This window comes from Dicentrarchus labrax, unplaced genomic scaffold, assembly GCF_905237075.1.
Source record: "Dicentrarchus labrax unplaced genomic scaffold, dlabrax2021, whole genome shotgun sequence".
NCBI lineage: Eukaryota > Metazoa > Chordata > Actinopteri > Moronidae > Dicentrarchus > Dicentrarchus labrax.
This window is the reverse complement of record NW_026136721.1, coordinates 13,630,154-13,691,101: the sequence shown is the minus strand read 5'-3', so window position 1 is coordinate 13,691,101 and position 60,948 is coordinate 13,630,154. Positions and strand designations below refer to the sequence as shown.

Sequence of the window (60,948 nt, the reverse complement as noted above, 5' to 3'; positions counted from 1 at the left end):
ATAGATCATGTGTAAAATTTGGCTTTTACTGATGTATGATTCATGCATGAGGGTGATTTGTTGCTAATTCACTTTAATTAATGTACCAGAAGGCATACTATTCTTGCCATCACCATTGAAGTCTGGCAGCGCAATATCTATGCCTTCACTCACTTTAAGTCTGTTTAGAAAAAAATTGCCATTATTCATTTCAATACCCTAACCACTATAAAAACAGTGAGCTACCCCAAAAGCCCTAGTTTGCACACAGTAGTAGTTAAAGTATCTAAAGTAAAAGTATTAACAATGAAGAATGAACACTTTCAGAGGTTTTTTTTTTTGGCCTTTTAGTTATAGTGACAGCTGAGGATGGACAGTGGGGGGGCAGAGGGGGGATGACACGCAGCAAAGGGCTGCTGCAGCGGCTCCGTACATGGGTCTCCAGCTCTACCGACAGAGCTAACCAGGCGCCCACTTTCAGAGTTTTTAACATGTATTAGTATTAACATGTAAGCAGCATTTTATTGTAGAGGGTGGAAGTAAGCTAATTACTTGAACTACTTTTAACTGTAGAAGTCTACTAGTTTATACTTGTTAAATTGATCATGCTTTATATTTTATAATCTGCAAAGTTAGCTGTCATGAAGTGGAGCAAAAATTATAATTTATAATAGTGGGGCAATATAAAGTGGCATACAACGGAATTACAGTACAAGTGCCAAAACACTGTAAACTTGCACTACAGTGGAAGTAATGTTAAAAAAAGAGCAAACACAATAGCTCATGATTACCATGCATTTTATTGGAAATGAGACAAACAAAACACAGGTATTGCAAGGTCAACATTTAACCTAACATCATTACAAAACCAAAAAAAAACTTCATACAAAACATCCAAACAAAAATTATCCAAATGCTCAAACATAAATAAAGACAAAATGCAGTTATTAATCTTTATTAAAGTTGTTTTGGCTAAAATTGTTCAACAGTTCTGATCAGGTTACATTCATATGTAAACATTGGTATGAGGCAAGACATTGGAAAACCAACTACAGTGTCCATCCTTCCATTGCATCGGTAACGGTAAAATGCAGCTGCAGGACTTGGAGGTAGCCCCTGTCTATGCTGGTTCAAACACAACATTTTGTCTGTGATCAGAAGATAATTTGACAAACTGCTCATTTACAGGCAGCTGGCTTTCACCCTGCTTTGTTTTGGGTCAAGGACATTAACACAATAAAGGAGTGTCACAGGGGGCATGTCATGTCCTGGTCCCAAAGAGATGAATATTTACATATATATATATCAGCTTTGTAATGTGCAAAAAAACTAATTTCACTTCCACATCACCATCTCCTATACACTGTAGCCTCTCTTACCTCCAACTGCAATGATTGTTTGATCCAGGGCACTTGTGACAAAATACATTTGGAAGAGGAAAAACCTTTCTGGGAGCTACATTTGATTTTATAGTCTCTATTAACACACATGGTCCATCTTTGATACACTGGTTTCAAATGAACTCGCCACAAGAAGAAAAGGCATGGACGGGAGTTTTTGATTTAACTATAATAAACATTTACACTGGTACATACTGTACCTACCCAGGTCCTTTCCCAGAAATGAGCAATGTGGCCTTTTCTGATGGAAAATCATTACTGAGACAAATTTTGGGACTGCAATTGCAACAGGGCAATAATATACATATGTTTTTATAAATAATGCTATGGCAGGATAGAGTAACACACATATACCTCTGCTGCATCCTTTTTTTGACACCTTTGCACCGTTCTAGTCTGGGTTTCTGCATTGGCCAGCTGACTGACAGGCTTACGATTCAAACACAAGGGCTTGTTGTTAAATTGCAAGAATTTGGAAAATTAATCTTTAACGTTGCTCCCTCTTGTCTTTTACAACTGTTTGTTTTTCAGTGTTAAGGATAATGGATAATGAGCTGCAACACAAAAACACACATGGGTTACTGTATATTATGTCATAGCTTCTTCATAAGCCCATCAATTAATACTGTAATGTTTTCATATTGTATAGTTCACATCCCAAGAGCTGCTATTTGGTAGTGTTGGACTTTTTGAAATCCTATCTCGATTCAGTTTGACTGACAGTTAGGGCAGTCAGGCTTTTCACGGAATAGGCATCCCTGTCATCCCTCTTTCCTCCTTTTGTCTGAAACCAAATACTTAAAAATCCTCTAACCTCACACCACTATCTGTCTCCAAGAGCTTCAGGATATATCCAACAATAAAGGATGCATTCTGAATTATGTCCTTGGTGTATCAGTTGTAGGATTTAGAGCTCTGTTTGGGCCCTGGGTCTCGCTTTGCCACCTCTGCATGGTCTGAAGGTCCACATGGTTCAGTGGCAGGGGCTTCAGGCCTGGAGGCAGACAGTGTGCTGGAAGAAGCTCCAGCTCCAGGGTGCAACACCAACTGCCCTTGCTGAGTCCCAGGGTTGATCTTCTGGTCAGTCAAAGGGCTGGTCAGGCCCAGATTGGACAGGGCATCTAGGGTGCCGTCTGGGTCCACCATCATGTCGATTACTGATAGATGATTGCAGAACATTTAAAATTAGCATTCCTGAATTTAACACAGCTCCAAACAGCACAAAAACAGATCCTTGTAATTGTATGTGTCATAGTTCACTAAACACATTACATCCATACCGAGCAGTTGTCTCTCCACTCTCTTCAGGTCTTGAATAATGCTTGATATCTCCTGTTAAGAGAACATAAATAAAAAATCAAGAACGGCAGAGGATGTGATTAAGTACGTGAAAGTTCGTACACCAAATAAATCAACTGACTTCATCTCTTCGTTACTGCAGGAATACATTTGGAGCCATGCCGTGTACACTCAGTAATGCTTTATGAGCACTGTGACTGTTTGGTGGATAGAAATATCTCTTCAGGGGTTCACATGAGGCCAGACTGGGTTAAATACAGAATTTATGACTACAAAAAAAGTTTTATGGACTTTCTGCACCCACAACAGCAGCTCGTAAGTCTTTTATCTTCATCAAAACAACTATATTTAGTGTCCTCTCCAAAAAGGGAATTTGCAAGGTAATCTAAATGGTATGTGCAAGACTGAAGTATGTTTGATTTGATCCCCCTGACAGCTGTAATGCTGTCAGCACTCACTGTGATTGCTTCAGTAAGTAATCAGATATTGTGTGGTTTGTAAAACACAGAGAAATGAAAGGAGTGGATATAACACTGTATGCCATTAATCCCTTAAACTAATGGATTACTGACATAAACAAATTCTTGATCAAAATATTTAATTACTTTGGCCAAATCAAATTGCCTTTCAGTCAGTCTTTTTGTATTAATTTATGCCAAACTAATGCCAAAATGCAAACATTATGCTGATTAGATTTCCCTGAAATTCGTCCGTCTGATTACTGTATTAAAATAACTCACAATTAACAAGCAAAATGCACTTATTTACACTTGGAAAAAATATGTGTGCAGATTTAGTTTTAAAAGAGTCAACACCTTGTGCCACCCTTAAGTGTTCTTCCAAACACATTATAGTCAAATATTTAGTAGCTATGAAGTTATGAAGACATAATAATCACCTGCTAACACAGGTAACAACATTTGCTATTTTCTGTGACAATCTCTCTTTAGAGCTGCCTGTCATGGTTATTACCACATGGTCATTCAAGCATGACTTTAAAATGAACAGTGCACACTTTTTTTAAACAAACTATTCTGAGCTCGTACTGAAATCCTCACCACACAGTCTGAAACAATAGCTGATGCTGTGTGTGAATACTGGACCTGCTGGCACTAGAGGACAGATCTAGGAATCACCAAAGTGATAACTTAATCCTGAGGGAAACATGAAAGTTTAAACCAAATTTTATGGCATACAAAATTAGTGAGATTTTTCAGTCTGGACAAAAGGTGTGTCGACCAACATTGCCATCCCTGAAGCCATGCTGCTAGCATGGCTATAAATATTACTGTCTTGTCTATTTCACACACACTTCAGCAGCAGATAAAACAGACAAAGTGTGAGAAGTGGACACGTTCATCACCTTATTGGAGCTCTTGAGTAGCAACGAGTCATGCTCTGCCTGTAGTGTGTTCTCAATCTGTTCCCATTTTCGTTCTTTATCCTTGAAGAGGATCCTGGAGGCCAAGTTGGTATAAAAATAGATGAAAGTATCATACATAAAAATATTTTTAATACACCTCTTGATAGAAGTATTAGATGAGTATTAAAGTGATTTCATTCACACTTTGTCTGTGGATTGTAGGAATGAAAAAAGGCTTTTGAGTTGACATCCTGCGTGTGATTATGAGGAAGATATGTAGCTGGCTGTCTGGAAACCTTTGTGATGTGCCACTCAGACTGTCCTGGATGACCCAGTTCTGACATAAAACACAGGCAAGAATCCTACATATGCATAAGAAGCATATATATGATTCTATTTTGACAGTCCAATCCTGCATTTGCCCTTTCCTCAGTATAGAGTGTTTTACACCAAATTAAAATAAATGCACATTTCTTCAAGTAGTACCATGCTCACCTGATTTTGCAGGTTGTTTTGTCTACAGACTGACGTATCCTAGCTGAGAGTTGAGTCACAGATGCTAGTAGTAAACTGTCTAGCACCGCCTGATAGACGAAAAGAAACACATCAATGTCACTTTTAATTAACAGTGGCATGCAATGAATGCAGTCAGAATTGTTGAGGAATAGAGAGAAACTAGAAGCTAACACAACATTTTCAGTGATTTAGCCTATTTAAAGCTATGACTATTCATGCACTTTGCATGAAAAAATATTCTTTTTAGTTTTGGGTCCAGTCAGAAGCACAGTTTGTCTGATGAGGGGTGACTGTGGTTGGGATGTAGGGAGCTCCCTCTAGTGGCACACTGTGTTACGGACCGACATGTTGATCTTTATTTCGACAAATGTAAAGTGTACTCTTTAACAGGAAACCATTACAATAAGCCAGCATCAACCAATCACAGAGTGCAGATGGAAAATAAGGTTTGCATGATACTAAGCTATGTATACAAACTTCACAGTGTTTCTCCTTACTTATACTTGAAATAAAGAGTTGATTGAGAAAGACATCTACAGTTCAAACTCTGGAATAGCCCTATGTTATGCATAATATATATGTATATTTATATTGAGGATAGAGTATTATTTAATATTGAAACAGGTAGTCACATCATCTCTATTCCATGTCTGTCTGCGGATGGAACGGGAGCTCTGTCCACCAGAGCCTTGGGGTCGAAGCTCCACAGACCGCCCATTGGTTCCCATAACGCTGCTGTGCTCTGAGGAACCACCCAGGTCCAAGCTGTCATCAAACACACGCTCTTCCAACTAAAACAGAATTAAAATGCATAGAAAAGAAATGTTATTTCATCAGATTCTATTTCTGGTCAAATCTACATAATTTCATCAAGAACAGATTGAATCTGGGTAGCGGCAAATAAATCTTGATATTTTGTTATCAAATCTAGCAGATGGAATAAAGAAGTTATGTTGTGGTTGTTTTATGTGTTGACTACCAGAGCTCCAGGGTCAGTGGCTGCAGGGCTGACTGAGTCAATCTCTCCTGCCACATCATGAATTTCTCTCGCAAGCATGGCTAGGTCTTTGGCTAGGTCTTGGCTAATCCTGATGAACAAACACAAATAGGAAATCACCACCTGACATTTGTTAAACCAAGTTTTCTTCTTGTTTTATTTGGTGATATTTATTTCATATACTTCATACAAGAACCCATAACCATCAAGAGCACTGCGCGACCTGAAACAAAAGTAAATACTGAAAAATACAGCTATATACCGTTAAGCAGGAGAATAATGTTCGATTACTGTTATCATGACTCACTACTGCCCTCAAACTGCACTGGAGTACCTCTCACCCACGTACCTGGCTATTTCTTCGCTGTGTGCTGTCCAGTCTCTCATATACTCGTCCTGTTCCCTGGAGTGCTGCTTCAGGGAGCCCAGGCTTGCAGGATTAGGAGTTGCTGGCGCTGAACCTCCTAGCTGGGCTACCCGAGTGGAAGGGAACGGCCGTGAGTGGCCCTGCTTGGACATGTGGCGGTTTGAGCCATACTCGTCCTCTGAGGTGGAGGCATACTCCACAGGCACGCGGCGCCACCGAGTGCTAGCTAATATGAGGAGGGAATGGTTAAGTTAAGTTTAGATTGATTTTTTTAACAACTTGCAACATTCAGTTTGATATGGGAAACACATGTTTATTTAAAGGTATTAATTAATGTAACTTTAAGGAATATTTAGTTTTAAAGACTGATGATTACATAAATATTCAAGCAGTAAAAGGATCAATAGGAACACGGACAAAACAAAAACATTTGTAAAAGATAATACTGTTTCCAATGGACATGTAAGTAACGTTTACTATGTAAAACACTACTTACATGCAGGTGTGACATGTCCAGAGGAAGAAGTGCCTTTATTCTTGTCAGGCAGCTTGGAGGCACTGTTAGCCCTAGCTCTGGGTCCAGACACTGAGGTGACATTTGCCCCTCTCAGTCCTTGTCTGATGGAATAATCGCCTGCAGCACTCCGGGCCCCCAGACCTCTCCTTGTCACAGTGGCCTCTGAGTCACTCTGAGCTGACGGAGAGCCCACCTTTGGCCTCCTAGGCTGTGCCAGAGCCTCTATTCTGGACATTCCCCTTCTTGCCATCCCAGTCCTGGACGTGGAACTTGCGGTAGAGGCCTCAGAGGCTACCGACATCCGGTCAAGATCAGCAGGTTCAGTGTCTGATGAGTCCCCTAGCCGGGCTCGTCTCAGCAAGGAAGCCCTGGTGGGCCTGGGCTTGGGAGCACTGGCGGTTTTATTGGCTGCAGAAGAGCCTGGGGCCTGGGTGATTTTAGCCCGACTAGACTTGGTGCTAGCTCCCACAGCCTGAGCTCTGGTATGTGAGCTTCTAGATTCCTGTGTAGAGGTGGGCTGGGAGTCAGAGAGGAGTGAGTTGGAGTTGACGTCATCGTCAGTGAGGTCCAGGGAGGTCCAGGGGCGGCTTGGCTGTGGAGGACCAGATGCCCTAGTCTTGACCCTCCTGTCTTGGGTCTCCCGGGCCCCAGAGGGGCCTTTGCCAGATGAACACACTATCGTTCTCTCCTTCTGCTGTGCTGCAAGAGTCCGGCGTTTCTGGACTACTTTTCTTGCTCCGTCAGCCTGGCTCACTGTGCTGGTCGTGTCCACGTCTGACTCTGGTGACATGGAGCCTTCAATGGACTGACTCGGTGGATCACCTTGGTCTGAAACAGTCGTCTCTAGAAAGGCTGCCACAGCTTCTGAGTCTTTCTGGATAGTGGCGCTGTCAATTCCAGCCTCCCTGCTCTGAGTTCTGCTGCGTGTGAGCCCATCGATACGAGGTATGAGCTCAATGGGCACGTTAGAGCTTGGTTTCTCCACAGTAAAACTCTCCTGCCTCAACAATGGTTTCCCACTACTTTCCCTAGCCTTCTCCTCTTCCTTTTTCCTCCTCCGTGCCTCCTCCATCCTTTTCTCCCCACTGGTCAGTGGACGAGGGGGGAGCTTGGCCAACACACCTGTCTTGCCTGATGTTCCACCACCACTGTCCTGCGACTTTGCTGGTGAAGAGCGACTGGGGCTGCCGCTGTGACTGCCCACACCTCCAGTGCCATGAGCAGACCGATTCTTTCCCCTGGTCATCTTCTCCCCCTGGTTCTCCTTCTCTTGTAGCTCTGTGTCTTGTTTCTCCCCCATATCTGCACGCAGGCCTGAGCCTGGGGTCCTCCTTCCTAGGACAAGCTCCTCACCAGGCAGCTGAGGCAGTGTTCTCCTCTTGCGTTCTGTGTAGCCAGATGAGGCAAAAGAGGCTGAGTGGCTGGACTCACTTATTTCAGCTGAAAGGAGAGAAAAAGATCTTATTAGTAAAGCGGGTAAAACGCACCTTTGATCAATTCAATATTCAGTAATGTTTAGTAAAATTAGCATACTAAGGTTTCGCTTTTAATTAACAAAATCCTGAAGTCAGTGAAACTTCACGTACCTCTGTCCTCTGTGACCATGATGTGACTCTCCCCTCCAGATCCCTCAGGGTCTGTCCTAATGTGACTAGCAGCCAGAGTAGCCCACTGTGAGACCCACCGAGGACCACCCACTACCAGTTCCTCAGGTAGAACCTGGACCAAGACAATATGAAAGATACAAGAGAAAAAATATTGTGTTTAACCAGTAAGCTAAATAAACTCACAATGCAATGCTGAATATGAGACCCTTTGAACTGCTTATTTTCTCCCTCATGCCAACTTTTTGGTTTGAAGTTAAAGGCTTTGAATTTTTGCACCTCTGTCTCCATGCGTCCAGGCTTTCCTCTGTCTCCAGTACCAGATCTCTGGGAGGTGAGCCTCTCTCTTTGGTCAGCACTCCCCACCCTGGACACACACACAGCCTCCTGCTCATCCACACCAAACACCTGCAACATACACACACGCCAAGGGGAACATACATGTATGAAAAGGACTATAAAAATCTAGAAAAAGGGCTTTATTTTAAGTGTCTTCTTCCCCACCTTGTCAATCATTTTCCTAGCCTCTTCCTCTTCATGATCTCCATTCTCCAGCTCAATGGTATAGGTCCCTCTGTCACTATAATCATCCCCATGGTGATAGGACTCCTCACGGCCACTCTGCTGATGTGGTGCCTCTCCACGTCGCCTCTCCACGAATCCACTTGCCACTTTGGAAGTTGAAGACTTGCGACGACGAGCAGGACTGTCTTCCTCTGCGAAGAGCCCCTCTGGTACGTTAGCACGACCCTCTCTGATCTTCATCCCTGCTCCGCCCCAGAGTCCCCACGAGCGTTCCTCCATTGCTGCAGCCCTGCGCTGCTCTCCAAGTGCATTCTCCGAGTCGCTCTGCGTTCCGTCTTCATGTTTGCTGTCTGGCATGGGAGGGGTAGAGAAGAAGGTAATGGGTCAGAATGTGAAGAAAGAGACAAAGAGTTAAAGAGATGCTTTGGCTAAATTATACTGAAGTTAAAAATCAAGTAATTCACAAATCTTACGATAAATACAGGCACATTTCCTGCACAAATGCCTGCACATACACACCTTTAAGACTCTTCAGTTGTACAGGCACATCACTCTTCACACTTTCCCCATCATCCTCTGTAACCGTATCTTTCAGAGCCAATGGCAGCTCATTTTGGGCCAGCCAGTCGGCAACTTTGACCTCTGCAGCTACCATGGCTGTCTGAAGCGGACTCAGCTCCTCCCCGACGGCTCTTTTAGGACGTGGCCTGGTCTCTGGTCCCACCTTCGCCACTCGATCTTTGACAGTCACTTTACCTGTCGCCCCAGGGTCAAACTCAATGGTGAAGGATGCGTGTCCATGGGTGGGCTCTGCAGCAGAAGATGCACCAGCCTCTTGTTCTTGTGAGGGGGCTTCAGCACTCACTGTACCTGCTGAGAGAGTGTCCTTGGTGGGGATCTCAAAGTAGCTAGGCTCCTGATTGGAAGCTGTTTGCGGGGCAGACTTTGGGACCTCTGTACTTTTCTTGGTGTCTGTCAGAATTAAATGTATACAGAATGTATTTATGACCACAAAGTCTAATAAACGTAGGGGAAGTAGTACTATTATTATTAAGAGTGAACATATTTAAGCTACTAATAGCCAAATTCTTTCAAATAACACAATTCACATGAATTATTACCTTAACGACACCATAAGATGACATAAAGTAGTATTTCTGCAGCATTATAAATACCTGTTTCAGCTTTTTCCCACTTCCGATCTGAGCCCTTTTCCTCTGGCCTCCCATGTTGCTGGTCATCTGCCTCTCCATCTCCCCACCAGGCAGGCTGGCCATAGAGTGGCGTGCCTCTGTGAAACACTGCTAGGTCCCCTGGCAAAAACAAAAATGACTTGTCAGTTGGTCTTACACACTGATAAAAACCTTTAAAATGTCCTTTCTTAGACTTATATTGTTGTGTGTTCATGTGTTATAAACTATTCATTAAAGACAGAGTGAGTAGGATTTTCCTAAAAACATTTGCACAAAAGACATTCTCACCTGTCATCTTATCCTCCACCCTGCTGGCCTCAGGGGGCTTGGCGGCGGCCCCCTCACCCACTGGTGCTGTTGCAGCCTCGGAGGGTTTCACCTCAGACTTAGAAAACTCCCCCTTTGTAGGTATTTTCTGGTTCAGCTGAAGCTGACTGCTGAACTTCTCATGCTGACAATCAAGGAGAGGAGAGGAAGACAAGGAGAGTTTGGAGAGAAAGAGACAAAAACACCAAATGCTGCTAAATCTATAGAAGAGCAGCCAGATTTCATTTATTGAAAATTACAAAAAAAACATTCAGGTCTCACACATACCTCCAGGCTCTCTGTCATAGCATACCATATAATTGAAGAGATATTCTGAATATTACAGCTGAACTTTTATCTTCCTCATTAAGATGAAATCCTGTCCTTTCTACAGCTACCTGGGCAGTTTGCTGGCATGAAACAGCAGATTCATCAAGTATTATTTTGCCCAGGTCAGCAGAACTTTTTACTCTCATTAAATAAAATCCACTTCTCACAATGATGAATTAATACACAAGCTTTCTGGTTGTACTGTTTTGAGACGGCATATTTACTCTGTCCACTAACATATGAGCTCTGGCTGTTTCTCACTACATGCACAACATGCTGTCTAACCTTGAGGGCCTCCTCTGGAATATGCATCTCTCCTCGAACCACAGTGAACAGGTTGGTATGTGGGCCAGGTTAAGGTAAAAGACGATGAGCTCTTAGGGGTGAGAAACATGCACTGATAGCCTTATGTATTATGCAGCAGGCAGAGTGCATTCACGTCTATTCAAAAACAGATAAAGTTACACTGTTGTTCATGTACACTGACCTTGTGCTGCATGTCACCGGGTTTCACAGATATACAAGACCATATTCAAAGGATATCATATCCAAACCTCAATTTGTCATCCATTTTCAGTGTGACGTAGATTTGCTCCTGTATCCTTACATCATTGACAAATGTCTGCAAACAAAAGCAGAGTGTGATTAAGAACAGCAGGGTTCAGATAAACACCTGAAAACAACTAATTACCAAAAGTTTGAACCGGATGCTTGGTCACAATCCTTGTCTAGTTTCTTATTCTTGAAACAGATATTTCAAGTTATACAGTTAGTTTTACTCTGTATTTTGGCATAATTCTTGTCTGTTTGTGTTATGACAACATCACCCATGAAGAAGTTAAACTTAAACCAAACTTACAGCTAAAGAAATAAAACAAACTTTTTTTTTGACAAATTTAGTTATATAATTTAGAGATGCTGAATCATGAACTTTAGAAAATAATTTAAAGATCCCCTCCAGACATGTTTTAAGACATTAAAAAAATGCCCTGCTTGGAATAATCATTTGTGCCTGATTTTTTTCCGCAGGAAAGTTCAGTTATCTAATTCAAAATGGCTAAAACCACATCTACTACCTCACTGAAAAATCCAATATAGGCAAATATTTATTGTTTCAAAAGTTAAATACCACACAGACATCTCCTGCTTCACAAAGTTCTCAGGGTCAAAAACATCACACCTTTAAAATATGACCAGGTTGCAATAAACTTGGTGAGAACCGAATAACTTCCCCACCTTCAGCAGATTAATGTGAAAATAAACTCACATACATCATTCTGCACAGTGAAATATCCAACTGAGGTAACAAGAAGACATTTTTGGAGGGGGACTTAAAAAAAGAGATGTATATGATGCACTGGAATCAGGCTTTTGAGATTGCTTGATGACATATGTATAAATGCATAAAGAATCTTGTTATAATACAGTCTGTCCCTTACTATACCAGAGGCTGTATATGAAAATAGTAGATAAATAAAACACTCACCCCATTTAAACTGCCCAGGTCTTTGACTTTATGTTCATCTGTATTCGGCTCATAGTTGATGACGGCGTGCTGTTTGTCCACACTGCGGGACTAAATCACACAAAATCCAGTCAATCACTGTAATCCACGCTAATCTCAGCGCTTCAGACAATAATCCAGCCACATGAAGAATGACATCTCAGAACTTGCGTCTGGAGGAGTGAGAGTACTGTACCTGCAGCATCAGCTCACAGTCATCCCTCCCCACAAAGATCATCTCCCTGGGGAGGCGATGACGCGTCCCGCCGCCGCTCACCAGGAACCAGGAAGTCAGACTCATCTCTGCCTCACTAGCTCACCTTTGACCCTTAATACATCCTGCTGAAAACAGGAAGAGTGATAGGTTACGGTTATCCATCTATCTGTGCATCTTTATGAGTCTATTTATGAGTAACACAAAGATACGTTCTTAGAGTGCTAACAGGCGTGAATGAGGCTTTACGCAATTACAGAAAGAAAATAAACATCTGTGTATGACTGTGCGTGTGTGTGTCACATGCACAGTAGCTATTTCAGGTATCACCCGAGGACACTGACATGCCTATCTCTCCCTGTAGTGCAGCAAACAACATGAAAGAGGAGCTTTAAGTGTTAAGATCCACTAACAGTTCATAGAATTCCAGGCATCTGACTAACTCCCAAATTGAATTGCTCTGCAGAGTCACCCAGCAACCAAATCCAGCGCCACACCGCTGAAATAATAGAGGAGTTAGTTATATCACAAAGCAGAAGAAGGGAGTGAGGATGACTAGGGGGTAAATTACGAGACACACATCCAGAAAGACAGAGATAATGATACATGTACATTAGGACAGATAATTTAATAGGATGCTGTGCAGAAAGTCAGAGAGAGAACACACACACACACACACACACACACACACACACAACACACACACACACACACTAGCACACACAGGCCAGAAAAAGGCAGGAAGTCAGGGAGACAGACAGAGAAGATAAAGAGAACAATAACGTTTTTACTTGAAAGCCTACATCTCTCCTCCCCATGATGCTCTCATATGATTTCTATGCAGTTGTCAGATTTGCCATTCACATGAAACAGCACAACGGCTCTTTTCACTGAGACCAACAGCCGGTCCTCCTCCCTCTGCAAGAGCATCATCAGCACACGGGCCTTGCTGACTCACGCTCTGGAGGAGCCATGTAGGTGATTTAGGGGGATTTAATTACGCACACTTTGTCATATCTGTGGCTTCTGTTTGTGCATCAACTCAATCCCAATGGGACTTGACAGCCTTCCCGCCCACCCACCTCCCCCGTTCTCCCTATGGAGAAATGGACGGGTTAACCCTTTTCGTGGCCTGGCTTCATACTGGCCCAGATTTCTCTTATATAGACGCTTGAGCACACACGGCTCCGCACACTCTCGGATATAAATCTCTTCTCCGCAGATGACAACACATCAAGTGTGCAGTAGGCAACCGATGGGTTATAGCCGGCCAATGACAGAGCCTGAAAATTAGCCCAGTTAGGCCATGTCTCAGTCCGGCGTTCATCATGAAGCCATTCAACAATGACACCGTTATGGAGAGAAAATATTCAGTTAAAATAATCCAATGTTATACAAAGACCATGCAGATTGTGGCATACATACATATAGCCACTGTGTGCCTGCTACAGTGTGGGTGTTTATTACCGACATGTCATCTGAAGCGCATTGATCCTTGACGTTCAGGATATCCCTCTTCATTTACGCACGCTCTTTAAGCCAAACAGAGGCTAATTTCGACCGATCCACGACAACAGCTTTCACGTGTTATTGTAAATCAGGTTATGGAGGCTGTCTCTGCTAATGTGCAGCCAAGGCTCTGCTCCCGTTATGGAGGACATATAGGTTTGTCGCACAAAACACAGCGATGCTCATTTCCCCCCTCCCCGTCTCCATCCTCAGCGCGGAGCGAGCAGCACCGGACAACCGGGTCGGCCCTGTCGGACAGAGGAACGGAAATGTCACTCACCAGGTGCTCTACGGGCGATCAGCATCCGATATATAGACGGTTATGAACAGAGCCGCTGCTGCTGCTCCTGCAAGCCCTGCTGCCCAGCCCAAGCTCCTCCAACAGTGTTGTGTCTTGGCCTCACGGTGGCGCTATATGCTCATAAAGAAGGAGCACATGAGGTTATGTAATACGATGGTGACAGCAAACCGTGAGTGGCCCATATTGTAGTGATTGTGGATTTTAGACAATGTTTTTATATAAGCTATATACAGGCTTATATGGGCCTATAATGTTATTGTATATAAGAGTAAGCACGAAACAGTAGATTATGAGAGAATGTTAGATTTATTTGATTGTTATAATAATTGTTTTAGATTTTGAGGATATTTGTATCCAACACTTCTTAAATAGAGAAAACTATATGTTAGGCTGTAGAGCAACCCATTTGAGTAGCAGCATTATAAGTATTTTTATTAGTTATTTTAATTATTATAATTACATTGTGGTTGGCACTCGGACAAACAATCTAATTCAGTGCAATTCAGAAGGCTTTAGAAACATTTTATTAGCTCAGCTCAGTGCTCTGTATAATCATAACATGCTCGCATTATGATCTGCATTTGGAGTCAGTCTCGTATTGAAACACTAGATGGCGCCAGAGTATTGCACTGTGATGTGGAAGCGGGCTCAGAGACAGTTCCAGAGTCTGATCAATAATGAAGCTTTCATTGCACCAAAATAAATAAATAAATAAAAGACTAAAGACTAAAATTCACACTTAAAAAAGAATCAAATTAAATCAAATCAAAACAAAACAGTATTGAGCACTTATCGATATTTTCCTCACCAATATTAAACGTGGGTTAAGCAATGTGAATTACGTCTCCATATTGTTGTTAATGGGCCCTCATCTGTATTAAGTTAAAGAGGGGCTTTTACAGTCTGAATGTGACTAATCTGGCTCAAACTCAGTCTGTTAGAGCTTCATTTAATATGATATGAAATCAACCCGGTTAATACTTGATTTGGTTTGCCCCCAGGCAAATAGCTTATTGTTTATTTAGTACTATTTGTAACATTTGCTTACAGCAGATTATCTATCTCTATCTCTAGTATATGGGACAATTCATGAAGTGTTTTTTGTGCCTAAACCTAACCAGAGCTTCATTTGTGAACCAGCTGAATGGTTGAATCTCAACTGATAAAATGCTGAAATGTTACAGTTACTCTAGAAACTGTGGGCGGACTATCCAAATAAAGTGGAACCTCAAACAGATATTAAAAAGGAAAAACTAATCTTTTGTTTAAGTTATTTATTTATGAAGTATTATATACTTATAACACCAATTAAATAAATTACCTTCTAGTTTGAAACCGTTGAGATTCCATTACATCAGCTTATCATTTAAAGTGCAGCCACACTTCATTTAATCCTCATTAATCCTCATTTCCGCATTTTTTTCTTCCTATACCTTTATGTTTATTCTAAACATTATGCTGTGTAGGTTCATCCAACACACTCAAACAATGCGGGAGGATTATACCAGATATACCAAAATTGTTCAAATGATTTTGCCATAATGAGTTTACTGTTTTGGCTCCCAGTTTCAAATGTCTAATTATTTGCCTGGTTGCATGCGGTTGTAAATCCGGACGTCTTTACTGTCCGAGCTCCAGTACAGTAAAGGCTATAACATCACAATAAAACTATTAAAAAAAACTCTACAGACACTCTAAATCATTCGAATAGGCCATATATATATATATTACAACACTATAATAGAAGAGCAATGCCCCTGTATGGCTTTGAGAGTGAAGATTAGGCTTTTATTTTTGTTGTAATAAGTGCTTATGGCCTATTATACTATTATAAATGTTTCTGCTTATCTATCACATAGACAGCCTTTCAGATGGAAAGATTAAGATAAACTCGGAGAACAAATCGTTGCTTCAACACAGTTTAACACAACCAAATCAAATTGTGTTGCAGCCTGTAAATCAAAAGACATTGGACTGGTAAATCAATTTTTTTTTAGTCCAATGTGTTCACACCCGGATTATTTTATATAGGCTAGCATTAATATTAATTTGATTTTATCTTGTTCTCTTGCGAGTTCACATTTGTATTGGGGCACCCTCTCCAGAAAACCCCCAGTAAATCGATTTACATTACAGCCTACATATAAACCCGTAGTTAAACAGACCTTCTTCTCATAGAAAGCTTTAACCTCACAAATGAAACACACTGAACAAAACAAGTAGAAAATAAACACGGAAAATGCCCCCCCCCATTACACTAAAATAAAATGTAATTGAAGTAATAATTATAATTACATAAAAACACTTTATCCGATCTTCGTGTAAGAATACACTCTCCGGTCTGGAGAGTGTGCATTTACATAATCAATGCATATTCATATCAGCCTGAACACAAACTCTAATAAACATGAATGGAGCTTCATCCTCCACCACACCTCTGCTACATTACGCTCTTTGCTTCATGCGCTTTCTGCCGCTCCTCTACTTCCTTGGATATCTCTTCTCTCTCTCTCTCTCTCTCTCTCTCTCTCTCTCTCTCTCTCTCTCTCTCTCTCTCTCTCTCTCTCTCTCTCTCTCTCTCTCTCTCTCCCCTTTAGCCCAGCCCCCTTGATGCCCTCTGTCCATTGGTGTCTTCGGGGTCTCTCCTCTCCCCCCTCCTCCTCCTCCTTCCATAGGTAGTCCATAATGAGTGTCCATTGGTTTTTATTATGGCTTGTCCCCCTCCCACTGGCCGGCTTCGCCCTGCCCATGTTTTGTATGTCTCAGTCCGTCCATCTCCTGACGTTCAAGTTCGCAGGAACGTCACGTCCGCACTTGAACTTGCAACTCAGGGGGGCTTCGGTGTACCCCCATCACTCTCTCTTCGCGAAAAAGTCATGAAGAGGTTCGCACAGCCCGTAGCGCGCTACGCCTCAGCCTCGGTGTGATCTGCAGTTCATGCTTTTCTTTCTCCTATCTGGATGTCAGACGCATCAATGAAGATATTTCATTTGGAGTCTACCTTGTAGGAACGGATTTCCCAATGTGAACTCAGCTGAAAAGCCGCCACTGAACCAACATGTCTCGCCGCAAGCAAGGCAAACCTCAGCACTTGAGCAAACGGGAGTTTTCGCGTAAGTGGAGATGAATCGCATTTTGACATAATGTAGCTGCTCGTGTGTCTCAACGAGCCACCACTTGTGTGTTTTTGTCATATAGGGGCAACTTCCTTGGGGAATGTTAATGGGTAGGATACGGCCACGTACGGACCGCCGCTGTCCTGAGTGAAATTACAAAAACGCAAACATATCAAAGACTACAGGTTCTTCTAAAATTGGTGATGGGATCCTCTGGTGGAAGTTTTCAAACAACGTGACAGCGAGCTTGAACTTGTGTTGGTTTACGTGTTGTATAACGCAGCCTTCAAGGTTTCTTTCGCCATTAAAGGGCATGCATGGGCTTTATGGCCAGAGACCTTTGGCTATATGAAGGCAGTCCATGCACACTGTTGCCATTCGCGGACAAGTTTTCAGGTGTAATGTGTAGAGCCATTCCTCTAAAAGCCCCACACTCTTCTTTTTGTTTTTAGACTGTATTTACAGAGGTTTGAGCTGGTTTGGACACAGGGAAGTGGTGTTTACATACCCACTTGTCCACAGCGCAGAGACCTCGTGTGCGTTATCGGGGAGGAATATAGTTTCTGTGCCACAATTTCCTCACAGCTGCTGTTTGAACACCGTGTTTCCAATACGCAGCAGGTTACCCGGTGTCATTTTCAGATATATGATATGTTAAATATAAATCCACAGGAAACTCCGTGCGCGATAGTGTTTTACAACTATGGGAGACAAACGCCGTTTTACGCGCGTGTGATAAAATGACAGTGCATTGATTGAGATCGTATGATACGGTGTCCGCGCTGTCCAGTAATATTTATGTTTGCAGTAGGATTATTTCTCACCATTCGCCTGATAACAACAGGAACCACTTTATCAACACACTCTTCCGTATGCCAGTGAACGCACAGACGTCTCCCAATATACAGAGTGTTATAATTTAAGTTTTAAGTGGAGATTAGGAGCTCCCTTATTTATTTTGTCCTTAATTATTTTTGTCGTAAATGTCTCTCTGCGTGCTGCTCCCATTTGGGTTGAAACCAATTATGCTCTCGCAACATGTATGCCTTCATTTGTCGGGTAATTGTCAAAAGGTTTGTCAGTGGGGGGCGCAATATGATTGTAGTCCTGTAGGCCACTTATGAACTTGAACTTGATCCACTTTTATGCCTGTGCTGCTCGACCAAGCGCACACAGAGGATCGTTTTAGCAGAAATAAGTGATTGTATATTTTATGTTAATGCTCGTGTGTGGTTTCCAAAGGAGAAAAAAAAGGACAGTGAGATTTTCAAAGAGAATGCAGGCTCAAGGTGTTTTAAAGATAAGCAGTTAAAGGCATGTTTGGATGGAACAATTTCTGTTATGTAAATACATAATATAAAAACTTTTTTTTCACACTGGCAGAGGTTTCATTTAACCTATTATTTCTATTTTTGGCACTGACCCAGATCCATTCAGTTCAGTCAGTTCATTTAGTTTGGAATAATAATTACGTTTTTATATATTCCTATTATTCATATTTGAACAACAAAATACTACACACTTTGCATAATTCTGATTTGAGGCCAATTGTGAGCTTCCAAAGTAGCAAAGGGACACTTCATTTATACAGGCAGATTCACATGCTTGATACACTGATTTGTGTTTTGAGTGAGTTGAAATGAAATTATTGATCCACTGTTATAACAGGGAGTCATGATAGTCTAAAATAGCAAAGCAAGAAGCCTTATGATTTCCCTGATAGTGAAACAGACCTACTCCTGTAGCCCAGTGGGAAACACTGACCTAAACTACTTTAAATTCTGGCGCAGTCAGATGTCTGAAAAAAGGATTATATTTTAGTTTTCAAAGTTATTCACATCACTCTTGCATGGCATCAAAATGAGATTATTTGGTTTGAAGAAAATCTTTCCACCTAACCCATCCTCACACACCTCGCCTGTGTCCATGGCATAAGCTGGTTAAGATAAGCTCCAGCAAAATAGGGGCAAATTCCCTCATCTTTAATGCAGTTGAACATACAGGTAACAGGGCCTATCTTGCATAGTCCCTCGCCACCTTCTCGTCTGACCCGACACGGAATTAAAGGTTGAACTGGCGGCAAGAATTCATCACATCTTATCTCAACATCCCAGTCGGGGCGCCCAATGTCGTTTACCGTGTGGTTAGATTACTTCTTTTAAAATGCTCTCTCTCTCTCTCTCTCTCTCTCTCTCTCTCTCTCTCTCTCTCTCTCTCTCTCACTCTTTTCTCTCTTCTCTCTCCCTCTCTGTCGGTACTTCAGGGACCTACTCCACATCCAACCCCTCAATGTCTAACCTTGGTTCACGAGATCCCAGCACTTTTAACGAAATGGGGTCCAATCATCTTGAACTCAAATTAGAATCTATTTTTTGATTCTCAGAGGTGTTAGGTTCATTAAAAAAGCGAGATTGGCAGCACAATAAAGAGGGTCAAGCAACTTAATCGTTTGGCTGCTGCCTGCGAGCTGAACATGTCAGTCCTTATCGAAGTAGTCTGTGTGCTCTTTCTTTCTCTTTCTTCCTTTTCTAAAAATATTTTTATGCACATTTTACAACATGACCTTATTCCTGTAGATGTCTGCATACATTGTGTAAGACTCAGTAATGTGCCTTTCCATCGCCTCTCCTGACACATTTGTTTACCAGCTCTACAGAATCACTACCTCTCTCACTGAACTATACACCTCACAATCCTTTTTCTTGTCTGCCCGTCCAGCTGAGCCGCTGTCAGGTGTTTTGCCAGAGGAAGACTCTCAGGACTCCCCCAGGCTGGGAGTGGCTCAGGGTGAGCCCCTAAAAGGGGACCAGGACCTGCTGACCTGCGGCCAGTGCCACTCCCGCTTCCCCCTGGCTGACATCCTGCTGTTCATTGAACACAAACGGAGGCAGTGCCACGGGAGCCTCTGTACGGACAAACCTCTGGACAGGCCACCGTCCTCCCCACTTGCCTCGCCCCTCTCCACGTCCTCCTCGCACTCGCGGACCCACCATCAGCACCCGCGGAGGGTGTATCACCCCGTGGAGGTGGCGGTTCAGGTGTCGCCGCAGGATGAGGATTGTTTATCTGCACCCTTGCAAGGAATAATCCCAAAGCAGGAGAATATCACAGGTAAACACAGTGGGAGCTTAAAATGGCTGCCACGCAAGAGTAAACAAATGAGCAAGAAAAAAAAAAATGTGGGAAGTGAGTGTTTATGGTCTAAAGGTGTGGAGTGAGTCGTGCCTTTCCGAGGTTCGTAGAGAGTTTATTTCAAAAGGGAACAAATGCTTTCTCAGATTCCCTTGGTTTTGCCTCTGGTAGTAGGGATGTATCCAATCAGCATAACGAGTGTGAAATATCTGCCGCTGCATTTAGGAGCTGTGAATCTCCCTCAGCTGAGCCATGAACCCACATGAGGACCAGCCATCCTGAAAATGATTTTGAGAAAAGGAAACATTTGCAGATAGTAAAAAAGACACACACTGAGACAGACAAAGAAACTCATTATGAAAGAGAAAAAGAGAGAGAGGAAAAAAAGATGGATTTCTTTTGGTTTGTTGCTGCATCACAGATGTGCTCAGATCCTGTGGCCTCCACATTCTCTCTCATGTGGTGGTGAGAGATGTATCTCTATCCCTCCCTGGCTTATTGCGCTGCCATATCTCTCCTTCCCTCAAATATGCGCCTGCAAAGGCTCACTCTGATGCTAAAATTAAAAAGAGATAGAAAAGAATGTAATTATGCTGAACTGTCAAGGAAGAAGCATTTATTTGAGGAACCCTACAGCCACTAATTGTCAGTGTTTTCCTTGATTTGAGTAATTAAGGACTTCTTAAGGCGGCTGGTTTGTTGTTTGTCCACCGGGGCTAAATGAGGCTGGAGTGAAAACATGAGTGGCTGTGCAAATAAGCGTGGGTCCCTTATGACTGGTTTTACAGAGTAGCATTTGATTTCGACCAGCCTATTTGAATGTTTATTCATTTCCTTTAACAGAACCGATATGGTTTGCCAGATTGGCCTGATTGTCTGGGCAGTTGTGATTTAATTGGAAGCCAATTCAGGCTAAATGCACGGAGAGTAGTACTCAATAATGTGCGCCACTGTACTGTATTAGTCAGTGCCACAGCTTTGCAGATGGCATTGTAAAGGGACCACTGTTATCTGTCGTTAGCTCGTCAGCCCACTGTCACACAGAATGACCACTGTTCATTAGTGTGTAGTTTGTTAAACATCTGCCCTGCATATGAGCGCGCACACACACGCACACGCATCCTCACACACATACACATCCAACATGCCTCTTGGCCTTGTCAGCTGTTCGAACATGCTTTTCTTTGCTCATTTAGATCATCATGCAGTGGAGTTCACATGATATCATAAGGTCACTAGCATTGTGAGCAGAGCTTTATTTATAGGGCTTATTTCACTTGGCATTGTATAACAGTCAGGCATTTCTCTGTGTTGTAGTAATATATAATAGATTCATTTGGTTGTATATGGAGTGAGGTCGTACCCTGTTGTGACACCAAAACGGATTTTTTTTATAACCCTGTTATAACACTCCTTATGTAAAAACCTGAGAGAAAGAAAACTCGAGTGTGTCAAGATTACAGATAAGCAAAAGCAGCAGTAGATTTTGGGTGAAACAGAAAGAGCAGCCACTGCGCAGGATAGACATCAGTGACATCAGTGAGTGCATAAAAGCCCCCCCCCCCCAAACCGCCAAGATTGATGGATCCAGACTGGCAGTGCCAGTGCGCCACCCCGTACCCCATATGCTAGCTGCCATGTTCTCTCACCCTGCTCAGTTAGAGGCTGACACTGAGATGAGGCATCTCAATACGTACTGTCCCTACACACTGGCTTCATGTCCAGGTTATTCCAGGGGTGTGTATTATATGTTACACCCTTAAAGAGTTTCTGCTGCATTGCATACACTTGAATGAATGTGACCCCTACACTCCTCACCCTCCTCCTGAAATGTCATTCGACTCAGATGGATTTCTGTATGGACCGCAGCTTATACAGGCAAGGACTCGGGCTAGGTTTAGGAAAGAAGCTGTGGGACTAAAGGAGCCTGACACCCAGGATGGTTGAACTTGGAGGTGGGGCGGTGGGGGCAGTTGTCTGTAATGCACCCAGAGCTCGGGATGAAGCTGTTTCTCTCTGTCTCTGTCTTTGGGACAGCTGAGGCCGTCTGGGAGTCTCATGGCTGCAGCTGGGGCTGGGGTCTGCAGTCTGGAGCTCTGGGCCGTTAGAAGAGGGCAGAGCAGCCTGCGTGCCATCATTTGCATGATAAACAATTTAAGATATGCATAGGGACACCGTAGCTTGTCTCCAGATTATGGATGGCCCAGAAAAAGAGCAGATGACGGTTTCTCACACAAACTGCGTGACTGCAGTATAGTGTAAGACTGGATTTATTTCACAGGATGTAATCACTATTAAACAGGCATACTGGTGAATGGATTCATAGGTTTTATTAACATTCACATGTATTGTTCTATGGGCTTAATGTGGCTGTTATCAGTGCAATAAATGATTGTTTGGTCTTCCTAAACTGAGTAATTGGAGCAAGATGCTTTTCATTGTTATGATTTAGGATGCACTGCCGGCAGCTGCACTACTTTGTATAGGCATTATCGTGTCCTATATACCATAATTAGTATTTTTACAAATCGTTTCTCCTTACTACATTTTATGAGTGTGGTACCACATTCTTGAGCTCATATTGCTACATTACTGTGTCCTGTATTTATCCATCCTAGTATTAGCGCCTCTTGCCTTCTCACCGGTGTAGCCATGTGTGTTAATGAGGCCATTGTAGCCACTGAAATCGACCACCATCTCACACTTCTGCCTCTTTCCAGCGCACTGCCTCTATTGTAACCTGGACTCTGAATCGATACTGAGTTAATTATGGCAGCCACCTTTCCCCTTTTTTTTCTATGAGGAGGAAAACATTCTAACACCGGAACCGTATTTCTTTTAACACCTCTCTGTGGCTGTAGTGTGTCTTCCCGCAGCAGTTTGCCTGTCCTGTTTGTCCCTGTGTGTTGTGGAGACAAAGGTATTTAGCAGGCTCCGTATTGGCACCGTGCCACCTTTCTCCAAACCACCAGCCCCCCTCATAAGCACACATGTATACACACTGGGTATCTGTCAGGCAGAACTGGGGGGGCTGAGCAGTGCATGGAGAGAGTGGGTGTGTGTGAGTGGTGGGGGGTTAGAGGCTCCTTGGTAGTGATATCTTTTTCCAGTGGCCAGTGTGTATGTGCGTGCATATGGGCCGCTTTTCAAGTGCCTTTGTGTTGGTGATCACTTTAATTGATACTGAAAAGGCACAGATGCATGCTATTGTAATTATTGGACACCAGCTAATATTTTCACCATAAGCACTCCATTGTCTGTGAAAACTGACTCTAATTTGATCCTACAGTGGCTCTCGGCTGTGATAAAATCGGTTCTATTTTTGGATGTGGGCTCCACTAAGTTTTAACGAAGGTGAACAGGAATGGTTTTTTGGATGAATTTTTCATAGAGGACATTTTTGTATTCCAAAGCCAAGCTCTAAACACCCACAAATGTTGTCGGTGGAGAATTCGTCAGCCTTTGTTGTTGGCTTGAGTGTTAGTGGCTCTGGCTGCATTCAAGTGCAAGTCTAGTGGATGTTTACATCTCGAGTGTGGATCCGGTGTTAAACTAATGTATGTGCATATGTGTGCGTGTGTGTGTGTGTGAGTCTGGTTTTGACCACTTAAACTGTTTATAGCTTTCTCTGTGTGTGTGTGTGTGTGTGTGTGTGTGAGAGAGAGAGAGAGAGAAAGAGTGTGTGTGTGTGTGTGTGTGTGTATGTATGTGTCGGGCTGTTTGTTAAAGCTTTACTACTCTGGGCGTGCAGGCTGAACATGAAAGGGTCTTTGACTTGGCAAGCCTCGCCTGAGGACACCCCTCTGTGGACCATGCCAGGCCAGACTTGGCACACAGTGCCAGGCCTGAGGGATGGGCTGGGCCTAAAAGTCTGTATGTGTGTGTAAGAGGGAGGTATATCTGTGTGTTAAAGCAATGTTTTGTGGGTTTACGAAGCAGGACTTATGGTGAGGTGGCTGCTAGGTGTGTGACTTGACAGTGGGAGTGTGTGTGTACTTAAGGGTAGGCGTGTGTGTGTGTGTGTGTGTGTGTGTGTGTGTGTGTGTGTGTGTGTGTGTGTGTGTGTGTGTGTGTGCTGTCCTCAGGGCTCCTGGCTTCAGCTTCCTGTGTCTCTGTTTGTCTTCTAACAACCCCAGTACCACAGCCTGAGGCCATTCAGGTGGAGGCTAGTTCAAGTATGCACACACACACGGACACACACAAACATGCACAAATACACAAAAAAATAGGCTCTCACAAATGCATGCACCGACCCACTTACCCACCCACAAATGTACACAGACACACATCTCTTTTATAAACACAACAATGCCCCACACCCCCTTTATGGATGCATACACACACACGTACAGTGTGTAAACCCCCTGCTGTGAACCTATGTTTTGTCTATAATAAATGTGTTGTGGAAGAGGCCCATGATGTTGTGTTGTGACTTGATGAGATCTGTCAGAAACATATGATACTTATTTCAGCCCCCTCCCCTTTGCGTCCCCCTCTCTGCTTTTTTTTCTCTCTCTCTGTCTCTCCTTTTCTTTTCTCTATGTCTCTCTATCTCTTTAACTCCCTTGCTCACTCGTACTCACTCTCCACGCATCGCTCCAGTAGTTTGTCTCGAGGGACTGGAAACTCTAAGTTTTGGCTACATTAGCATGTCTGCACCTCTTAAAGGGTTCCAACATCCACTCTAGAGCTCATTCTCACTCTCGCAGATTTGGCTACAGAGCAAGCCAGAAGACACACTGACTCACACACGCACACACGCACACACACACACACACACACACACACACACACACACACACACACACACACACACACAGACACACATTTCCTGCCTCTTTCTTTCCCCTCTACCTACTGTCAAACGAAGCTATACGACAGAAACAGCCTTGTTTGTCCACAGCCGCATCACACGGGATGAAAAAGTATCCTCAGAAATAAGCGTGTCCTGCCGCTGTCCTGTCAATAGTGTGGCAGGCAGTCACATCACAGGGTCAGGGGTCATCTGACAGCGTCAGGGCCTGTCACGCCAGCCGCCGGCTTCACCACCTGCAGGTTAATGACTTTATTTTTAGACAGAACAGAAACAGAGAAGAAAAAGTGTCTTTGATACAGCTGTAGCTCAGGAAGTGGTGGATGAGAGCAAAAAGGACAGAACTGGTATTTTAGGAAGTAAGCAGGTTGGTTTGGGGTTAGAATGAGAACTGAGTTTTTAACGAGGTAATTTTTTTTTTTTTTTTAAACGAAAACTTATTTCTTTTAACTTAAGTTCCTTATTTAGGTCACTGAGTAAAACTGATCCAGATTTGATTGTTTTGTGTTCGTTGAGTCTGTATTGCATGATCCCGTCCTGTATCACTATTTGGTATGTCAGCTCAACCTCTTGCTGTTCCTATTGTGACTGTAGTGTTTAAAGCTGTTGTGCTGAAGGACCATTGCTGTGTCTTTCTCACACCCATGGTGATAATGCTGAGGCCATGGGAGAGCCACAATGACGAGGACGTCACATTAGTCTGAACCCACTGATCCTGGTCACTATCTGTCTTCCTCCGCTATCTGTCCCACTGCAGGTTCCAGCACTGGGCTTGCCCTGTCATAATGTGCAAGTGTATGGGTGTGTGCGAGTCTGTTTGTACCTTTTGTATGTGTGTGGGTGGTCGTCTACAGCTGTGTCTCGCCAGCATTATCTCAACCAGAGAGATACAGAACAGAGAGGGCCCCCCTGTCTGACGTTACACTTGTGAAAACTCACAGTCCACTGTGTGTGTGCGTGTGTGTGTGTGTGTGTGTGTGTGTGCTTTAGCATGTACATGTGCATGCAATCCATGTCTGCCGCTGCACTTTTTAATAAATGTATACTAATAGGTTGCAGTATTCCTCTGGAGGGTTCTGTGTTCAAAAGCTCATTGCCTCCTAATAGCTCAAGTTAACTGTACATTTGATCTTAGATTCAAATCCCACGTCTTTTAAACGATGATCAGAAGATAGGGGCCTCATTCATTTTTAAGAGAGTGTTAATTTGGATATTAGAATCACTTTAGGCTATATGCTGGTATCGGTGCTGTGCACAAAAGCATGCAGGCATGAGTTGGCACACCAATCGAACGGCACACACCGTCCTCATTTATGCAAGGATGCATGCACACACACACACACACACATACTTACACCTCCACTCCATCCCCCAACACCAAACTGACCCCCAACCCTCATCGCACACAGACACACGTATACACACACTCATAAATGCACACTCCTGTCCCAGGCACCCTTTACTTTTGCAGGCTGAATCTCACTGATAACATGCTGGCGCCCTCATTTAAATTTGAAGCGCTTCTTTAATCTTCAAAGGCCTGATTGCTTTATGAATATGCATGGACTGAGCTGACTCTCAGTTCATTACCTTGTTGTAAATTCTAATGACCATTAGGGCCCCGCGCGGTAATTGCCAATTGTTTTGCATTTTTGATTAGCCCATTACCGGAGCGCATTCTGAACATGTCTGCCCTGCCTGCCTGCCAGGCCACGGAAAGAGGCAGAGGGAGGGAGAGAGAGGGAGGGAGAGAGAGATGAAGAGGAGAGAAAGAAGGGAAGGTGGTGTGAGGGGCAGTGAAACATGGTTTAGGCAGCATAAATTTTGATGCTTGGCTCATAATGTTAGTTTTGTTTAGGTAGGAGAGCTGGGTGAGCTAGAGGGAGATGAAAGACACAAGGCAAAAAATGTAGAGCTGGATGTTCCTTAAACAAGCTTGTTTGAGTGCAAGAGCGTGTACCTGGCTGCATTTATGTCAGCATGTGTATTTGTTGACTGCCGCCTGACTGTGTGTACATGTCCAAGTTTGCGTGCTATTCGGTGTGTTGGATGGGGTGGGTGGTTTGCTGGGAGTGGTGGGGAGTTTCTGGTAGTGCATCCCAATGCACACTGTGCCTGGGACTTATGAAAGATTGATGGCTGCTAGCAGAATGGCATCGCCCTGCTACAACTTGATAACATCTAATGGATAATTTAGCGCTCTAAAACCGGCATGCCGGTCCCCCTCTCTTGCAAGCTGGAGAGGACAGCAGCTGCTGGGCTTTTGGGGCTGCTGTGTGCCAGAGAGAGACATGAAGACAGGCAGAAAGAAGAGGAAGAAAGGGAGTAAAAGAGGGAGGAGGAGAGATAGAAAATGCGTGTGTTTGTGTGACCATGGCTTGTCGCTTTCCCAAATGCCAGGAGTGAGCTAGGGGTGTCACAGTTGTTAGCCAGGAAACTCTTAACTACATGAACCTTAACTCGTAAATATTCCTGCAATAGTCATTATTGTTAATAGTGTTATGTGGGAAAAGGAGCTGGAGTTGTTTCTTCACGGAAGACACTCCGGCAGTTTGCATGATTTCTGGAAATTTTCCACTAACAACAAAAATGTTTGATTCAATTATATTCAAATTATAGAAATCTAAAATAGATAATGAAAACAGCCAAGACAGGTCAATAGCACCACAAAGTTAAGCCAAAATGACCACAACACATTAGAGCCTTTATGAAGGCAGGATTTATAGCAGGCCTGTTTTATTAGAATGTAGTATGAATTGTAGCTTGGTGTGCATAAAAACTGACTATAAGTTTATCATTTAGTCAGCCTGGGGGACAATTCACCATGCTCTTCTTCTGTCGTGTCCTTATTTTCCTACTTGCTGCCACCTGTAATGAGCAGAAAATAATGCATGCACTACCACATCACTTGGGAAAACACCTGCCACAGAATATTTCCATATAATGGACCTGTGCTTGAATGCCGAAAAAGGCTACCTAGATAATTGAACCCATAAATGTTGCAAGATCCATGTATGAAAGAGGCTTCTCTCTTTCTTTCTCTCCCTCACTGTCTCTCTCTTTCTCTCTTGTGTATCATTCATAATCTCCATAGTGTTTACACACAGCTCCTAGGCCTACTGTCAGTCTCTTATTCCCAGACTATTAAGCTGTTGACAGTTTGGTTAATCGTCCCGCAGTTTGACTTCAGGGGAATCGGAGAGGGGTCAGTGGAGACCGTCTCCGAGGTGTGGTGAGAAAGTGGCCCTACGCGTGCGTGCTGTTCTACGCTCTGTGACGTGCCTTCGTTTGTCTCATTTTAACAGGGCAGAGGGGGTGCATTGGCCTAGGAAGGGGGGTGTCTGTCTTTGCTCTGGTCTTGGAGGAGCCAGGAGGGGCCACAAACACAATGGGGAAATTGTCCAGCTTGGGATCAGTTAGAGCAAGTAGCTAGTCAGGGCTAGCAGGCTTGCTGGCTGGTCTGTGTCCAGCCTGTATATGTTCACACACACACACACACACAGATTGAGAGAGAGCCGCAGCAGCAGCAGCAGCAGCAGCAGCAGAGTCCGCTGTGGCCAAAGGAGTCTCAGGCAGACAGCATGATAGATGGCTTTGTTAAAGGGTCCCAGGGTGTCCCCTGAACTTGAAGCACTCTGTTTATCTTGAATAGGAGAAGCACAGAGTGTTGGGGGGCAGTGAGGAGGAGGAGGCAGAGGCGGAGGCGGAGGAGAAAGGGAATGATATAGCTTTCAGGGGAAGGGAGAGAAAGGGAGTGGAGGAGGAGGGAGAGGGAGAGTGAGGGTCTGTATCTGGGCAGGCCTGGCTGGGGGTTGGGGAGGTTAAGGGGGGGTCGTGAGCTGCTGGAGAGACAGAGAGGAGGGAAAGAGGGGGATGGGGCAGCTCTCCTAGTAGCTGTCCATTAACAGATGAACTTGGCAATGGTCCAGGCCTCAAAGGTCTTGGGAGACAGGCACACACACATGCACATACAGACACACACATGGATGCACACTTCCCTGGTACCTGCTGACTGTGGATGGAATGCCACCATGGTTCTTTTTTTCGTCCAGAGGCGAAAGAGGACACGTCTCTGGTTCACCTATGTCAGAACCAGTTCAGACCGGTTAGCCAGCCAGGCCGAAGGAGGCAGCCGGACAGGCCTCATTGCCCAGCCCTCCTCTCTCTCTCTCTTTCTCTCTCACTCTCTCTTCTCTCTCCAGCTCGCCTCCTCTCGTCCTCCTCCTCTGTTTTTCAGGCTTTAGAGGAGGAAACAGAGAAAACCTCTAACCTGAGGGCACAGGACAATGCAGAGGGGAGAAAAAAGAAGCGAGGGAGCGTGGGAACAAAGTGAGTGAGGAAAGGATCCGGTCGTAAACAGGGTGGGAAGAGGAGGGAAAAGTGTTTGGTTGTTGTTGGTGCTCTCATCTTGATGGGGCAACATGAGCTTAACACCGCCGCTGCTATTGTGTACTGAAAACATTACAGCAAACATGAGAGTGGTGAAAACTGGGGAAGAGAATTTGATATGGAAAATGTACATAAGGGACTCTTGTGCTTTGTGGGCGAGAGAAACCTTTTTTTTGTGTCAGCTTTACATACATGACTATACCCGTGGATCTATATATGCATATGTACACAAGCGGCAGTAAGAGAAATTATGTCTGTGGATGTGTTTGTGTCTGTGTACACCATAAAATATGGTCGCAGTTCCTCTCCTAATTACGACTCGGATGTGTCCCTTGAGTTTTGAGAGCAGGCTGTTCACCACTCCACTTCAAATGCTTTGAGCTCACACACAAACCCTGCCTGGAGATGGCAGATCAGAAAGCTCTGTCACATCATGAACATCTAAGGAATTTGAGGAACCGAGAGTTTATCACTGCAGGATTGTAGAAAATCCTTCATTTGAGTCCCCATTCTGGCTACACCTATCATCTGTCTATCATATTGATTAAAGATGATTTTAATGTTTACAGTTTTGGACATGTACATAGTTCCAAGTGAAAGTGAAAAAAAGTGATTGCAAAAGTGAACTGTTGAGGTGAGAAAAGCGTGTGGAAGGCTGTGTGTGTGTGTGGGTGTGTGTGTGTGTGTGTGTGTGTGTGTGTGTGTGTGTGTGTGTGTGTGTGTGTGTGTGTGTGTGTGTGTGTGTGTGTGTGTGTGTGTGTGTGTGTGTGTGTGTGTGTGTGTGTGTGTGAAGCTATGATTTTTGCAAGAAAAGAAGTGGATTAGGTGTCGGCTTTCCCGCTAGCCTTGCAGGTGTCTTTCTCTGATTCTGTCTGATTCTTTCTCTCCCTCGCTCTGTCTTTTTCTGTCCTCACTCAGGGCCTTGTGGTCTTGAATATGACAAATGGACACCAGACAAAAGACTTCAAGTTCATGTGTGACTATAGAGAAGTTGATTCATCTTATATCAAATATCTTCATAACATTAATTCCCCTTGATTCTTTGAAGTTTGGTATGTGTTTATGCAGGTAAATGTGTGATGAATGTATAAATGTGTGTACACTGGAACTAAAGTTAGGCATCAAAGTGTCAAATATGAAAAGTTGACATTGAATGCATGGCAAGATTTTTAGGTTTGTTTACTTATTTATCTTTGATCAGATATTTTTAGAATCTTTAGGGAAAGTTGTTCATTTAATATTGGTGCATTGAGCAATTTTTGTTCATGTTTATATTCCTCAGACTAAGGTATGACAAAAAAACATTGTTTTGGTATCATAAATACCTATCCCTGCCCGCAGCCTATAGAATAACTATAGGTCCAAACCTACTAATATGAAATGATGCCTGGTGCATCAAGCTTATTGTTTGTGTGGGCGTCCTACCCACACGTAATGCTGAATCTAAGGACAGTTATGATACATCTTGTGTCAATTGATGAAGTGATTTTTTATGTATAAATTCATCAGATGCATGCTGCAGGGCAAACATGGATAATGTATGTTTGCGTGTATGTGTGTGTGCATGTGTTTATGTGTGTCTCCATGTAAATGCATGCAATCCCATTTGCATGTATTTCACACATGCTCACATTAATTTGTTATTTATAAAGAAGGTTCGTCTTTTCATCTTCCCTTTTCATGTGCTCTTTTCTTCCAGCCTTCCAGCTCTTGCTCTATTTCTCAGAAACACGTTTTTCTTTTCCGAAACTCTTGCGTTGGCTACTTTGGTGCCAAAGCCAACTAAATATCTCGCTTCTGTGTGTGTGTGCGTGTGATGATGGCTGTTTTTATAATGCCCCCCTGCAAATTTGCATATGTATATGTGCAGATTGTATGAGAAGAGCTCTCACACTTAGAGCAGTTGGATGGGGAGGGCGATGGGGGCTGTTGCAAGGGTTGTGTGTATGGTTTGTGTGTGTGTGTGTGTGTGTGTGTGTGTGTGTTGGGAGGGGGGTCGTGTTGGCGCTTTCACCCCCCCAGACAAAGCCGGCCACTACTCCCAGATGGTAGTCTGCTCTCTTCGGCCATGTGTCTTGTGTGTATGTGTGAGTGTGTGTTTATGGGCAGAGACAGATACAAAGACGGAGAGAGTGAGTGAGAAATTTGCAAGTGAGACTTTGTGTGTGGGAGATGCAGACAGGGGATGCTGATGGAGAGACACAGTGTGTGGGTGTGTGTGTATGCATGTGCACGGGCATATATGTGAAGAGTGTGAGACTTTATGGACTTACACAGCTCCATGTAGTGTCCCTGAGATAGCTTTGCATGACATGACCAAAAGCAAAGCTGTGTGGTCTTCCATGTTGTCTGTGCCTTGTTCCAAATGCATTCGAATACATAATGCAAGACAGATGGACAAAGAGAGCGATAGACAGAAAAAGAGAAGGTGTGGATTGAGACATGCACTGACAGACAAACAAGGGGGAAGGGAGGTTGGGGAAGAAGAGAGGTAAGGATTGGTGATTCTTTGTCTGAGTGGTGGTGACCTAGAGATGCCCATGGACGTCTGGCTAATGGGGTCAGCATTAAAGACCAGGCGTCAGGATTATGTTTACATCAACTGTCTGCTGGACAGTGAGACAATAAGTGAGATGGTTGTTGTTTATTGTAGACAGCAGGACAGGAATGGGTTTGATTGATTTTCAGAAAGTCATATTTCAGATCAGATTTGGACTAATGCACTAATGGCCTCCACATGTATAAATGTATAGCACACAATAGGTTTGTTTGATTGGTGTTGTTCACTTACAAGTGTCTTTCAGCTGTCAGGTGAAGTGTTTTCAGCTTGGGAAATAACTCCAAGAGCATAACGCTGCTGATATTCAATATGAAATCCTGCCTAAGGGGTCTGTCTAAATCCTGGTGTCCCCCTGGGGGGCCGTGTGTTAAAACAGGCCTGCAGCACTGTTAAGAAGGGGCTATCTATCGCTTGGACAGACTCCAGCCTCTCTGACCTTGATGTTTGTTTTCCTTGTATCCTCAGACACAAACATGGCTCTCACAACCAGACACACAGACAGACAGGAAGTTATCCCCTCTGATGTCTCTCTCTTGCATCTTGCTCCTTGGTGAACGCCGGGCAGATGTATTGGGTTTGAAAATGTGTGTGTGCATGAGTACAAAGTCATGTGAACCCAAATGGTGTGTGAATGTTTCAGTGTTAACCGCCCCCCCCCCCACACACACACACACACACACCCTATTTCCATGGCCCTTCTCTTCTCTCATACCTGTCAGACTGGTTCTCTTTCTCTTTCATTAAAGCAAAGCCCTTCTCCTTTTTCTTGACCAGGTAGTATTTTGTTATCAGACAAGAAACCAGACTCCCTTATGACAACCCTTTACCCCATAGTTCAAAGTGCCAAGATAACCATTCTCTATTTATGCCTTTATTGAGGCAAGCCTTTCTCTGCCAGCGAGTGGTCTGGCAGGGAATGCTTTCCATGCTGGACATGCCCTGTTCTCCCCAGGCTCTGGTACTGCTGTGGTCTGCCAAGTTGCAGGGCCAGATTGCCTGTAATAGGCCTGCCATTTCCCTCTCATCATCTGTCAGCACTCTGGATCCAACTGCAGGGTCCAAAGAGGACTACCACTCTCCAATTAAAAAGGTTAATTTTCCCTCGCCCATCTCTTCCGCCTCCCACCCCCCTTGCTACAGCTTGCTATGTCTTCATTAGCACTCATTTGTGCTTCTGTGTTGCTCTTCCTTTGAATTCTTCTTTTTCTTTCCTTTTTTCTTTCTTTCAACTGTTTTACATGGAGAAGGTAAGCGTGAACCCTCATTAGCATATTTTTGTCTGACCAGGCATGTTTTTTAAACTGTTCTCATTGGTTGTAAAGTGCAATTTAAGTTAAAATTGGCTCAATTTCTGATTAAACTGAGCTGTCTCTGTATAAGGAAACAAGCTAGAAGAAATAGTTTAACATTTTGGGAAATAAATGTATTTGCTTTTGGTTGAGAGTGAGAAGATCAACACTACTTTAATGTCTGTACTTTAAATATGAAGCTACAGCCATCAGTGGGTTAGCTTAGCTTAGTATAATGATTTAAAAGCAAGCCTGGAGTCTTGTCATCATGGCAGCAACCTCTAAAATTTTTTGGCTTTGCAAACAACTCGGTATGCTCAACAAGTAGCAAAGAAAGCATTAGGTATTACAATATTTCTGAGAATTTTGTTAATTACACAGCAAAGAGAAAAACTTGCCTGTCTTGCAAGACTAGGGGGTTGAAAAGAGGTTGACAAGTGCTTCCATTTATGTGGTGGCCGTACTTCAGTATCATTATCCTCCCACATTGCTGTCAGTCTCTTAAGCCAAACCTGAGAGGATGAGCTGTATGCAAGTGAGACCTGCTCCTGTGGGATGAAGAATCACTGACTTACTTTCGTCATCTGTGATCTGGCCCGTTCAGACTGAGGGAGCAGAGATCTGGTTCGGACAGACACCTCCCTGTCTCTCTATCTTTGGCTCGTGCTTTAGCCTTCTCCTGGCTCTTCTCAGTTCCGTTGTCCTCCCCCACACCCCTACTTCTCCCCAATCCTGCCATTTTATAATCTGAGAGGTCGAAGGAAAGGGGCCCCTTGTATCTCCTTCTCCTCTTCCTCTTCTTCTTGCCTTAAGATACAGCAGTGGCATCACACAGCAAAATAGCCACTTCCAACCCTCTTCCCCTCAGTTTATCTGAGTAAAATGTATTTGGACGCATGTGGACATGTCACTTTTTGAACCCAAAGCCCAGGAAGGAAGCTGCCCCTAACCGCTGCCTGTACTGCTGCTTTCTGTCAGTTACCACTGCTGTCAAAGCTCCATCCCTGTGTCAGCCTAACATGGCCAGCAAAATGTTGTGGGGCTTTTTTGTGTTTACTTTTGGGTATCTGGGTCTTTAGGAACAGGATATTGAGTAGGTGGTTGAGATATAACATTTGTTTTTAAAGGTTAATGGTGACATTTACACTTTTTGGCTCATTTTGTTTGTGGCTTTGATCCTATTACACTTTGGCGAATTTTATAGACTTAGATTTTTGGCAAAAGCAATTTTGCAGGCCTTCATCCATCCATTGTAGGGTCAAATATTGTTCTTACAAAGCAAATTTGAACATGATGCAGTAAAACAAAGTTATTGTCCACAAGAAACTGAGCAAATGAGTGAGAAGAGCATCTAATTTGCAGAAATTGATTTTGTACGAAATAGCTATTATTAAAACAAAAAGAAATTGTTTGAGGATTGGATTTTATTTCACTACACTGTATGCATCGATGTCTTAGAGTGTGGACAACTTATACAAATTAGCACAAAATATAGGCTCAGTCATTTAATTAGTTTGCCTTAATAAATCAGTTATAGCAGCTGCGTCGTCATCTGCTGTTAAGTATAGTGGCATACTAAATGAAATTGGGGGTCACTCTTGGTAGTTTTAGCGATTAACATAAGCTAATGACTTGGAAGGATGAACAGGAGGTGGAGATAAAGAGGGAAGAGAAGGAGGGAAGAAGGGGGACGTTGTCTGGCTCCCTCACCCGCCATTAAGGGCCTGCCCCTGGACTTGAAGAGCGGGCCAGTTTCCCATGCACCGGCAGCACAGGCAAGCCCTCTTCGGTTACACAAAATGTCTGCCTGTATGGCCACGGAGAGAGATATTATTAGCGTTATTTTGCCTCCGATATCTGAGAGCATGGTGCTTTTAGGCTCCCTTGTTTGAGTGGCTGACAGACACTTGAGTTTCTGCAGCAGATTAAATGAAATTTTAGCAGCTTTTTCTTGGGGCCAGGCCATAAAACCACACAAAGGAAGCAGCTGCCACTAATGTAATCTAGAATGGGGTGCTGCAGTGTAAAGCTGTCCACCACTCTTTTGTTTTTCCCTTCTTCTCCTCTCCACAGCTTTTTACGCCATTCTTGACACCCTTCAACTACACCCCTTCCTCTTCAGATAATATCCTTGTTCTTTCACTGCCCTTAATTCCTCTTTTCATCAGCTACCCCTCTGTGTACTGCAAAGGTGATGAAACCGGACGAGAGCAATAAAGGGCATGTGTTTTAAGAGCAAACATATCTTTTTATGTCTTTATATATCTATACGGCTGTGTCAAAGGTACATGAGATAGCTGTCTCTAAAGAGTTATCCTCCCGGGATTGTCTGTTGGCCTGCACCATATCAGCTGGACATGTATGGAATGAGCATATAGGATCTTTACAGTTTGACCTTGCGCAAACCTAAAAAGTTAATTTCGCAAGCAGTCCACTGGGGTCGATGCCCCCGCGACCTCTGCATCAGTCAGAGGTTGTCAGCCCCTCTCAAAATGACAGGGTGGATCTTGAGAACCTGAGTTCATGTTGGCAGGGAGTGAAGTTACATTCCTGTCAGGGCTGTCACTGTATAAGTGACATAAGAGAGAGAAAAAGAAAAAGAGGGAAGGGGAGAGAGAGAAACTGCAGGAATGCACATGAATTCCCAATAATGAAAGTATGCTGTTTGTTAATTACATTTTTTCATTATTTGGAGTTGACATTTGCATTGCCGCAGCAACATTTTAGCATGTTGGTGATGCTTTACATTGAGACTCCACTGTTGCCCTCTGTAAATGAAGTTTTATAGTCTGTTAGAGAAGCAATGGCACAAACATCTGGCCCATAAATCTCAGGTGGTGCTGCAGAGTGCAGCCTGAGAAACAAGCTCTACCCATCCCCTGATCAGCCATTAATCCAAATTTCCGCACTTCCACACTGACTTATTTATATGCAGTTGGTTAGCTGGTAAGCTTTCCAGGAGTGTAGGCATTGCATTGGAAAGTACTGCTGCACTGTTTGATGCATAGGACAATAAACTACAGTGCAGTACACATTGCTTTAGCAGAGTTCCGACCCCTTTGCGTGGCTACCTAATATACTCTAGTTAGTGTAAATGTGCGTGTTTATTAGCACAATGCCTGTATTGGCTATATGTATGCATGTCTTGCCACTGCCTGTTGTGGAATGTCTGAGTTCATGGACCATTCTGTGCTGAAATGATGGCTTGAAGGAGGACCCAGTCTGCCGTTCAGCGAGTCAGCTAGTCAGTCAGTCAGTCTTTACATGCGTGTGTCCTGTCCTGCAGCTGTCTGTGAATAAATCCTTCTGTCACCAAAGGCACACAGGCGCTTTCTTCACATATCCTGTTCATCACCGAGGTCTAAAAGCTCATTTTAGGGTTTCCCTAAGACATGCATTAACTATGTCTAGAGGGAGGGATTTATTGTTGCTTTTTCGCTGATGATTCTTTGACCATTGCTGATCCACTGAAGAAGTTACTGCCGTCCTCATCTTTGTCTTTATGTTTGTCTGTCTTACTAACTTTCCTCGGTTACCTTTGCTTCCTATGAAGACTCATAAAAACAAGAGAACTTGTTGTGGTGCAACACACATGGATTCTTGCACACTTGCACACCAACACCACACATGTTTACTTAAACCTGATGACCCAATAGAAATAGCTCTTGCCCCCCTTTTGCCACCCTCCTTTTCTGCTCCTCTGCTCCGCCCTCCCTCCTTCCCTCCCCGGGGTAGGTCACTATAGCCCCCCTTATAAACATAGTGATCTATAGGAGCCCTAGACCCAGACAGATTTTTGGCATGGCTGTGCAGGTAGCATTCCAGCACCGTTTGAGATCTTAGGGCCCTAGCCTCGTTAAAAGCCTGATTTATGCTCTACAGCTGGGCACAAAGGAACCTACAGGTTGGCTACCTTAATTAATATCACGCTCGCTACTGCTTGGACCTATGCATGTTCCTGACACACCTCTAGGGAGAATAAGCGGAAGGGTCCACATGCTGTATTTTTAACAGGCCAGTGACGGTGTGGGTGTGCACAGGATGTAACTGAAAAGACACAGGTAGTAAAGATGACTGATTCTTACAAGACTTACAGTGCCACAAAGTTAAATGTAAAACTTGATGCAGAGTTTGCCTCATGTTAGAAGACAGAGGAATAAGGGTCTGTGTTGACTTTTGTGCTGTATTAGGTCTTATGTACACCACTCTACTTGCTTCTCTTGCATTACTATAGCAGCTGATCAGACCACATGTCTTCAATTAGTAGGCAGGAATCTGGTACCGCGAGCCTCGGAGATGAAGAATTGCGTGGAGCGTGGCCTGCCATTGCCAAACATATGGCCCATCCATCTTACAGACTGTTATTGATGGTAAACGTTACATGTAGGTATAAACTGGCTGCGTTCACCCCGTTTTTAAGCTTACAGTCTTTTCTCCTGCATGTACAGTCCTGTCATCAGAAAATAATATTGTGCCCTGTAGTGTATGGTGCAACCTTGACTCATTTAATTTGGCAACTCTTTGTTCAAAACAACATGGCATGAAGGTGTAGTTGGTACCAAACCTTTAGGGTAGCCCTAGCAGTATTAGTGTCAAGTTTTAGCATCGAGCAGAACATTTGTGTCACTTTTGATATCTAAGCACATCCTCGCTCGGCCATGTCTCTTCCTGCTTCTGTCAGAATGTCTTGAAGGGTCTGAATTAGGGCTGAACAGGAGGCCATTTTGCAATTTTAATCAGGATTTGGAAAGCGTCAGGGTTGAGAAGTGGCCCAACACTGTTTTCTCCACAATTAATTAATAATGCAACTAGGAATGGAGGGTTGGGTGAATGGATGGGGGTCCTTATTACAGGATCAGGGAACTTCATGTCTTAGACCTTACTAGTTATGACATTGCAGTGAGTTTAACAGATTGAAATGAGGATCTGTTACTGTACCGACCACTGAACTTGTGATAGAATCAGTTTTCATCCAAAGTCCAGACTTCAGTTCTGCGGTTACCGCATGTACAATAACATCTCTCTCAACTTCCCACTTATCTGTTTCTAAGGAAAATGGATTTGCGAGCTACATCTGACCCTGAGATACCCCTTGATCTAAAGAGTCCAGCTATTGATGCTTTCTTAACCACTCGACCACCGTGTGCACAGTCACACACAGCAGATGGGACGCGTGTTAAACCCTCAGCCTCCACAGCTCCGGGCCACGGGACCCTCCAACACACTGGCCCTCTTGTTTTAAAGTGCCATGTCCCTCCACAATGCCTTGAGGCTCATATGCACAACGAGCTGCTATGGTTGGCTCAAGCTCACATGCCCTGGTCTTCTCACCCTGAGGTGGTAGGACAGGGTGAAAAATAACTGCATGTTTAAATCAGCCCTTGTTCACTGGTATCTAAATGGTGGCCCATGCTTGAGAGCTTCTGGGGCTACTGCAAGCGTGTTCAGGAACAAACAACTGAGGTCAACATTAGCCGTAACTTTGTGTTTCGTAACAGTTCCATACTTCCGGTTGAGCATGAAAATTTGGTATTTTACTGGTTATCAAAGTGCATCTGGAACCAAAATCTTTAGTGCTGTTCCACACAGATTAACATAATGATGAGTATCTTTCCCTGTTTTGCCCCCTCTCTTTTTCCTTTGCCCGTTCTATGTGTTTCATTTTCTCTGGAAATATTATTTACAGCACCTCAGGCAATGGTAGGAGGGAAGAAAAAAGAATTGTACACATTGGCCTGATGGATGGTTCTGAGATCGGACCAGCTCGAAATAAGTGGGTAGAGAACATGAGAGGTGTATCGTGGCACAGGTGTTTACAGCCAAAGTACCAAAGTAGTGTCCTTCTGAGCTTAAGAAAAGAAGATTTACAGAAACTGTGTGTGTGTTATAGGCTAAGGGTCGAATATTTCAGAGGAAAAAGAAACGGGTGAGGGAGAAACTGTGTGTGTGTGTGTGTGTGAAGGATAGACCCACTTTAACCTCTCTCAGTGCTGTCATCAGAGCGTGTTAAGAAAATAGCGTGATAGAAGGAGGAGTGACAATGGATCATGCAGGCTGCATGAGGGACAGAGAGCAAGAGGGAGAGGGAATGACTCCATCCTACAGACAGGCTGAAGTGTGTGTGTGTGCGTATGTGTGTATGTCCGGAGTTCCATCAACTCAGAGATACCCCAACTGCAGGTCTGTGCCTGTAGATCAGGCAGAGTCTCTAACCCTCAATGCCCACTCCTCCTCTCAAACATTTCTTCACTCGCTCGCTCCTTCTCTCTCTTTCTCTCTCTCTCTCTTTATCTATCTATCTTGCTCACTCACTCTCACACTACCCTCTCTCTTTTGGCACTGCCTCCTAACTCTGTTACTCTGTTACTCCTTTTCACTCCTACTTAAAATATATGTGTGCCAGTGTATTTTCATTATGCTGCATTATTTATTTTGCATATTTCTGTACATGTATGTGTCTGTAGTGCATGTTGCATGGTGAATCCTGATATTGCCACATACTATAGTTTTAACCCTCTTGCTGGTCATTTATTAAGTCCACTCGTGGCCTAAAGCATGCAGCAGGTGGACAAATTAAAAGAATTACCCACATGATATGGGCTACATGTACAAAAAAAAAATATTGAAGAGCACGGCTGTCCTTTTATTTCAGGTAGTGGCAGACAATTTCTCAGGAAGGAAAGCTTCTTGTTCTTTATGCATTAGGGGATGTAAAAATCTGCATCACACGCCACTCGCCAGAACACGATTGTGCATTCCTGCTAAAGTGTCTTTAAGCAAGATAGTTAATTTATACTTGATCCAGGAACGTTGCAACCTGGCTGATGCTGTGCTCCAGCCAAAGGGCAGACTTCTCCATACAGGGAATAAATGAAGTACATAAAAGCAATCAATCTCTAAATGTGGATTCACAGTAGGAAAATAAATATCAGCTCATTGTGTGTTGGCATTTGATACAGATGATTTAGAAATGACAGGCCTGACATGTCACTTTTATGAAGCTGACAGTAGGCAGTTTTTGTTTATAATTTTCTTTGTACTGTATCAGTCTTTGTATCAATGTTACAAATGTGCTGATTCAGTTCAGCGGTCATTTTTGAAGTCATAACCTTGTGGTATTTAATCATTTTCTTGCCAAAACCCATTACTGACTGCAAGTTTTGATTTGCCAGTGCAGTTTGCAGTGTGTTGTTTGACTTCTTATGATTTCTGTTAGTGCCTCACGTTGGACCTAACCAGGAAAGCTTTGGATTATCAGAGCTTTTTTGTAAGCTTTATAGTAATGTGACTGTAATGTGTTCACTTTATCCATGCAGTGTTTGTGCTGTTCTGTTAGCCCTCACATGTCTACAAAGACTGAAGAGGGGGAAAGCGGGGAGGTCAGATACAGGGCCCTGTATGCTCCGGTGAAGCCGAATCGCGTCCTGGCAAATGGTATGCAGGCTCATAACGCGCTCCACTCGTCCAATAGCCAGAGACGAAACAGTTTTGACAGTGTCGAATGCCCTGCCCCGGGGGCCTTATCATCCTCCGCTGCTTGCCTGCCTCCCTCCCCTGTTTCTCTTCTCCTGATGCTATCTATCTGGAGATTTATGCAGAAATGTGCAGCTAGTCGACCTCCCTGGTCCCCCTCCATCCTTTCTGCAGGGACGCCAGCCTGTCATAAGCTGAGCTATGCAGAGATAGTGAAGCTCAGGCTGCTGGCCTCATGTCTTACGGAGGCTTTCTTGTCTATGCGCTTCAAACAGGGATGATGCTTGTAAGGAAAGACAGCAGATACTCTCATCTGAATGTTGCAGTCTGCATTTTAGAAAGTAAAGAAGGCAAAAACATCTGTTCTATTGTTTTGTACTGTATTACATTAATTCTATTTTATTCTGTTTTTATTCTTCATTAGCCTATTTTACTCTGTTCTCGTCCTCTTAAGCTGCAGTTTATTGAGATGTATCTTTTCTTTGACAGAACACTTTTCACATTTCCCCTCTGAAGTGCTCAGAGACTCCTCGCCCATCTGGGATATTGCCCGAGTCCAAAAATACTCCTGCTTGATTAAGTCTTCTTATGTACCTGGATATGTGTGCTTAAACTGACACTTGGCAGTTTGCAGTTTCTTTGATTCAACTCCTTTATTTAATACCTATTCCACTGAGTGTTGGCTTTTGTTGACGGCGGTTTGATCCTGTGAAGCGGATCCCAACTCAATAAATAATCTCTGCGGATGCTTGCATAAGCGATGGTCCATTTAATTAGACTGGTTAAGCTTAGAAGCCCAGAGGCCTTTTCACTGTACCATTAGAGCTAGGATGAGAAACAACAGCATGCGGCCTCCCACCGTAGCTGGTAAGCAAAGAGCAAATAATGATCTGCATCAGAGACACGGCGGGCCCAGCCTATTATAAGGTCTGCCGGACCAAGCCGCACCGAAGCACGAAGCTGTCCAGCTGGGCTTAGTCGGAATGGATGAATGGATGGATAGATGGAGGGATAGAGAGATGGACGAAAGGATGGATGGGTGGGTGGATGGTCAGTTCAAACGCAGTTCAACCGAAAAAAGATCAAAGGGAGTAAGGTTACGGAGGGAAACAGACAGCGTAGAGCGATGCTAATTTTGAAGTGATTGTAGCAAGTGTATTACATACTAATGTCCACACACACACAAATTAATGCCTGTATACATGGACACAGTAATGTGGTCATACTCACAATGAGCTTGCATGCCCATTAAAGAAGCACTCACACGCATGCAAAAGCACACGCATATGAAAAACACACAGACTTCCCCAGCACACACATTTGTCTATTGTGTATGGTGCATGCATTCATTGGCCCCTGTGTGGGTGCCATCTGTCCATAATGGTTTCTTAGTGGCTCAGAGAGAGACGCCTCAGTTCCACTGTTGCTCTTATCAACTTTCAGGAGAAGGAGAAGGGGAAAGGAAAGGTAAGAAGTGTGAAAGTCTGATTGGAGACAAAGCCACAGCCAGCCGATTACTTAATACTGGGCACAGGCCCTCAAAGACCACCATGCATCATTATCTGGAGATCTCTCCCCCGCCTCCCTTTACTTGTTCATGCCAGCTAAGCGTTTTTTGTCCCAGTCTACCTCTCTCTTTTCCCTGTCTTTTGCTCACTTAGCTCTCCATTCTTTCTTTTTCTTACTACCTCTTTAGTCTTCTTTTTTCACTTCTGTCCGTGTGTATTGGGCAGTGGTCAGCTTCTCCCAATTGTGTAATGTGTGACTCCAACACCAGCCAGCGTTGCAGGCCCCAGTCCACATCAGACTTGTAAAAGGCTGGGATTTAGGCCTGTTCTATTCCCTGGCTGGCTTTCTGTTTAGTAAACCGTATTTCCTGCATCCGGCTTTGTCTCAGGAACAAGTGTTGGTCAAACAAGCCTTTTGTCTGTGGCCAGTGGCTCAGTGCGCCACAACGAGTCTGGCCCAGGACAAAGAAGTGAGTGTATGAGCCCTGGTGTGTGTGGCTGTGGCAGAGAAACACAGACAAACAGAGAGAGATAGAGAAGTAAGGAGGAAGGTCAAAGCCGACCAGTTGCTCCATCAGGTATTTACACTAATACAAACAGATGCAGAGACCGATAAAACATATTTAGGTAACATGTGAGACACCAAACGCAATACCAAAGTATGAAATAAGCTATGAAATAAAACTGTTCTCACACTTGAGAGCTCCTGACGAATGATTTTAGCTAATTTGACAATTGTTTCCCCCACTCAGACCTTCAAGTCAGGTGAAAGTCACGTACAACAGAGTGAATTTAGAAAATGCATAAGAAGAGCTCTAATGGGTGCCTCGGAGCCCCCACTACTTATCCACCTTCTTCCTCAAACCGCCCTCTCCTGCTTCACCCTTCAACCCTGTCCAATCCCTGACTGTGAATACCCTAATGACATAAACAGAGTAGTAATCACATTAACGCCAGTTACGACTGAGGCACTCTTAAGAGGCACTGTATTGACAACCCTCCGTCTTCCCAAGGCACTCACTCCAACACCTATAAACACTTATGAATATTGGCAAAGACCTGCTATTAGCATAATCACTTTTCAGGTGTGTGTGAGTGCTCCTAAGCTCAGGCGACTGAAAACTTTGGGGAATGGCAGTTACATGCTTCGTCCCCCCCTCGTGTCTCCTGTCTCTGTGCCTTCCTCTTCCTCCTTCTCCTTTTGGAAGGCATGTGAGCTAATCCTGTTAGCTCGTTCCTCCATTAGCTAAATGACCAATATCAGTGAGAGCTGCGTGGTCACACCAGGACAGCCCAATATCACGCTTGGTCAAGGACAAAACAAAAAAATGGAGGCCAAGCCAAGTCTGCCAACTCTTGGATGCATGGAGGGAAAGTTTGAGCGAGTAGGTACGTTAGAAGGATGGTGGGTTTGATTGAGGGATGAAGGGAGGAAGAGACAGCTGATGACAGTTTTTTTCTTAACGCATCATTAACCTGCCAACACTGGGTCAAGGTCATGGATGTCTTGGCGTCTGTTGTTTTGTTTGTTTGTGTTTGTGGCTGTGTTTTGGCTGATGGGATAAAGGGGGAAGGGGGTGGTGTGGTTACACTATGTGCGTGTGTGTGGTGATTGAGAGACACTGTGTGCTCATGAGACTGGCTTTGGGGGTTGGGTCACTAACAATGGAGCAATCTGCATGAGCACTGTGTAGATGATGCCCCTGCCTCCTAGACGGCTTGTGTGCATTGCTTTGTCTGGTCAGCACTGCTGCCTGGGATGATGGTGTGAGTATGGTGTCAGCAGCTATGGGCGACCATATCTGCTGTTGAAAGCGCCAAAATTTCCCCCCTGCCCTTGCGTCAGTCGGACTTATGCTTTCTGCATGGGCCTTGGATCATATTCTCTGCCTGATAGCAGTGCACTATGTCCGCTAGACACCATAATAGCCTCCCCCGGCTTTGTGTTGCAATGTGCTGAAATGGCTTTGAAGGAGTTGTTAACCCCCCTTTCTCTTCCTCTGACTGTTCTACGTCTCTCCTCTGTGCTCTGCCCCTTTAGTTCTTTATATTTCTCTTTTTTGTGATTATCGTTCTTCCACTTCTCTGCTCCTGATCCCCCCTGCCCTCTCTCACTTCTCCTATATGCTTTCTGTCTCCTCTCCCCCAAAGTCCCCTCTTTCAGCCACTGCCATGAAATGGCAGCTAAGGGGTTGTCAGTGTGGTTTCTCCTCTCTGCTGATCCTATTTCAAAGGGACCTGGAGATCCAGCATTAGCCCCAGCTCTCCTGCTCTCCAGCCCTAACTCTCCACAGACTTAGAGTTAATGGAAGGAGAGAAACAGACGAAGAGAGTGAGAGGGAGCTCTCCTTTATTCCATTAGAGGACATACTCGTTTATAAGATCATCCTTCCTCCCTTGCACAGTTCTCTGCTCTTCTTACTAGCAAAAAAGAAAAACCTTCAAGGCCGTCAAACGCCTTGTCAGAATGTCTTTATCCTTTTGAATAACTGTCCTTCCATCCCTTTGAGGACAGCTATTAAGGACAATAGTGGGCTTATTTAGATGGCTTGGTCTGCGTTGGTCTGGCTTGTTGATGCCCATCAATGTGTCCACTGACTGGATGGGAATAACAATTATTGAGCACAGTTTGTCAAATGCCCATAGATGGGGATGTGATTGCATAGCACAAGACATGCTGTTTTTGATACATAAGAAAATGAATAGACTAGCGTCTTTGAAGTGCTGTGTTATGGCTCTTGTGCCCTTCAGAAATGTGGTGGGTTGTCATTAGGAATGTTCCCTTCACGCCACACTTCTTTTCCTACTTCTCTCCCTTCCTTTTCCCCTGCCTCCTTCCTTCACTTCCACGATCGGGCGGTGCTTTCTTTACTCTGATGGACACGGCTATGTCTCGGAGGAGAAGACGACATTCTAGCCAAACACCCCCCCCCCCCATCTCCCTTTCTCGTCTTTCACAATAATGAAAAAAAATCATCTATTTTCCTCCTCATGCATATACACTCTCTGCTCACACATTAAGACAGGGTTGAGGAAGTGTGTAAAGGCTGCAAATCAAAGCAAAGTGAACAGGAGAGGCCAGGTTATTGCAACCGTTTTACGAGTGATATGGGGCTTTCTATTTAAAGCCATAAAAACACACACATAATCAGGAAACATACATATAGCCGTATAGCCAAAGCCAATGTAATGGGCACATTTTATTTGTGCTTATGAGAGAGGGAGCAAAAACGTGTATGGGCAAATGGCTTTTTTATGATGGAAAAATTCCATAGTGGGTCAAAGCCCCTTGCAGGTGGCAGCAATTAACTGTAATTTTTGCAGATTGTAATGATCCATAATTTACCAGTATACCCCCCTTCCAACTCTTTTCAGTCAAGAGAAAAAGGTTTGTGTGGAGGTTTGATTGGGTGCACATTTTATGCTGTGTTCTGGTCTTTAAGTGAGATTGTTCAGAGGGGGCCACGGTGGACGTGGACACATGAGACAGAAAGGAGAACCGCAAAACACCACTCTGTTGTCTATTGCTCATCCACAACATCTCTCTTTCCTCCCAGCAGCCGTCTTCTCTTTCTGTCCCTCCTTCAGTGCTTTGTCTCTTAGCCACAGCAAGCTTAAAACATGCAAGACTGTCCATCCACCATCTTAGGGTTCGCTCATAGTCGCAATCACACACACACACACACACACACATGGCCTATCTCTCGTTCTCCCTCTCCCTTGTTCTCCTCTCTAGCACAGTATAGCCATGGTTTTGGGTTTAGTGTCTGCAAATGACTTCAGAAAAATGCCCTCCAGTGAAAAAAGAAAAAAAGAGAAGAAAGGATAAGAAAGCCAAAAGATGAAAGAGGGAGCACATTTGCAAGTGGCGGATGCCTCTTATTTTGCATATCTCTCACTTCTGCTTTCCCCTTCTTCTCCTTTTCTATTCACCTGAGAGGATTTAAATAAATCCATAAAGCATGAAATATCAGAAATAGAAAAGTAATGCATGAAATGCATTTTCATAGGAGCCTCCCCACCCACACACAAACACACATACACAATTTTCTCTTTTGCTTCTTTTTTCTGTGAATGTGTGTTTTTTGTGATAAACGCTGGTACAATTTATTAACATGTGACCTCTTATTTGTATTCAGCATTAATATGCAGCATCAGATACATGTCCCACTTTAGCCTTGCTAATTCTGTAAACATGGCATTGGAGGGGAGATGAGTGTGTTTAACGAGATTAGGCGTGCATTGTCAGGCAAATCTCCGGTCAGTGTGCAAGTGCTATTGAAAGTCAATTATTGTTTGAAATATTCCTATGCCTTCTCAACTGTGTAAATTGTGTATTTGCTGCCTGAGTTATCTCTCATTATTGTTTTATTTATTCTTTTGTTAAGTGTACACCCACTGGAAGTGAATGCTGGTTTGAAAAAATTATAAAATGCATATTTAATCTTTCACATATGATAGTTCAGGGTCTCTGATTTTGTAATATCAATTTTAAAATGCATTGTGCATAGTGTTACAATTCAGTCAATGCTTAAAGATAAGATTTCTTAGACTATGTTCACATAACTCTTGGTGTACCACTTCAACATTTTTTAAATCTTTTTTAAAGCTTCTCATCTAATCATTATCAATCATATTGGGTACCTGGTTAGCTCAGTGGGTAGAGCTGGCGAACCATGTACCGAGGCTCAGTCCTTGCTGCAGTGGCCCAGGGTTCAAAATAAAGGCAATAAAAGACTTAAAAAAATAATAATAATAATCATATCATAATTTTGATCAGATATAATTAATGATGTAATAGGGCCATATTCTGAAAGTGCTATAAAATGAAAAAACAGCCGCCAACTCGTAGTTCAAAAAATTTAATGGGTTTGCTGCTTAATTCTGTCACATTCCCTCATTGTTTAGGGATCATATTGGAATGTGTCATGAACCTTTTAGAATGATTCTTCAATTACGGTGTAATATCAGTTAGTTGTTCAACACTAACTTTATTAAAAATAAGTTTAATAAAGTTTCTCCCTGTCTGTCCCTTTTTCCGTTAGATAAAGACGAGCCCAGCAGTTACACCTGCACCACCTGTAAGCAACCCTTCACCAGTGCCTGGTTCCTACTCCAGCATGCCCAGAACACCCACGGCTTCCGCATCTACCTGGAGAGTGAACCTGGCAGCCCCCTTACCCCCCGCGTGGCTGCAGCTCCTGGGATGGGGGGTGACTGTGCCTCCTCCCAGCCTCCCCTCCATGCAGTCCACTTGGCTGATGGCAGTCCTTATAGCCTCCTGAGGATGCCAGGCTCCGGGTCTGGCCGGGATTCAGCGTCCACACCTCATGAGGGCCGTTACCCCCGAACTCCACCACTGTTCAGTCCGCCACCACGCCACCACCTCAGCCCTGATGACCTGGCTCTGGCAACCCACCATCCCAGCGCCTTTGACAGGGTGATGAGGCTGAACTCAGTGCCACTAGAAGCCCCTCCGAGCATGGACTTTTCTAGACGTCTACGTGAGCTGGCTGGGAATGCAACTGGGGCTTCCCCGCCTCTCTCCCCTAACAGGCCTAACCCTATGCAACGGCTGCTGCAGCCATTCCAGCCAGGTTCTAAGCCTCCATTTTCAGCTACACCTCCCCTTTCCACCTCTCAGTCACCTTCTGGTTCACGCTCCACCCCCAATGCCATTTCCAATGCGGCCCAACCAGGCACACCACTCAAGGCAAAGTCTTGTGAGTTCTGCGGGAAGACCTTCAAGTTCCAGAGCAACCTAATTGTTCATCGGCGTAGCCACACAGGGGAAAAGCCATTCAAGTGTCACCTTTGTAACCATGCCTGCACCCAGGCCAGCAAATTGAAACGACACATGAAGACGCACTGTCAGAGCAAGTCTTCGGTGCTTAATGCCAAGTCAGAAGACGGCCTCTCGACTGCCAGCTCCCCTGAACCTGGTACCAGTGATCTAATGGGCAGTGCCACAGATGCTCTCAAGTCAGTGGTGGCCAAGTTCAAGAGTGAGAACAATGGCCTGATTTCTGAAAATGGAGAAGAAGAGGAAGAAGAGGAAGAGGAGGAGGAAGAAGAGGAAGAAGAGGAGGAGGAAGAAGAGGAAGAAGAAGAGGAGGAGGGGGAGGAGGAGGAAATTGAGAGTAAGCCTGGATTTGAAGAAGGAGAGGGAAGGAATGACTATCGCTTTAGCCTACGGCTAGAAGGGGCCCGCCACCACCAGAACAGTGAGGCCCTTCACCCACACCGCCGGAGCTTGTCCCGGGAGCCTGGTGATGAGGACTCGGCCATGGAGTCAGACCGAGCAGATGATGGAACCACCCCTACCATCAATGGCCTGGGACCCTTATCCACTGACAGCCTGTCCAGGAAGCTGCTGGGTGGAGGAGTCAGCCCTGGTTCCCTCAGTCCCCTGTCCAAACGCATCAAGGTGGAGAAGGACCTTGACCCCCCCACGCCCACCATCCCAAACACAGAGAACGTGTATTCCCAGTGGCTAGCTGGCTACGCTGCCTCACGACAACTCAAGGACCCCTTCATCAACTTTACAGGTGGGGACTCCAGACAATCGCCCTTCGCCTCGTCATCTGAGCACTCGTCAGAAAACGGCAGCTTGCGCTACTCCACTCCACCTGGCGAGCTGGACGGGGAACGGGCCACTTCAGGACGCAGCGGCACTGGCAGTGGAGCCAGCACTCCCCATGGGAATGGCAGGCCGAGCTCCAAGGATGGCCGCCGCAGTGACACCTGTGAGTTTTGTGGTAAGGTGTTCAAGAACTGCAGCAACTTGACAGTGCATCGACGCAGTCACACTGGAGAGCGGCCCTACAAGTGTGAGCTGTGCAGCTATGCGTGCGCTCAGAGCTCAAAGCTCACCCGCCACATGAAGACCCACGGACAGATGGGCAAGGACGTGTACAAATGTGAAATCTGCCACATGCCTTTCAGTGTATACAGCACTCTGGAGAAACACATGAAGAAGTGGCACAGCGACCGCCCTCTGGCTAATGACATTAAGACTGAGTAGGCAAAGAGCAGCATGCTGGCAGCTCTCTCTCTCAGCTCCCCTGGCTAAAAAGCAACCCTGGCTAACTAGCCAATAAGTGAGGGGAAAGGACAACAGGGTTAGACACCAGTACACGGTACAGCCCTGTCATCATCCCGGACTGGAAAAAGCTGAATGCATGGTCCAACATTGGGGCAATACTATTGCATCAAACGCAAAAACTTTTTGAGCCTTTCTATTGTGCAATAATTTACACGTTTTGTATTTTTTGTAACTGGACAGCATGCTCGGTGTGTTTTGGCTACTTAGAGAGAAAATTGTCCTCAGCTGGTGGGTTTGGTTGTACATGTTTTGCTGTTGATACTTTTGATTTCTTCAACATAAAAAAAGTTAGTTATGAGAACCCATGCTGCATACAGTGCATACTGTTTTACATATCATGTACAGTTTTGTGTTCAAACATAGTGGACAGTGTCATATTATCAAAACATCAAGACAAGCAGGGTCACACTTAAAACGGATCTTTGTGAAAGATTTTCCATGCAAGATTGAGATAAGATATATATATATACATATATAGAAATTGGGCTGCCTATGAAAAGCTAGGCACTAGCGCCATTAAATATTTCTTTGACAAACAGCAATGAAATTAACAATATGGTGTGAAATGACAACAAAGAGTGCCTTGGATATTTTACCTGCATTAGTTAATCCTCCTTTTTGCTATAAGCTCGGAGTTTCAGCTATAGAAGATTACAGGACATTTTTGTGCACATATGGAATAAGCAGGTCCTTGCATCAAGCACCTGTACGACCCTGTCGTTTTGTGACTTAGCAGAGCATAAGGAACCAGCTGAAACAAAAACTAAAACAAAAAAAAGATTATGTGTATCTCTGGTAAATCATTTATCTGCCTGACTCATGTATATTGTTATTCTCCAGATTATGATTCTGTTTACTGGCATGTTACATGCTAAAAAGGAGTAGGAGTTTGGTGTGTAGAGTTTTGGTTTAGGAGTTTATGTTTTCCGGTACATGTGTACCATACTGAGAGGGTAGTCTGATGAGTTGTTTTTACCAACGTAAAGCTCTTAATTTTCCAGAGTGTTTATTTTCTTTGAAAATTAAAAGTTTGCAGGTTTTTTTTGTAAGTAGCACAGAATTATGTTTCTTCAGTGTCAGCAAGCAGGCAGTGTAGCCAGCAGCCATTTGAAGACCACAGAGTGGGTTTTAGTTGTTATAAGCCAGACAGATTTTGGGTGGTGGTGGTATTGTTGGGTGTCGAAGGGGAAGGGTGGGTGAGGGTGAGGGTTGCGGGTGGTGAGTGGGTTGACCAGGTGTCTCTACAATTCAAATGTTTATGTCCTTATAGCGCTTATTCTCTACCGCATTAGATCTTAGAAACCCTTAAGTAATATGAAACGATCTTAAATGGAAGTCCAAATCAAAAGTCATAGATCTGAATTTAGTAAAACAATTTTCTAACGAATTACCCCTTCCACACAAGTTTTTAAATTGTCACATTTTGTCTTTTTTTTTCAGTTAAACATGCTCTAGACCTTATTGTGGTAGTTGTATTTTTTATCTCCACCCCCTGTTATTGTTGATGATAAAGCACTTGTCACTCTGCCTTGGATTCTGTATCTGTCTCTCTAATCGGAGGTACAGTTGGTTGAGTATAAAATGAGGACCAGATTTCAGATCTGGGACTATCTACGTGCACTGTTCAATTTTCCCAGTTTACAGTCGGACGCTCAAGGGAAAACTTGCTCTTATGCTGACAGATTAGTGTGGTGTCATTGCTTCGCATTAAAAGAAAAAAAAAGACAAAAAAAAGCGTTGAACTAGAAACTGTTGCCAGCCATGTCTCCTGCTGAGAACTAAACATCAGTTTAGCTCTTGGGGGTATCAATGCAGGAACCGCCATAGAAATATCCTGCTTCATACCGACTATAGAAATATACTGCTCAGTACAGAAAGATACAAATTCTACAAATTTGATTTAAAAAGATACTGTAAGTAAATTTTGTTGTTGAGTTTTTAAAGTAACACTTCAATATCTTTAGGGGAGAACCTTATTTAAATTTTGTTTTAATTTCTCTTTTTTTTTTGGTTTTGGCTTATTGTTGTTTCTCTTTTCTGTCTTGGTGACATCCAGGACTTGATCACTATGTAATGAATTGTAATGAACATGTCTCTCATCTTTTTTGCCTTTACTATACACAATTCTTCAGGTTGAACAAAAATTTGCATTGGGGAGAGATTTATGATATATAAATATATAGAGAGAACTTAAAACACATAGGAAAATGCACACTCATGTAAGTTCCTATGTTCAAAACACATTTATGGTCTACTTTTTTCCTGTATTTAGAATGGTATTTGAAATTAATGTTCACTTAGTGTAGGCACTTATAGTATTTATGTTGGAGCCTGTATTTTTAACTGTTTTGCCTGTACTCTTTAAAGGTTTCAATGTACCCTTTTTTTCTGTAGTGAAAAAAATCCCAACAAGCTGCCACCGTATATTTTCTTAATTTGGCAGGATAATATAGTGTGAATAATTTGTATGCTTGAAAATAAGTATGTTTTTGAAAAAGAAAATGTTGTGGTGTTCCCCAAGGGTGAAAGGTCATATAATGGCCTTTTCAGGCAGTCCCGCTGGAGCGACCACAATGAGGTAAAAACAGGTGGTTGTACATATCTTTTTAGTTTGTTTTATATATTTTTCTCTCCTGCCATTTTATATGCAGTAATACAAGCTATTGTTGGGTTTTCTCGGTAGCCAACTTTTTACTGTCCTTGAACATGTACCACCTGATAACATTCCAGCCGTTTTTGAAAAAGACCTTTTGTCATATGCAATCAATTCAACATCAATCTGAAAAGCATTTTGTTTTGTTATTTTGACTTTAGTTTTTGTTTTTCATTGCCAAAAGAACCATGGTGCTTTATAATTTAAATATGGTACATCTCATATGCAAGGCATATTCTAAATATAACAGAAATCATAGAAAGAAAAAAGTTTGGTACATGTTATCATTGCTGATGGTATTGAGGTACATTTGAGTTTTCAGCCTGATTTCATCCTGTGTTCTGTATTTACTCTCAAGCTATTTGTTCTGAACTGAACTTGAAGTTGACCTACGGCATTGGTCAACGTTATTTATTATGACTACACACACACATGCTCTGTTCAGAACAGAGTCACTGCAAAACAAATCAGTCCATTTTTCTCCCTCCTCAAGAATTGTAATGGCTTAATTTCTCTAATTGATGACCAAAGGTCATTGACCAACATTCATGAGTTCCTGCTCGACTTACAGATTTTGTTGTATTTTTCAGTTACGGAGATGCCACTCTATTTTCAGCTGTTGTCTGCATTATTCTCTTCACTCAGCCATTTTGTCTTGAAAAAAATAAAAAGTATTACATACATATCTGAATTTTCTGCTTTTGTTTTTTTTATTGCAGTGTGCATACTCAGTCTGATTGAAAACACTATTCAAGGTTGAAAGAACCACACACACACACACACACACACACACACACACACACACACACACACTACTACAATGCATTTAAGTGTACTGTGAGTATATTTTTGTGGATCTATTGCGCCCAGGTGTGTTTGCATGGCTCAGTTAGAGTCGCTTGTCCTGGGAGGTGGAAGTTCACCATCATATCTCCGGTCTGTGGCCTTGTCAGGTCAGCGAAGTGTCTGTGTTATATCTCCAGAAACCCTCCCATCTCCTCCTGTCTCTCTTCCTGTCTTGCCCCCCTTCTCTTTTCTTCCCTACCATACTACTCCCTCAGTTTTTGCTGTCTCTTTTTCTCCTTTGTGTGTTTTGTCTTTTTTCATTATGCTGTATCTAACTTTATATATCCTCCTGTGTCCCAGTCTCTCTCTTTTCTTCCGACCTCTCCCTTCCCTGTTTCCTCCTCTCCCTGCTGAAGCACTGGAGGGCAACGTGACAGACTAATCGCTCTCCTTGTCCGAGCCCGGCGCTGTTTGCCTAGCAGGGCCAGATTAAAGTTCACAGATAGAGAGAGGTTCCTGCTTAGGCCAGGTGTTGACAGTTAAGATAAAGCAGAGTCGCAAGGAAGTGGGGGTGGTAGGGTGGGTGCTGGGAGCGAAGAATTGTTAGCCTGTGTGTGTTCTCGCACATATACAGACTTATAATGTTCAGGAGGGTGCCCCCCTCCCCTCTTGTCTCCGATCTCCCAAGTTCAATGTCGAGAGCAACAATGCTCTGGCCCACAAATCCTGCCACCAAACAACCCATGCATAGCAGACATACTTTTCCCATAGCAGACACTTGGCCCTTGCCTACCATCCCCTGCCCCCCTCCTCTTCCTCCTTATGTAGACATATGTCCTTAACTCGTAAAGGCAACAGTCACAGCTCTTTAACTGAGAGGAGGGTTTACAAAAAGTTTGTCATGTGGGGACTATTGTGCTGTTTGAATAGTTCGTCAAACTTGTTTTCCATTTATAAAACAAGATGTTGGAGAAAATTAAATGTGTTATTTTTGTTACTGTCATTTCTGGCAAGTCTTAGAGGGATACTGGTTCTCTGTTAAAGAGCAAGAATTTATTGGTTCATTATGCTAATCAAAACTAGTTCACAAACACTCTTGTAAAGATAGAGATTTTCCCCTCCCTCTTTTTCTTTTCCTCTCCTACTTCACCTCTCTCTCTGTCCTGACTTGCCTGTGTGTTTAAAGCAGGGGAGGCCTCCCAGGCATGGCTGGGGAAATCCTGTCCAGAAGAGAGTCGGCGCGTTGAATTGACTCTCTAATCCTCCTAATATGCCACTTTTCCCTGTCCACTGCTCTCCCTCTATTCCTCTGCTTTCCTCCGTCTCTCTGTTGCTTCTGTCTCTTCCTTGCGTCAACTGTCAGCGGATCATCCCTCTTTATCCTGCCATATCTCCTTTTCTCCATTCCATATGCACTCCATCACACGCTGTTTCTTTGTCCCTTCCTCTTCCTCTAGTTCTAGCCTCTGTTTCAGGCTCATTTTTTCTTGGGCCTGAGCCTGTCTCACGAGTGTCAGTGAGTAGAGGAAGGCTGAAGAGCAGAGATGGAGAGGCAGACTGCAGCTGTGCTGTGGTGTAGTGAAGAGGGGGCCTCGTCCGGGCTCCTTGGAACAATATAAAAGCACTAATCACCCAGGACAGCTGACACCCAGTGCCTCGCACATATACACACTATGCTTCACACTCACTGACACGCACAGAGATCTGAGGATTGCCAGTATAGGGTGGAAGGAGAGGAGCTCTGCCCAGACAAGACTTGCAGGTCTGGCTCAGCTAGGAAACAAAGTCTATGTTTTGTCTATGGGCATTGGCGCTTGGGGGCTGAAAGTGCTCTCTCACCAACATACACATACAGTGTGTCTATGCATGCACACACTCATAACTACTGTACAAAGACATGCATGCATGCACACACATGAAAACTTAAAAGGCAGTTAAGTATACAACCAAACTTCCCCTCATGCACTTTTTTACGAAGACACAGAATCAAACACACATGCTTATGCTGGAACAAAAACCACATAATGGATTGGGTGCATGCACACTCTCTCACACACTCATAGACACACACACACGTGCGCACAGAAAAGTGTCTTCGGGAATGTGACCTTTTCCCAAAAGCCTCCCTTTCCTGCCCCGACTCCCCTCCCCCTTTGGCTGTGTGAAGACTGAAGGGGTCAAGGGTCAGGTTTTGGGGGGCTGGAGATTAGGTTTCACATGACTGAGCACCTTTGTTGGGGCAGGCCGGCAGAAAGGAAACGTCCAGGAGGGTAGCTGTGTCTGTCTGAGGAAAGAGAGAGGGCGAGGGGGGGAGGGGAGAAAAGAGGGACAGAGGGATGGATGGAGGGACAAGGTTTAAGTTGAAGTTTAGTCAGGCTGAAGTTGAAGTACAAGAGTGAGGAGGAGAAAGTGTTTGAGAAGCACGAGGGAGAGGAAGAAGAGACGAGGGATGGAAGGTGAGAAAATGTGAGAACATAAAAGAGAATACCAGAATAACCTCACCCACATTCCTCACCCTATAGCTCTGCTTGGCTTTCTCCTCTCCCTCTCTTAACACAGTCTCCTTCTCTTTCTCTGGCCATGTGGCTTCTGTGTCGGCTGTGGCCAGCCAGTGTCCTCAGTGCCTGCTGGCTGCGCGATCTCCCCCATGACCACACAGCGAGAAGAAAGCCCCAGCCAAAATAGTAAACTGGATCACAGCAGAATCCCCCTTCCACCTCCTCCTCCTCCTCTTTCACAACATCTGAGTCGTAGTCTGCCCGCTAGACAATATGTGCTGTAACTGGCAGTGAAAATCTTGGCAGAGACCCGGATTACCTCGCTTGTGAAGTATTGCTTTAAATGTCTGTGTGCGTGATTTTTTTCTTTTTCCTACATCTCCGACCCAGAGAGAAGGATTTTAACGACGTGCAACAGTTTCAACTAAATGAGTCACAGAGGTGGGACTGGTACTGCTGATGGCTTCCAGATAAGGTGAAAACTTTGACCCCGGAGTGAAAAAGAAGGACAGGGGGCGACGGGTGAGGGGGAAGGAATGTCTTGAATACAGCGCTGACCATAATTGAGCAGACTCTTTTGGTTTCATGGTGCGCAATCAGATATGAGCCTTAAGGTATTGCCTTTAAACTGACCTTTGGGACGTTTGACATTCCCAAAAACTATATTATTCATATTTTGGTGCCACAAGTGTTTGTGCTTCTTTGTGTGTGTGTGTGTGTGTGTGTATGAACTAATACATAAGGGCCAGCCTTGTACAGGTCAGCACTATTTCAGTGAAAGCTGTACTGTACAGTAACAGTATGTGGTTGGTCTATTGCTGAAGGGTTTCCTTTTGCTCACTGCAGGGGTGGCTCATTCCAGAGCATGGTTGGAAGAGAAGGGAGGGTCAGAGGGTGAGGGAGGTGGGGTGGGGTAAGGGCAGTAGATTCCAGAGACTGACTGATCTGACCTTGAACCGTGGGGCGTGGAGCTCAGAGTGGCACCGTGTTCTGTTAAAGCCAAAAATGATGTGTGTGTATGCTTTATTACATGTAGATGTGTTGCAGAGACAGCCGTATAAATATGTGTGTGTGCGTGTCTGTATATGGCTGGGTTAGTGTATGCTTATGGTCATATTTTTGTGTGATATGTACGTGTGTGTTCTCCAGGTGCACTGCCTCTGGCACAATTTTTATGACCAGTAAAACAGGGTCATATTATCAGTACCCTATGACTTGTGTGTGCTTTTCAGTGCACCTGCGTGTGTGTCTATGTGTGTGTGAGCTGTATGCTGTGTGTGCAGTGGGAGACGGTAGGGCGTCTGTTTACAGTCCTGTGAATAATAAAGAGGCAAAGTTCATCTTCTGGCCCCTTTATGCCACTACATTTCAGTGTCAGTTAAGGCTGGACAGTAACTCAGCAAATACATCATTTATAGCTTGTAAACTATATCAGCCATGACAGCTGGGATTTTCAGAGTGATTGATTTTGGCTGATATCTAAACCAAAATATATAGGAATTGTCTTTTTTAGTAGGCTATTTTTTTCTTGTCTTTGATGTGTTGTGTCCTGGACTGTAGCTACCACTTAGGACAACAATCATCTGTATATGGTGTTTTTCTTGGGTGATTCTTATATTTTAAGATCTCTAAAGCATTGGTTTGATCTTTTCTGAAAACACACTTATTTGTCTTCTGGCCAAGAGTAAGGTTGCTGCTGTCACATCTGTCGGGTAAATATGAAGCTACAGTTAGCATAGCTAAGCTCATGGTGATGACAAGAAATATGTCCAACAAATAAGTTACATACTTCAGTTTTTGTGCAAATTAAAATAATACATGTTAATCGGTGAGTTTGAGATAGTGGTCGGTGGATTTTGTTTCCTTTTGACAGAGTCAGGCTAGCTGTTTCCCCCATTTCCAGTTTTTATACTAAGCTAAGCTAACTGGCTGCTGGCAGGCGCTTCATTTTCACCAGACAGATGTGAGACTGTTATTGATCTTCATATCTAAGTCTCAGCAAGAAAGAAATAAAAAATGGCATTAAGTTTAAAAGACACAGTCAGAACAGGACTTGATGGTTCATCCAAAATTCCTCTTTGGAGGTGTTGGAGGGGGTTGGGAAGAATTAAATGCTCATAGATGTGAGACATGAAGTTATGTTTACTCATCACAGAAAATATTACTGAGTCAGTGACCATCTCTTGAGGGATCTTTCCAAAGTCTAAAAAAAAAAAAGTTTTACTATAAAGCTTTTGTTACAAACTTGGGGCATAGAGTTTGTAAGATTTACCAGGCAGGAAGGATCTCATGAGCTTTTGAGTTGCATAATAGGAAATGTGGAGTCCAATGTTTTAGGGACTTGATCTATACTCAAGACTAAAAGTAAGAATGTCTCAGCCTCTGCTGCTTCAACTTTAACAACAATAAAGTTGTTTTTTTTTTGTTTTTGCAAGTCCCTCAACTTTATAGAACTGCAAAAAAAAATTACTGGAGTGCCCCTTTAATGTTCACCTTTTTTATTCATCATAACTACTTTTTCCTAACCTTAAAATTGTTGAGTGTTTGTTACTTTACAATGAGCCATTTTATCTACAGATGTCACGGGTCGCCTTCAATGGAGTCTGTCATGTTGAAACGCCATGTTTCTACAGTAGCCTAGAACGGAAAAACAAACAATTGCCTGTAGATAGGATATATCGAGTTTTTCCTACACACTTCACAGCCCGTTCTCATTCTCAGGTCATCACATACAGACTTGAGTGGTGTTCAGTTAGTTGCAATCTGAAACTTCACCTAGATGCCACTAAATGCTACACACTGGTCCTTTAAGCAAGTTTTTAGTTGCAGAAACCTAACCACAACATAACTATAGTTTATTTGCCATAACCATAATTCTTCTTAACCATACCGTAGTTGCCATGTGCAGATAGTGTAGAAAGTGAGAATAAAATAAAAATTGGCATTGGGCATAAAAATTTAATTGAAATGAACCATTTTGCAGGATCGTCCAGTACTGATATCATGTGTGGTGATTGTGCAATAGTACCTCAGCATTTCTAAATTCCCGGCTACAGAACTGGTTGTATCCTGTTCGTATGTATAGTTCTTTTGTGTTTACACAATGTTAAGTTTCCCCATTCTTTCTTATCTATATGTACCTTATATGTTTTCCCACGTGTGTGTCTCTCTATGTGTTTGCGTGTATTAAAGGTGTATTTGGCAGTACTGGCCCTCCCTGTGGGGGCCAGCAGAGCTCTCTGAGCCGCTCCAGCTGTTGCATGGGTGACAGAGGCTAAGACCAGTCGAGAATGAGGGGTGAGAGGGCTCTGGAAGTTTCTGGAAGTTTCTGAGAATTGCCGCGCCACTCCTAGTTCACTCCTGGTTCATTCCAGAGGCCCAGGGGTCAAAGAGAGCGGGACTGGGGGAGGGAAGAGGGGCTGCAGGGCCATGGTCACATGCTTGACCTGCCAGACTGACCTTACTACACTCTGCACATACTTCCTTCTTCATGCAGTATGTCCAGTTTAATGAGCTTGTATGTCTTGGAAGATTTTTTTTTAAACTTACCTCTGAGTAAAGACAGGATCTACAGTATGAGTGTGTTTGTCACAGAGAGAAAGTTAGAGAGTTTGTAACTCTCCATATTTGGTATTTTATAGACTCTTTCTTAGCTCTTTCTGTTTCCTTCTCAAGTCCTTCTCTCTCTTTCAGACACTTGTCAGTCTTCAAAACCCACCTATCTCCACACCTTTTCTTTCCTGTTTTGGTCCTCAGTGAGTCTGTCCAGTTAACACTTTGCATACACATTTTTAGAGCTTTTGCCCACATATCGCCATGCTTGCAGGATGGAGGTAGCAGTTGTCCAAACTACTCCAGGGGGTCGCAGGAGTGCAGTCGACTCTCTTGGTCCAGGCAGCCTCTAATATTCTGGTCTTTATGGGGCCAACCGGTGGTCTTTAGTGGGGACACATTCATTGTGGGCCTCCTGTCCTACAAAGCGCTTGTCAGTCATTGTGCTGAACTTGTGTTGTTTCTATGCAGCGCTCAGCAGCACAGCTGTCGTCAAAAGACCCAAGGCTGCTCTACCCTCGCCTGAAAGAAACAAACAAACAAAGCCGTAAAACAAGAAAATGAAAGACAAAAAAGGGTCACAAATAATGAGTGTACAAAAACCATCTTGTCGAATTGCACCTTGGGAGCCCGTCTTCAGGAAAAGTGAGGGGTAAGAAGCTTCTGAGCAGACCTGGGGCACAATGGGACTTGGCCCCTCCTGTGTAACTGTTAGCCAGGCCCTTTGGATGAACTTGTCTCCTTTCAGCTGGCGCTCTTATGCCCAGGTGTGTCCTTGTGTGTGTGCGTGCGTGTGTGTATCCACAGCACTGACATCTCTTTGGCCCCAAGTGCTCCATTGAAAATAAGACGGAGAGCGGACCGAATGAAAAGAGATAAAGTGCAAAACAAGGATGAGAGGAGGAATAAAAGAAGAGTGGCTTCCTTGCTTTTCAGGGCAAGGACAATGTTCAGGCCTTTCTCCCACGCTCTGTACAACACTCTCTCTGCCCCCGTGGTCTACTTAGTGTCCAAGACCATCAGTTTATATTTTAATTCATTAAAAGGCATTCAGTAATTTCATGTTTAGTGAGCTGCTTTCTAGTAAATATTTCAAGGAGAAAGATTCATGTTCAAATTAGTGTGAAGTGACAAATTCCAATTACGAATTTCTATTGTTACAAATTGAAATTATTATTTAATATTAGCCATCAAAATAAAAGTACTAAAATGACATTTTGAAAAAAATCCCAAATTTTGCTTGGTCATTTGATAATAGTTGCTTCCATAGTTTGTAACAGATTTGACACCACGTAACTAAATGAATATCGACATTTTTCGTCAATATTCAGAACTAATATTCTGTCCATACTGTCCCAATATTGCAATCATCGTCTAGATCTCTTGGGTAGCCAGCCAGCCGGCCAAGCAGCCATCCAGACAGGCCAGTGAATGGCTCGATGCCAAGGCCAATTGAGAGGTGCTGCTGTGGTGGAGAGCCAGAGGGGAGATGGTCATCCATTATTCATCACTAAGCCAAATAATCCCCAACAGAATTGGTCTGGTCTTGTCTGGCCCAACGGTTGGGGAATGGATGGGATGGTCCGGGGGGCAAGAGGGGAGGGTTTCTGGGGCTGGGGGATGGCAGGTTTGAGGGTTTTTTCGGGGGAGGTTTAGTAGGATTTTTTTGGGGGGCCGAAAGGGGGTAGCAAGCTCTCTGTAAGGGGTGGGAGGGGGGTTCTTTGAGGATTAGATGCAAATATGTCTTTGATAGCTTTCACAGTCTGGGAGTCCCATTCTGTTTATGGATATTCATATTAAGTCTAATCTTTGGAAACAATCCCTGGCATGGAGGAGTGAGAGGCTGCTGGGATGGGGATGGAGCACAGAAGCAGCAGGGGGTTCTGGGGGATGGAATGGACCTGAATGGGGTCTCCCCTGACCCAGATCAGGGACAGGACCAGCAGAAACCCTTATGTTGTGTGTGTGAGAGAGAGAGTGTGTGTGTGAACCACCTAGTGGATCAAGTTAATGATGACCCTGTGTTCCATCCGCTGAAAGCACTGATGTGTAAATATATAAACACACTTAAACACACACAAAGATACAAATTCTTGCACAGACACACACACATACAACACAAAGACAAAGTGATGGCACTCCATCAGTGT

At 43.8% G+C, this 60,948-nt stretch overlaps 2 protein-coding genes across 5 annotated transcripts; one reads left to right on the top strand and one right to left on the bottom strand.

Annotated features, from left to right (window-relative positions):
• Positions 1-760: 760 nt before the first annotated feature.
• cep170ab (centrosomal protein 170Ab) lies at positions 761-14,029 on the bottom strand. 4 transcript variants are annotated; one of them, XM_051385225.1, is made up of 19 exons: positions 13,904-14,028; positions 12,097-12,242; positions 11,883-11,972; positions 10,940-11,018; positions 10,682-10,740; positions 10,049-10,211; positions 9,743-9,880; positions 9,087-9,539; positions 8,547-8,917; positions 8,322-8,450; positions 8,025-8,157; positions 6,418-7,878; positions 5,904-6,147; positions 5,537-5,645; positions 5,190-5,348; positions 4,537-4,625; positions 4,042-4,135; positions 2,660-2,711; positions 761-2,536 (listed from the first exon to the last, which is right to left on the bottom strand). In XM_051385225.1, exons 2-19 carry the CDS (start codon positions 12,199-12,201, stop codon positions 2,274-2,276), a joined length of 4,191 nt encoding a protein of 1,396 aa, XP_051241185.1. In that variant the 5' UTR covers positions 12,202-12,242; positions 13,904-14,028; the 3' UTR covers positions 761-2,273. The 4 variants fall into 4 exon arrangements, 3 of the variants coding, with proteins under 3 accessions (XP_051241185.1, XP_051241186.1, XP_051241187.1); XM_051385226.1 differs by having other exon boundaries at positions 12,097-12,239; XM_051385227.1 differs by lacking the exon at positions 13,904-14,028 and adding an exon at positions 13,582-13,831.
• Positions 14,030-16,637: 2,608 nt separating this feature from the next.
• LOC127354782 (B-cell lymphoma/leukemia 11A) lies at positions 16,638-52,653 on the top strand. The gene is made up of 3 exons (XM_051384984.1): positions 16,638-17,037; positions 19,759-20,151; positions 47,250-52,653. The coding sequence occupies exons 1-3, from the start codon at positions 16,983-16,985 to the stop codon at positions 49,226-49,228; spliced, it is 2,427 nt and encodes an 808-aa protein (XP_051240944.1). The 5' UTR covers positions 16,638-16,982; the 3' UTR covers positions 49,229-52,653.
• The last annotated feature ends 8,295 nt before the right edge of the window (positions 52,654-60,948 follow it).

Bases quoted from the DNA above. Each gene is read 5' to 3' on its own strand.
- LOC127354782 (XM_051384984.1), top strand. From the start codon at position 16,983: ATGTCTCGCCGCAAGCAAGGCAAACCTCAGCACTTGAGCAAACGGGAG. The intron at 17,038-19,758 runs GTAAGTGGAGAT...CTGCCCGTCCAG, and splicing joins GAGCAAACGGGAGTTTTCGC to CTGAGCCGCTGTCAGGTGTT. The intron at 20,152-47,249 runs GTAAACACAGTG...TTTTTCCGTTAG, and splicing joins AAAGCAGGAGAATATCACAG to ATAAAGACGAGCCCAGCAGT.
- cep170ab (XM_051385225.1), bottom strand. From the start codon at position 12,201: ATGAGTCTGACTTCCTGGTTCCTGGTGAGCGGCGGCGGGACGCGTCAT. The intron at 10,212-10,681 runs GTTAGACAGCAT...CTTGATTGTCAG, and splicing joins TTCCAGAGGAGGCCCTCAAG to CATGAGAAGTTCAGCAGTCA. The intron at 2,537-2,659 runs GTATGGATGTAA...ATCATCTATCAG, and splicing joins AGTGGAGAGACAACTGCTCG to TAATCGACATGATGGTGGAC.